The sequence below is a fragment of the Puma concolor genome, chromosome F2 (genome assembly GCF_028749965.1).
Source record: "Puma concolor isolate L17-30 chromosome F2, mPumCon1.1.hap2, whole genome shotgun sequence".
Taxonomy (NCBI): Eukaryota; Metazoa; Chordata; class Mammalia; order Carnivora; family Felidae; genus Puma; species Puma concolor.
The window spans coordinates 59,385,591-59,457,679 of record NC_141684.1 but is presented as its reverse complement, the minus strand read 5'-3'; the positions used below and the strand labels follow the sequence as shown (position 1 = coordinate 59,457,679).

The following is a 72,089-nucleotide window of genomic DNA, read 5'->3' as shown; positions in this document are numbered from 1 at the left end:
ATTATTTACCAAATTAAATAGCTTTAAAAAAACAGAAATCATTCTTAGTTAAATCCCTGTTTAAATTATAAACATGTCAATATTAAAATGAAAATAGAATGACACAAACATGAGTTGTCTTTCAAAAAAGATAGGAAAAGGGAAAAGCAGATAGAATAGTAAAACAGGGCAGAAACAGTGAAAGAAAGAGTAGACTGTATAACTTGGAATTAATTTGCTTTGTGTTTGCATTCTTTTAATTCTATTCCTATCCCTTGGTCTAACAAAGCAAGCCAAGGGCAGACTTTAAACAAATTCTGAGAAGCCAGAAGTGGAACAGAAAACCTGGTTTGATAAAGTGAAGGCAATTTGTTCAACATGTGGGAGAAGTGTTTCATCTTGTTAATAGATGGTCTGTGAGCTGAATCGTTACTAACAGATAAGCTATTAATTTAAAATAGAAATTGAATTTGTCTTATGGGATTTGCAGAAGTAATGGCTTTTCTTACATATTCCTTTCCAGATGTTCTTTTTATGACTACAGGCAATCTTAATTTTCAGATATTCCAAATGTATAATTAAAGCTACAGTTTCACCTCCAATTTAAAGTATTAAATCTTGCGTAAACTTGGCTAGACTGCTGCTTTGGCAAAGCGAGAAACGTGTCTTGAATTCTTCTGATTCCTCCTTCAGTCGTCCTGTCTGCCATGTGGATAACAGCCATTCTTCACATCTCAACACACACACACCTACCTCTTCCTGCTTGGCACCAGTGTGAACATAACTTTCAGAACATAACTTCCTTTATATAACATTGTTGAGGGCAGAGAGCCTTTGTACTTCATTTTCCCTTTTCCAACATCAAGAAATATGTCTTGCCTTGGATTTGAGCCTAAATGTTTCCTGTTGTTCATTTCTTCAGTCAATTGAATACACTTCTTTGCACCATCACACTCTCCTAAACCCAAGAATCCTGCTCAGGATTGAACCAGTCTCTCAAGGTTTCTTTTTTATAGTGTAGAAAAATACGGTATTTAAAAAATCTGACACTATTCTCTCTTAAAATATAACATTATCTGAGGTGCCTGGGTGGTTCAGTGTGTTGAGCATCCAACTTGGGCTCAGGTCGTGATCTCACAATCGAGCCCACATCGAGCTTTCTGCTGTCAGAGCAGAGTCTGCTTCGGATCCTCTGTTTTATATGTATATATAATATTTTACATATATATTACATTATCCTGGGATTGACTAAAACAAAACATTGCCTAACAGATTTTTAAATCAAGAAATTCTTTGGAGAACTGATACACTTCTGTCAAAGAGGAACAATCTCAAATTCTTGAAAACTGTGGAGTTTCATGATAGGAATACCCCTTACCCCCCGCCCCTGCCATTTGCCTGTTACTCCTATCTTTTAGATATCACGTAGATAGCACTGCTTATGAATAGTGATATTTTGTTAAGCTACATCAATCAGCTTTTTGTCAAGGCTCAAAAAGATGTTCTCATATGTTAAAAGTCATAAATGAGGGTATTGAGCCATGAGCAAGACTTAGAAACTTCAAAACAAAATGTTTGGTGCAGGTAGTCTCTATTAGTTAGCTACTCCTTATGTCCTGTTCCCTACGATTGATTAAGTTTGCATTTTCAAAAGATTCTTTACTGGTACCTTAAAAAGAAAAGGAGCAGTGGGGTCAGGGCAGGTGTAGTGGCAGGAAGAGGGAGGGTGTGGTGAGCACACTGGTCTTGAGGAAAAGATTTATCATCATTCATCTCTGCAGGTCATTTACACTTTATGGAACTCATTAATATATATTTCATAGGGCTGTTATAATGTGGATACATTAAATATAAAAGTAGTTGTCTTTTGCTGTGATAGTTTTGTGCAGCACACAACAAAACCCTAGGAGCTTTTAGAAATGTTTACTTCTAAATAAACCTGACAGGTTGACTCTGGTCTTGGCTGGCCTCAGTTGGACTAGGCTGACCTCCAAGGTTTAGGAACTAAAAAAGTAACAGCTACCTGGGCAGCTCTTCTCATGACAGAAGGCAGAAGATCCAAGAGGGTGGGTAGAAATTACCAAGCTCCAAAGGTCTTAGCTTCCACCCACATTCTATTGAGCAAAGCAATATGGACAAGACTAAAGTCAATAGCAGGAGAAAGATATCCAGGCTAATAATTCAATCTCACAGCAGCTAAAATATGCTAAAAACATTAGCATATTTTAGCTGCTGTGAGATTGAATTATTAATGCTTTAGGTGAATGTTAGATGAATTATAAACGCTTAAAAATGAAAGATGCTTCCTTAAAAATGTCATATTTTGCACCTAAATTCTAGCAAGTACTTATCAAATTCAATTTTGCTTATTTTTAGTTTATTATGTGTTTAGATTTATTTTTTTTAATATTTAAAAAAAATTAATGTTTACTTTCAAGAGAGAGACAGACTGTGAGCAGGAGAGGGGCAGAGAGAGACAGAGACAGAACCCGAAGCAGCCACCAGGAATTGAGCTGTCAGCACAAAGCCTGATACAGGGCTCAAACTCACAAGCCATGAGATCATGACCTGAGCTGAAGTTGGCACTTAACTGACTGAGCCACCCAGGTGCCCCTATGTGTTTAGATTTCTAAATATTTCTTTTAAATAAAAGAGTTTATATTTTAAAGATACTAATGTCTAGATCACCAGTGTAATGAACCTGTCCACTCAAAAAATAGGACCTTTTCAGTTCCAAAAAAAACCATGTTCCTACTATTGAAATTGGTTTTTCTTCAATGTTTTCAGATATATATAGAGATTTTAGATTATAAATAGAGTAATTCTATATGAGGACAATCAGAACAATTTCCTGAAAGCATTAGGATTTGAGATGAAACATTGAAAGAAAGGGGCAGAAATATCCATTGCAGCAATTAAGAACAATGTTATAACTTGGGGAAGAATTTGGGCAGGGTCACAAAGACAGGAATATTTAGGAGGCAGTGAGATACCATGAATGGGTCCCCAAGTTAAGGGCACAGCATGAAGCAAGACAAGAACAGAAGCAAAAGTCCCTGTGTGTAAATGCAGTTACATGATATTGAGGTTATGAATGTCAGATTTATTTGTGAAAGCTGTTTATTTCAGCATGTTTTTTACTTGCCCAAGTGCTGTTTATTATTCATCAGGTTATTTTTCACCAAACACTTTCGTTTGTTGTAATTTCAATTGTTTTAGACCAAAGCATTTATAAAATCTGTGTTAACTCTTAGGTTTATGCTCAGGAGAATAGCCAAAGATAACATATAACAAATGAAAAGTTGCACATTTTCTTTATTTCCAATATTTCCCACTATAACTTATCTATTTAAAATGAAATTGTCTTAATTTATCCCCATTATCTAGCAAAATAATGTGTTTAACCTTCAGATACTATATACATATATACATACATATACTTTATATATAATTTTTAATTGTTGAGATATGTATTTGCAGAAGACACCAGAGATTTTCATTGTTTCACTTTTGTTAAATGTGAGTCTTTAAGATTACCATTGAAAGTGGACTGCAGGGATTTAGTTAAGGATAGTGCAGAAAGTTTTCATTTTCCATATATTAGGACGAAAACCCTGTCTTTGACATTAGTTCTGCAGATGAAAAGGTGAATACTTTTCCTTTTATAATGCTCATCTTTCAACAGCCCCTTCTGGTAAACCTGAAAGACAACCTCGAACCCAGGTGCATTGTGAAGCACTTCTGCAGACCTGGAAGGAAAAGCGATTATTAAAACATGAAGCAGCAACCATTTGAATCAGTATTTTTGCATTCTTTGGGTAAAAAACTAGTAGTGCAATGGCTGGATTGTAGGGTAGTTCTACAATAGCCAAATTATGGAAACAACTCAAGTGTCCATCAACTGATGAATGGATAAAGTTAGCATATGTATATATATGAATCATACATATTTTTCATATATATATATATATATATATATATATATATATATATATGAATATTACTCAGCCCTTAAAAAACAAGTAAGTAAAACAAGTCAGTGAGAGAAAGACAAATGCCATACGATTTCATTCATATGCCGAATTTAAGAAACAAAACAAATGAGCAAAGGGGAAAAAAAGAGAGATAGATAAGCCAAGAAACAAACTCTCGTAGCTACAGAGAACAAACTGATGGTTACCAGAGGGGAGATGGATGGGGAGATGGGTAAAATAGGTGATCGGGATTAAGGAGGGCACTTGTTCTGACGGGTACTGGGTGTTGTATGGAAGGGTTGAATCGCTCTCTTGTACACCTGAAACTAATATTACACTGTATGTTAACCAACTGGAATTTAAATAAAAACTTAAAAAGATGAAGCTGCAGCCTGATTTCTTAGGCCACCCTGAATGTACTTCAGAGACAGTTCTTTAATTTTAAAAGTTTCTAGCCTTACTTACTATTCTGGGTAGTCTGAGGTAAAGAAATTAAAATATAGTGTTTCAGCCAGACTGGACAGTTTTATATCAATGAATAGCTCTTTTAGCTTCTCATCTCTGGCTTCTGCTGCAATTTACAATGCTGCAGATGCTAACATTACAAAGATGCCAGGTCTTCATATAAGCTGTAAAGGGACCCATGGAAATGTAAGCAAGACATCAACAGGTAAAACATACATAGTAGGACATCAGCCAAGTAGTGCATCATTCTGAAATAAAATTTTTGATAAATATTTTACCTTGTTCTCTTTCCTTTAGTAAACATCATTTTCCTATGAATGTTTAGAAATGATATACTGAAAAGAATGCATGGTTTCAAAGTGGATTGGCTTCTGATTCTTCGTTTTATAAAAAAAAAAGTTTGTCATGCTTGGTTTTCATTTTAAAATTAATCTGAATGGCCCATCTGCTTTGTAATTTATTTATGACATACACGTGTTTCAATATGTTTTCCCTCAAAAAAAAAAAAAAAAAAAAAGCTTTAAATGAAAATCGTCTCTAGCGTAATGTGCTTTGTTTTGTGGATTCTCACTCTCCTGCCCACAGGCTTGTACATCCAGGGACACATGTGTCCTTTTCTGTGAAATACTGAATATTCCAAAAATCCAAATTCACTGACATAAATTGTAAGTAATATAAAGGTCACATACACGTGGTCTCTTTTCTCTAGGAGCTCTTAGTATTGTTGGAGAGATAAGAAAAGTACACCAATAGATTTAATTTATACAACAGATATTGATAAGAGTTAGAGGAAAACGAAATAACAGAGATAATGGTTGGCTGGACCAGTTAAAATCTTTGTGAAGAAGAATGGTTAGATAGTGGGTACTTAGAAAAGAATAAGTGGAGGAGACTTCAAGCAGTGAAAACAGGACCAAGAAAGGCACAGAAGTGGGTATGGAAATTATTGAACTTTTGCGTTTTTTTTTTTTTAGATAATGTAGGACAGCACTGATGGTAGAAGATATCTTAAAAACGAATCACTGCACTTGGTGATTGTAGATCAGTCAAATTGCAAATGGATGACAATATAGGTTGTCCAAAAATCTAATAACAAGCTTAAAATAATTCCTTTCCTAGACATCAAGAAACAGGTTAAAGAGTTTTCAGGCTATGACATCGCTATGGGTCTCACTCAGCATTTATATTTTAAATAATATGATTGAAACATTATAATGACTCTAGATTTCAAGAACAATGATATCTTTCTATCTTTTCATTCTGAAATGTATACTTTTTCCAGAATAAATCTGTAATTTTATAGTGATAACTACAAGCAATGTAGACTTACAATATAAACTTTGCAATCTTAAAAATAATTATTCCCTTGAGACAGCATAACACAAAAATCCACTATAGACAGATCAAAGACCTGATTGTAAAGTGTGAAATAATAAAGGCAGAAGATAACACAGAACTTTCTTCAAGGCTTTGGGATAGACAAATATTTCTCCAACAGGTCACACACATCACTTACCAAAAGAAAAGACTGATAAAATGAATTTCATTAAAATTAACACCTATGTTCATCAAGAGACAAGATTACAAGAGTGAAAAGGCAATGGAAAGAGATAAATAAGAAATGTTTAATATATTTTATATCTAAAAAAGACATGTGCCCAACACTTAAAAAAGATTCCTGCAAATCAATAAGAAAAAGGTATATAATCCAGTTGATCTAATCGAATTGTACACAAGTATACATTAGGACACAGCACTTCTACTCCTAACCATATGGTCAATAAAAAAATATAAATATGTGCACAAAAAGACATGTACAGGAATGTGCTTAGCAGCATTAACTTTAACGCTACTAAACTGGAAACAACTCTTATATTCAACAACAGAGTGGGAAATAAATTGCAATATGTTCACCAGAGAAAAAGAACAAATTGCTGCTATATTCACAATGGATGACTCTTGCACGCATACTGAATCTGAAAGAAACAAGACACAAAAGAAGCCAAATGATGGAATAATCTACTATATGGTTCCATTTATGTAAAGATTAAAAACAGGCAAAGCTAATTTTAGATAAAATGTCAGAATATTAGTTATCTTTGGGGAGGATGTGACAGGAAAAAGGCACAAAGTAGGCTTCTAGGGATGGTTATGTTCTCTATCTGGATCTGAGTGGTTTTCACACAGGCGTATTAACTTTGTAAAGCTTATCAAGCTGCACACTTAAGATATTTGCATTTTAATGTATGTATATTACACTTCAACAATCAGGATTTAATAACAGATTACATACTTGCACTGAGAGTGGAAAGACTGTGTATGCCATTCACTAAAATTTTGTCATATATATGAAATACACACGCACATACACACACACACATGTTTTTAAAGCTTATTCAGGGACAAAGCGCTGCTTTGAATAAGAATGGGAACTGTTTCCTATGGTAAGCTGAATTAAATACTAGTCAGCAGTGAGAAGAAAATTGACTACACATTGCCAAAAATATTATAAATTGTTTGCATCATGTCTATAACCAGTTACTTGTCTTCTATTTAAAAGTTAAGCTTTTAAACTGCACAGTACTTTGATAAAATCCCATTGAGTTTATAAAAAAGCATGTATAAAGCCTCTAGTTCAGTTCTTATAATGATATTTAACTCTTGTTGAGTACTTTCTATTTATTTGTTGCTGTTTTAAGTGCTTGGATGCATTAACTCATCCTAATACACAAAGTGACAACACTTAAGATAGCTACTATAATTATTTCCTTTTAAAGAGGAAGGATCAAGGGCCCATATAGGTCAAGTAGCATAATCAAGGTCCCATGACAAGTTACACATCCTGCAACTAGGCATCCTGCAACTCCAGCATCTTAATTTAAAATCTCATTCTTTAAAACATTAAAACATTGCACTACCCTGGGGCACCTGGGTGGCTCAGTCTGTTAAGTGTCCAACCTCAGTTGGAGAGGTCATGATCTCGCGGTTCAAGGGTTCGAGACCTGCATCGGGCTCTGTGCTGACAGCTTAGAGCCTGAAGCCTGCTTCAGATTCTGTGCCTTCCTCTCTCTCTGCCCCCTCTTGTTCTCCCTCTCTCTCTCTCTGAAAAAACAAAACAAAACAACAACAAAAAACAAAACATTGCACTACCCTGATTCCACCTCTTAAAACAAGGCAGGAATTCTATTCTTATTTTTGCCTACTGGATGATGGGTTTATCAATGTTGTCCTAACAGAATAGCCAGTGCTTTAGCTTGAGATTCACATTTGAGGGTCATGAAACCATATGGTGGATGAAATGCCCACAGATGAATATGTACACAGATGAATGTATACAGACATACCTCATTTTACTGTGCTTCATTTTATTGCACTTTACAGATAGTACATTTTTTACGAATTTAAATTTTGTGGCAATCCTGTCAAGCAGTGCTATTGTGCCATTTTTCCAAAGCCTTTGCTCACTTCTTGTCTCTGTGTCACATTTTGGTAACTCTCAAGACATTTCAAGCTATTTCATTGTTACTGTATTTGTTATGATGATCTGATACCAGTGATCTTTGATGTTACTACTGTAATTTTTAGGGTGCTATGAACCATGCCCATATAAGACTGTGAAATTAATATATGTTGTGTGTTCTGACTGCTCCACTAACCAGCCATTGTTTGGTCTCTTACCCCCTTATTGGGCCTCCTTAGTTTGTGAGACACAACAATGTGAAAATTAGGCTAATTAATAACCTCATAATGGCCTCTAAGTGTTCAAGTGAAAGGAAGAATCACCATCTCTCACTTTAAATAAAAGACTAGAAATAATTAAGCTTATTAAGCTGTTTTTATGCCCAAAACAGAGATAGGCTGAAATCTAGGCCTCTTGTGTCAGTTAGCCAAGTTGTGAATACAAAAGAAATGTTCCTGAAGAAAATTAAACGTGCTGCTCCAGTGAACACATGAATGATTTGAAAGCAAACAGCTCTCTTGCTGATATGGAGAATGTATTAATGGTCTGTATAGGGGATCAAATAAGCCACAATTCTCTGATAAGCATAAGCCTCATTTTGAGCAAGGCCTCTACTCTCTTAAATTCTGAATGCTGAGAGAGGTAAGAAAGCTTCAGAAGAAAATTTTGAAGCTAGAAGAGATTGGTTTACGCGGTTTATAGAAGAAGCTGTCTCCATAACATCAAAGTGCAAGGTGAAGCAGCAAGTGTTGATGTGGAAGCTGCAGCAAGTTACCCAGGAGATCCAGCTAAGTTAATTAATGAGGGTGGTGACACTAAACATCAGATTTTCAACATAGATAAATCAGCCTTCTAGTAGAAAGATGCCTTCTAGGACTGTCATAGTAAGAGAGGAGACGTCAATGCCTGACTTCAATATGTCAAAGGACAGGGTAACCCTCTTGTCAGGGGTTAATGCGACTGATGACTTTAAGTCAGACCCTCTGCTCATTTATCATTCTGAAAATCCTAGGGCTCTTAAGAATTACGCTAAATATACTCTCTTGGATTGGAAGCCAATCCAGCAATTCCTGAATGGTAGCACATCTGTTTACAACATGGTTTACTGAACATCTTTAGCCCACTGTTATGACCTATTGCTCAGAAAAAAAGATTCCTTACAAAATATCACTGTTAATTGACAGGCATCTAGTCACCCAAGAACTCTGGTGGAGATGTACAATGAGATTAATGTTTTCATGTCTGCTAACACAACAGCCATTCCTCGGTCTATGGCTCAAGGAGTAATTTTGACTTTCAAATCTTATTATTTAAAAAATACATTTCATAAGGGTATAGCTGCCATAGATAATGATTCCTCTGATGGAATTGGGCAAAGTAAATTGAAAACCTTTGGAAAGTTTTCACCATTCTAGATGCCATTAGGAACATGTGTAATTCACGGGGAAAGGTCAAAATATCAACATCAATAGGAGTTTGGAAGAAGTGAATTCCAATCCTCATGGATGACTTTGAGGGGTTCAAGACTTCAGTGGAGGAAGTAACTGCAGATGTGGTGGAAATAGCAAGAGAACTAGAATTAGAAGTGGGGCCTGAAGATGTGGTTGAATTGCTGCCCTCTCATGTTAACACTTGAATGGATGAGGAGTTGCATGTTATGGATGAGAAAAGGAAGTGGTTTCTTGAGATGGAATCCACTCCTGGTGACGATGTATGCAAATTTTTTTAAGGACAATAAAGGATTTAGAATATTACACAACTTAGTTGATTAAGCAGCAGCAGAATTTGAAAGGATTGGCTCCAATTTTGCAAGAAGTTCTGTGGGTCAGATGCTATCAAATAGCGTCACATGCTACAGAGAAATCATTCATGAAAGAGTCAATGTGGCAAATTAAGAAACTGCCACAGCCACCCAACCTTTAGCAACCAGCACCCTGATGTGTCAGCAGCCATCAACACTGAGGCAAGACCCTCTACCAGCAAAAAAATAAAATAAAATAAAATAAATTATGCCTCACTAAAAGCTCAGATGATGGTTATCATTTTTTAGAAATACTTAATTAAGGCATATACATTGTTTCTCTAGACATAATGCCATTGCACACTTAATAGACTACACTATAGTATAAGACCCAACTTTCATATCCACTGGGAAATTTAAAAAAATCATTTGACTTGCTTTATTATGATATTTGCTTTATTGCAATGGTTTGGAAATTAAACCACAAAATCTCTGAGGTATGCCTGTTCCTACTTTTGGAAGTGCAGGGATAGAAAAACACATACAAATATATTTAAAGACAGCACCTAAGTATGCACATTAGTATAAAATGAGAGCAGCATGGAGAAAGTGACATTGCCAGAGGAAAGTATCTTCTTTGTAGAATATGTCTGTTTGAATACTTTGAGCTCCAAGTAATTGAATACCCAAGTCAACATGGCCTAAACATTACATTTATTATCTCTTGCAGGCAGAAACATGGAGGCTAGGTGTTCAACGACAGGTCAATGGCAGAGAGACTCAGACACATCTGTCTTTCCATTCTGCCATGTTGGTAATTCTCTGCTCTCAGGCTTGCCTGTCTTCTTTGTACAAGAACTGCTGCATCTTTAAATTTCACAAACTTATCAGCACGTGCAGGGGCATTTTCTCTTTCCGCATCTCTTTTTATCACAAAAGAAAACCTTGCCAGCCCTCTTCCTCATACTTAAGCAGATTTACTCCATCCTTTCAGTAACCACTGTTGCCTGTAAATCCATGCTAAATCAATCACTCCTAGCAGGGATACATTGTGTTGATTGGCTTTGACTAATCAACATTCACCTCCTAAGGATGCCAGTTTGACAGCATGTGAAAGGGTGACCACCCCCAGTATACCGGAGGCTTGGAAAAAAGGGGTGGAAGGCTGGTTGTCGGTTAGGCAATCAACAGTGTCTGCCACAAGACAGTAGAAATCGTAAAAACAAACATGACTTTCCAAGGAACATCCTTAGCCACAAACCAATGTGTCATTTTTACATGCACTCAGTGCTGAGATGTTCACTCTCCCTGCATGTAGATTTCTTAACAACAAATAAAAATGTGAAGTGATCATCTTTAAGTATTCAAGAATACTGTGTTTCATTTTGCTCTTCAAAATATTTGCAACACATACATTAAATCATATATGACCAGATGTATTATCAAAATGTTAATATTTAATACAATGAATGTTTGAATCATTCTTTTACATAAAAATATGACCGGCAGCACCAAGTTGGAAGCCAATTTAAATGCTGAGCCAAAGGATACAAACTTTTTTATCCTTGTCTGGTGAGTTTGGAATTAAAACCTTAAAACCAAATCTAATTTTCTTTAATGTAAGCCTTTAGGTATATGATTTGTATATTGTGTGGAAAGGTTTATAATGGAAACATTCAAATATAAATGCATTTAACTTCAAGTCCTTATCATCTTAACTCCCTTCTTCCCAATTTAAATTCACTTTAAAAATATTTTAAGTAATGGGGCTCCTGGGTAGCTCTTTTGGTTAAGAGTCTGACACTTGATATCTGACTCAGGTCATGATCTCATGATTCATGAGATCAAGCCCAGCATCGGGCTCTGTGCTGACAGTGTGGAGCCTGCTTCGGATTCTCTATCTCCCTCTTTCTCTACCCCTCTCCCACTGTCTCTTGTGTTTTCTCTCTCTCTCTCTCTCTCTCTCTCAAAATAAATAAATAAGCATTTAAAAAAATTTCAACTAATGCTATTACTGTTAAGACTTTTAAATTTTTATTTATTTTTATTTTTTTCAAGTTTATTTATTTATTTTTTGAGACAGAGAGAGCAAGAACAGGGGAGGAAGAGGGGAGAGGGTGAGAGAATATCCCAAACAGGCTCCATGCTGTCAGCACAAGAGTCCCATGCGGCTTGATCCCAAGAGTCCCATGCGGCTTGATCCTACAAACCGTGAGATTACCACCTGAGACAGAATCAAGAGTTGGACGTTTAACCTACCGACCCACCCAGGCGCCTCACTTTTAAGATTTTTTATTTGCTACTCCATATACTTTTCAATACCACATTAAAACTGTAGTTTCCAGGAGAGAAAGCCAGTTTTCTGAACCCTGCGCAGAAGAGTTATAAATAATTTTGAAAAGTATAAATCAAGCCTTTTGGGCTTAAACTGCTATGAAGTTGCAAAATTACACCTTCTATGAAAGTCATATGTGCACCAAAATCTTTCACCTTCTGTGCCCTCGATAAGTGATGCTTCCCTGTTCTTTACTGTGAGAAGAAGCAAGGTCTCATACTCAACTAGAGGCTTAAATCTCAGTTTTTAGGTTTGATAAAGTGTAATTATATGGTGGAAGGAGACAGGTAGCAGCTTGGGATGATTTGGTAGTTACTGTCAAATGTTTTACTTCTTTTGATCATATGCTATATACTGTAGCATTTAGAAGTAAAGAATTAAAATCATGGTTCACTATAGAAGGAAAGCAAAGGTAAATGAATTAAACAAATGCTTCTTAATAAAAAACCCTTCCTGTAGAAGGAGCACCACATTCAGTAGGATGAGTTTCCGTGAATTTAAAGTTAGTAATTTTAGTACTCCAGATAATAACACGGACAACAGGGAAACTGACACTCATTTCCCTATCAGTTCTAGAGCTGGGTTTTTAATTCCTGTTAGTATAGCATTGATAAATTAATTGCGGGTGCCCTTTATATGTCAACGCCAAAAATATCTACATTCCTAGAAAAGAAAAAAAAAAAAACACTGGTCACTTTTTCTTCTGGTCACTTTGGGAAATGAATGTCCCATATCTTATGGATGACGAAGTGGGACTCTCAACTGTCAGGCAAGTGACAGCTCACAACATCGTTCTATGAAACCCCTTCCCCATCTGGTCATCATAAGAGTTTAATGGAGCCAAAAAGAACAACATCTCAATTCTAGAACTGGGTCCTGGAAAACAGAAGTGATCTCCTGGAGAAAATAAAAGAAAAAGCCTTTCTTTCCCCATCCCCTTCTCCCCAGTACCTCTTCTGCATCTCTAGGGTCTAAGGTGTTAACCCATCCCTGCTCCCTCTGCATGCTCTCTGGAGCGCCCCCTTCTCCGTAAGGGTAGTTAAAGCCATTTTAGCATCTCTGAAAGGAACTAGGAAGAAGGCCTCCGAAAGCAGAGGAGCTGTGAGGGGCGGGAGGAGTGGGGGCCCTCCTTGCATACGTCCCCCCGTCAGGGTCCAGACCTGTACTCCGGACCTCTGAATCCCAAAGCACGCCCACAAGGCCAAGCGTCCAGGCTTCGCCGGGCCGGGGGGGAAACAGCGCGGCTGCTCCATGCTCCACAGCGGGCAGCGGGCCAGGCTGAGTAGAGGTGGGGGTGGGCGAGGAGGGGCGCTCACGTCACGTGCGCGCGCAGGGACCGCAATAAATGCCCGGGAGCTCGCGGGAGCGGCGGAAGCGCCCGGCGCCTGGCTCTGCGCACCGCGGCGGCAACGGGTGGGAGCGCTAGGTCGCCGCCAGCCTTCGCCTCCCAGCCCCGCTCCTGTCTCCGCCCCTTGCTCTAGCGGAGAACGCTCGGAGAAGCCCGGGCGCCCACCCCGGCTAGCTAACCGGGCGGCTCCCTTTCAGCCCCAATTTCGAGCTCTAACTTCGGAGCGCTTTGCCTGCTCCAGGTCCTGACGGAACCGCGGAGGCCCAGGCTCGAGTCCACCGCAGTCAGCGCCCTCGTCGTCCTCGGACGCGCCGCGCGGGTCCTTCCCGACCCGGCTGTGCGTGTGCAGTCGTGTGCGCAGGCTGGGGCGGCTGCGGGAGGCCGGCCGTCGTGTTGGGCTCCGCTCTCGTAGGAAACTTCACGCTGGAGAGGTAAAGGCATTTCTAAAACGCTTTGCCGAGTCGTCAGGCTCCACCCTTTCCTATCTACCTTTTTCTTCTAAACCTCCAGTTAAAAAAAAAAAAAAAAGCCAGCTTGTAGAGAATGGGCGGACACGGAATGTGGGTGGGCTACTTGGAAAGCTGCAGCGATGAGATTTGCGGGAGCTTGTTCTTGCAAGTGACTTTGTGGGCTTCACCTCCTCCTTCTGTCGCGCGCTTTCCGTTTGGGTTAAGTGAAGAATGTGCGCCTGCGGCGTGTGGGAGGAAAAGCTCAAGTTGCTGATGAACTGTTGGCTTTTTCGGGTGCAGGCCACAGGTTGGGCGCACACTTTCCAGGAAATAATGATTGAATTCTTCTTGCCCTGCGCCTGGTAAGAGGAGACTTCCTCCCAGACCATTATTTCCTGTTAGTTCCGTGGGCCCTCTAGATGTGCCCATGGATACATGTGTGGATGACATTTTGTACTTCTTTAAAACATTCACCACAATTTCAGAATGTGATGGACATTCCGAGTATCTGCGAACTAGAGATAGGACACTGGTCGAAAATAATACCTTACAACGGAGGTATTTACAGAAAACACTGTAAATAGATAATATGCTTTGCAGGCTGTATTTAACACATACATAGCCCTTTTAAGCTTTTCAATTCAGAAATTAATTTGAAGGGTTGACTCTTTTTTTGCCATTTGTTTTGTCCTTGTGCATGTTATTTTGGTAATTATAGTTGTCTATTTTGTGGAAACAACGCATTATGAAAAGTCCTCTGGAGGAAAAATGGATTGGAGATAAGTTATTTCAAAAAGTGCGTGGCCATTTGTTGGGATTATATAAACAAATCAAACTGGCCTTTGTTACTGTTACTTTACTTTTGTTATTAGAAAATTAATATCTGCCTAGATTTTCACCTTAATCACACTGCATGTCGTTATAGCCAAAAGGAGTGGAAGAGCCTGTCTTGGAGATTTTCCCGGGGAAATCCTGAGATCATTCATTATGAAGTGTACCGCGCAGGAGTGGCTCAGAGTAACCACAGTGCTATTCATGGCTAGAGCAATTCCAGCCATGGTAGTTCCTAATGCTACTTTATTGGAGAAACTTTTGGAAAAGTACATGGATGAGGATGGTGAGTGGTGGATGGCCAAGCAAAGAGGGAAAAGGGCCATCACAGACAATGACATGCAGAGTATCTTGGACCTTCATAATAAATTACGAAGTCAGGTGTATCCAACAGCATCTAATATGCAGTATATGGTAAGGAAATTTTTCAAATGGTATGTATAAAAAAATGTTCATTAATGCTTTCAGTCTTCCTGGTTAAATTACCTCATGCTATTATTTAATCTTTACCATTTGTCTTGTATGAAATTAAAATTTTTCTTTGGGAGTATATTCCTCTGCATATTCTTTTACTAGATTCCTTTTATTCTAAGAGTGCTTTGAATTTCGGAGTAGACTTAAATACCTTTAGATGCAATGTTTCTACTAAAAGCTTCACATTCTACTCTTACTAGGAAGATTCCTATACTGGCGATCCTGAATAGCTGATGCATTTGCTTTTAAGTGAGTTAGTAGAACAATTACTTCCTAATTCCTAACTGATGGAACTTTCTTATGAATGGTGGATCTGAAAAATCAAAGAAGAATAATCTGAAGCAGTTTTCTAGATTGTCGATAACTTTCCAAAGGGTCCATGCTTCTTACCAATATGTAAATAACATTGTGAAGGCTATATTTCTGTGGTTGCTTTATGTTATGTGTGCTTTGGCAATGACTTTTTTTCTTCTTCTGGATTTATTTATGCACTTTGCACTTTGACAAGTGAAAATAAGCCTGGACAAAGAATTAAAAAAAAATAAGTGACTTATCCTAAAAACCTCATATTAATTTTTAGAATTAAGTACCAAGTTTGGGAATCAAACTTTTAAAAAGCTATTAGTATATAACTCATTAGTGTAATACTCTATGCCTGAAATATTTAGAAAACTTTTCAAATATTTATTATACTAAAATTAGGAAGGTACTAGCAAAAATTGATAATAATCATTGGTGATGGCAATGCTTATGTAGGGTGCAGTTAATTTTAAAGCGTTCTAGTTTTTCTTCTTTTTGCATTCACAATAGTGTTGAGGGGTATTTCCTATTTAGGCAGCTTTCATGATAGATAGAAGTTCTAAGTTCACATTACCCATTACAAAATATAGCATTATATTATTTTAACTTTTGCCAGAAAAAAAAAAATTTACCCTGAAGAAAGTAGGTAGCACTCAAGAGCACTCATTAGAGGTTAAGAACCTGACAATCAGGTGGTCTGGGTTTAAAGTCTGGCACTTATAGTCACTAGCTGTGTGACTTGGGGCAACTTAATTTCTCTCTACTTCAGTTTTCTCATGTCCAGCATGCGTACTCACCTCAGAGGGTTGTAAGGATTGACAAGATAACCTATGTAAAGTTTAGCTCATTATCAGGCATATTGCAAGATCTCAGTAAGTGTAAGTATGACATATAGCTAATGTTATGTCTCCCCATACTGTTGCAGTAAAGTTCCTAAGAAAAGTCATTAGCTCTTTGCAAAAATTCTGTGTAGGATATGACATGGTAATGTCTCACATGTCTGCTTTTTGTGTATTTTAAACTGTTTGTCCAAAGTAAAAAATTCTAGGACTTCTTCATTTGTGAGCTTTCAAACAGAAAGAGCCAATTATAGAGCCTTTCCAAGGAGGCCGCCATATGCTTATTCCATATGCATAGGTATTCCATTGCTTTGTATTTAAAATAAGGAAGAACTTGGGAGTTCAAACCCCCAAAAAGAAACCTGAAAATATTTGTGTGTGTTTTACGTTATATGGAAATAATGAAAGAACAGTTCTGTAATTCGTTTTCGTGTCGGACTTCCAAAAAAAATTACCTATTGTATGATGTCTAGTCTGGGCTGTTTCTGTGAGTTTCTTTTTAGTTTCGCTGGTTTCATTCTATCCTTGAAATGCAGATGTAGAAACCAGCCAGGGTTTATGTTGTGTTGCCCTTAGATACTGTTAGCACTGGAACTGTGTCTTGGCCATTAACGGGCTGCAGAGGACTTCATTGTCCAACTGTAATACTGGAACACATTTTCTAGAATACACATTTAAGGGAAGTTTAAAAGAACAATACTACTTTATTTGAAATGTTGTTGACTTATGTAGTACATAGCAGTATAAGTACACATTTGATCAACTTTGTGAGAATATAATTTATTCAAATACTTATTTAAAGTGTATTTATTCTGAGAAAGCAAAATTAAAGTTTGGCTTAAAGATCTGCTTCCTGTAAAATCTGCAGTACCCTCTAGGTGCCACTGCTTTGTCTATTTGTATGCCATATGTCATATCACATTAAAAATGTGAATAGCCGGTTACCTTACTTATACTTGGTGCCTATTTTAGTCTACTCTTTGTCCTTGAACCTATGGCAGTCAAGCCACATCCACCTTTATTAACATCCCATCCCTACCCCGTTCTTATCCTCATTTAACTAATAGGTTTAAAAATAGACTCTGGAAAGCCACATCTGCCCTTGAAGAGCTTATAGACTGAGGAGAAAGAGTAGACACATTTGAAAATGTTAAATAAACAAGGACACAAAATTCAATGCTCTAGTGTGTGAATAATGTCAAGAGAGTACAGAATAATGGAATATTCCTAATGGTGGAAGTTAATCAGTGGGGAAGATGGGTTTTATGGTGTTCCTGGAAGGTGGTCAGGACCCTGGATTGTGGCAAAGAGGGGAGGGCATATCTCAACTAGAGGAAGAGAAACAGACAAATGCTAGATCCAGGGAAATTTCTGGAAGAAGAGCAGGTGGAAGAAAGCACAGAACTGTGGCAGAATCAGTAAGGACAGAGATGAATTATTGATTATAGAAACCAGTGATGCTTGGAAAGCCTCCATAATTGGCTATTTGAAAGCTCATATATAAGAAGTCATACAATTTTTTACTTTAGACACTTTACAGAGAGATATTACCCACATTTAATTTAGGGTAAATTCAAAAACTAGAGCTTTTAGGTAATCAAATTAAACTGTTGCTGAAGAGACAATGGATTTTAAAGGGAAAAATAGTAGCCGTGCACCTAGATAGCAGCAAGTTCACATTTGCCTCTGCTCCTCGCTGGTATGTGAGCTCTGACAGTCAGCAACCACTCTGGGCATTGCTTTTCTCAGTAGTGGAATTGATGTAAAGAGGAGCCTGGGTGGCTCAGTCAGTTGAGCATCTGACTTTGGCTCAGGTCATGATCTCATGGTTTGTGGGTTCAGGCCCCACCTTGAGTTCTGTGCTGACAGCTCAGAGCCTGGAGCCTGTTTCGGATTCTGTGTCTCGCTCTGCCCCTCCCCCCCTCTTTCTCTTAAAAATAAATAAACATAAAAAAATTTTTAAAAATTGATGTAAAGAATAAAAACACAAGCTGTAATGAGATAAGACATTTGATACTGTTGTGCATACTCTTTTCAAGCCTTTCCTTTCCATGGGTTTTAACCTCATCATTTGGTTCTTTTACGTTTCTGGTTATATTATCAACATGTTCTTGTTTCCTGCTGGTCTCATAAAACTTTATTTCTCAGGTTTTTCCTTTTGGCTGTCTCTCTTCCTGCTGGACATTATACTACTTTGGCTTAAAAACTTTTTTTTAAGTTTATTTATTTATTTTTTTTAGAGAGGGAGAGTGCACAGGTGAGCAGGGGAGGGGTAGAGAGAGAGGGAGAGAGAGAATCCCAAAAAGGCTCAGCACTGTCATTCTAGAGCCTGATGCAGGACTCACGAACTGTGAGACCATGACCTGAGCTGAAATCAAGACTCACTGACTTAACCACTTACCTGACTGAGCCACCCAGGCACCCCCTTACTCCTTTGACTTTAAATACCGTGCGTATATTGATGGTGTTTAGTCCATAGCATAGTGTATATCTCTATCTAACCATCATCTCTTTGAGCTTCATTTACATATTTCCTTCTGCTTTCTGAGTCGTCTCCGTGTGGTGTTACTCCACAGCTACTTCAAGCTTCAGATGCCTGTAAAGAAAATGAACTACCTTACCTTTTTCCCTCCACCTTTGCCTGTGATCTTGCTTCCTTTCCTGGATTCTTTCTTAGTGGAACTCATTAACACCTGCTTAGTCCTCTGTCAACAAAACAAAATACTCCACAAAATAGAAGATTAAGCCCATTCCCAACTCTTGCCATGCTCCCATTTTTTCTCCCCACTTTAACATAACGTATACATGCAAACATGAATACACAATTACTTGCCAAATTCTGTAGATTCTGTCTCAGAAATGTCTTTTGAATTCATCTCTTCCGTTTCATGCTAACCTTTGCTCATTATCTCACCTTTAGATTGGTACCACACCTTCTCACCCAACAGACTCTACCAGTCTGTTCCTACTTTATTTTGACTTTAGTCCACCTTCCTCACTGTCACTAAATCTTTTTATTCCAACAAATCTGTGGTGGTTACTTAGCTGCACAAAACTTCTGTTAACTTCTGTTAACTTCTGGACGCTGACAAGTTCAAGTTCACCTTGATAAATGTATAAAATGAGGCACATCCTGTCAATTCTGCCCCATGGCCCTCAACTCCCTTGTATATATCTGAATCTGTGTTCACATTGAACTGTTCACTGTTCTTAAAGGTGGTTGTGCTTCCTCATGTTTCTGTGCCTCTTTACTCATTGATTTCTTCTGAGCCCAGAATGTCTGTGCATCCTATCTCCTCATGACAATCTCTTACTCAAGACTAAGTTCAAATGTTGTCCTTCTGCAAAGCTTTCTCTTGTACACCTATTCCTCTGCCCTATTCCTTCTGTGCTCCTAAAATATTTTATTCAAACCTGTTTGTAGTATTAAAATTTTGTTGCAGTTAATATTCACATGTATGATTTCTAAGACTAAAATCCTTGAAGGTAAGCATCAGTCCTTATTTATGTTTATGGCCCTGTGCCTGATGCACAGAAGTACTCAGTAAATATTTGCTGATTGAATATTGTTGGTTGTTCAATAAATGTGTGTTGAATAACAGGATGGATAGAAGAATAGGTAAGATTATATATGAGATAAGTATGAAATATGAGGACAGGCAAGAAAGAGGAATTAAAATAATAAAAGTTCTGAGAGGAAGGATATCAACAACACTGGAGATAGTGACATAGAAAATGGAAATACTAGAGATGAAGGATTAAATGTTTCAAATAATTCAATATTTAAAATACTTACGGTTGGGGCGCCTGGGTGGCGCAGTCGGTTAAGCGTCCGACTTCAGCCAGGTCACGATCTCGCGGTCCGTGAGTTCGAGCCCCGCATCAGGCTCTGGGCTGATGGCTCAGAGCCTGGAGCCTGTTTCTGATTCTGTGTCTCTCTCTCTCTCTGCCCCTCCCCCGTTCATACTCTGTCTCTCTCTGTCCCCAAAATAAATAAACGTTGAAAAAAAAAATTAAAAAAAATAAAATAAAATACTTATGGTATACTAAAGACTATCCTGTAATACAGAGCTACTGAGATAGTAATAAATATATTCAAATATTCTGAAATTCAAGTAAATGGGTATTTACCTCTTGCTATAAATTTTTAACATGAGCCTCTGAAACATTATAGAGTGACTGAAATCCCAAATAGTTCACTGTGATGCGAAGTGTACCTAACTCTAGAATGTACTTTAGCAACCAAGAAATTTTACCTAAAAAAGGACACATGGGCCAATGATATAAGCTGTTCTCTCACTAAGATAAGTATTTCCACATCTTTTAGGGAACTGTTGAAAGACATTCTGCTGGGAGGGTTGATGGCTGTGCCTGTTTGCTGTCACCTCACATGTGGGCGAAACTGTGGGTACACCTTGGCATTGCACTTTTCCAAATGTAGAACAAAATGCATCTGGATACCTCTCCTTCTGGTAGGCAACCAGAGGTTCGCTGAGCCAAACAACCAGCAGTCCTTTTGGCCCGTGGTGCATGATGCAATGACTTGGTTCCAGCTTGCCACTTAGAGTCTTTCTAAGGCCATGTTTAACATGGGAAGTCAAGTTTTGTTGTTAATTGTTCTTGTTTTTTCCTATATTTCAGTATAGCACATGATCCCAGAAACTAGACATGAGTCAACCTAGTTTGCCATATTTTTAATATAGGACAGAATGTACACAGATCAGCTTTTTTTTTTTAAATAGTCTGGGTTCTGCCCTATTTCTGTCTGTAGCCTGAATCCATGCCTGAAATAGTGATCTTTGTCTTGTGAGTTGCTGTTTACTCTCATAAATCCATATTTTCTTACATTATTTTCCACCTGCTACATATACTCAGAATAAATGCAGATAGTGAAATGATGGCTTCATAAGTCATTTGGCCAAAAGCCCATGTTTACACATTTTTTATCTTGCTGAAAGTGGGAGGAATTCACATCAATTAAGATTTTGTTACAACTCTTGATTCCCCAAATGGTAATTTTTCTCTCTGTATATTGATACTTGCTTGGTAATTTTCAAAAAGTAAATGTTTTCATCTTTTTTTTTTTTTCAACGTTTATTTATTTTTGGGACAGAGAGAGACAGAGCATGAACGGGGGAGGGGCAAAGAGAGAGGGAGACACAGAATCGGAAACAGGCTCCAGGCTCTGAGCCATCAGCCCAGAGCCTGACGCGGGGCTCGAACTCACGGACCGCGAGATCGTGACCGGGCTAAAGTCGGACGCTTAACTGACTGAGCCACCCAGGCGCCCCAATGTTTTCATCTTTTATTGACATACAGTATAATCTACATTCACTTAAAAGTGCATGAAATATCTTTCTTAGTTCAAAGAATGTTATAATTATTTAAAGTTAAGATGTTTTATTCTGTATTTAAAATAGATTATTTAATTTTCCTAAAGTGTTTTTACTTTATCTTAATAATATTGTTTAGATAGAATAAAGTTATATTTTATTTTCAGTATCTTACTCTATGGAAGTTAAAAATTTCCAAAACCTTAATTTGAATAGATAGTTGTTGTTTTTTAAAGATATTAGCACTTGAAATTAATGTATTTTTCTTTTCAGAAGTTGCATTGTAAATGGCAATACCCATAGGAAGAAAGTGACATTACAGCCCAGTTTTATAGAATTTAGTAATTACCTTGGAGTTCTAGGAGATTAAAGATACCTCCTAAATGTAAGCAGCAAGTCAAGGGTCTTAGAAAGGAAAGAGAAGATAAGTAGTTTCAGTAGGAGAATGGAACACTCAAAGCCAGAAAAATGCCATATTTTGAAATTGTTGTTGTTATTTATTCCTTCAATCAGCAGGTATTGGAGGTTACAATTATGGCAGGCACCATCTAGGGCCCAGCGGTAACCACAACAAATATTCTTCCTTGCCTAGAATAGGTATGAAGACCCTGAATCTCCAAATTCAACAAAGGGCCCACGTGGTTGACACAGAGTGAAGGGCGGGAGGTGGGGATGTGGGGGTGAGGGGGGATGTAATGTAGGAAATGAGATCAGGACAGATAAAAATCATTTTAAAAACTCACTTTCAGTCTGAGTGGTAAGAAGCCATTTGACCTGTTTGAACAGAGGAATGGTATGATCTTCTACTTATCCAGAATCCTCTGGCTTTGTTGAGAACAGAAGTTTGATGGTGGGAGGTGGGGCAAAAGTGTGGGCAAGGAGATGAAGCTATTGGAATAATCCATCTAACACTAGGAATAGGTTGGTAGCCATGAAGGTGGTGAGAGGTGACAAGAGTGTGAACACACACTAAAATAAAACCCCTTTGTAATCATAACATCAGTCTTGAAATTTTCAAGGAAGCCTTGTTGCAAGACTAATGGAATTGCCTTGGTGAGCCAGGCAGCAGCAGGCTAGGAGTTTCAGCATCAGGTGCAATTTTGAAATCCACTCAATCCCTGGCTATGGTTTTTTGAAAACTGGTGGCAGTTTCCATTCTGGTTTGAAGATCAATGGGGAAGATTCTATATTGTTCAACTGATAGTGGTTTCCACAATGGTTTTAGAGATCTCAGAAATGACTCAGTTACTGGATACACATTTTGCCAACCATATTCCAATAGATCAGAGGAGGTGGAACCAATCTCTGCCTCCCTGCTTTACAGGGTAAGAATGCCTGCTGTTTTCCCATGTGTTTTGCTCTCCTGTCCCACTTGCCTAAAAGCCAGTCTACCTCTCACTCCCTCCATAAACGACAGAGGATGAGAATTTTAGCATGAGAAGCAGAACAGGACAGTGGTCCAGTTCATGTCCAGTAGTCGCCAGTTTCCCTATCATGGGGTATGCCATTAGGATTTTATTTCATTTTGGAGTTAACAGATTTTGGATGTGGTGTATAGCTGTACAGATTTTGCCTGATGAACTAGAAATATTGGAGTTACCGTATTTTTAAGATAAGGAAGAATGTACACAGATCAGGTCTTTTTGTAAAAAAATTTTTTTTGTAATGTTTATATTTGACAGAGAGAGACAGAGTGCTAGCAGGGGAGGGGCAGAGAGAGGGAGACACAGAATCGGAAGCAGGCTCCAGGCTCTGAGCTGTCAGCACAGAGCTCGATGTGGGGCTCAAATTCACGAATCGTGACATCGTGACCTGAGCCTAAGTAAGATGCTTAACCGACCCAGCCACCCTGGTGCCCCGACAGATCAGCTTTTGGTAGAGAAAGCTGGAGCTCAATTTTGGACATATTAAACTTAACATTTAGCTTAAATATCCAAGTGAATTTGTCAAGAATGCAATTAGACACATGTGGTGTGGGCTAATCTGGAACATGAAGTTAACACTTGTCAGCATTTAGATGGTATTTAAAGCCGTGAAAAGAAATGAGATCATCAAGGAAGTTAGTATAGGTAGAGATGTTTGAGATTTGAGCCCTTGAGACACTTTACAGTGTAGAGGTAGAAAGGTGAGGAGAAACAGCCAAGGGAATTGGAAATTAGGAAACAACAACAACAACAACAACAAAACAGGGAGCATGATGTCCTGGAAGCCAGAAATGCTGATCAGCTCTATTAGATACCGCTTATAAAGATAAGTAAAATGAGGACTCTTGAGTTTAACAACATGGACACCACACTGAAGGTGTGATAAAATAGTCTAGGTGAAGTCCCAGTGGTCCAGAATAGGATGAAAAAATGAACATGCTTGTTCATTCACTTATTTATCAAACATGTATGTTCCATGTTCTATGGGCCAAGTAGTATCTGCAGTCTTAACCATTTTCTAACCCAAATTTTCAACTTAGTTTTAGAAGATGTAATTCAATTAGGGAACATATCCCAAATTTATAATGATGGTCAATAGGAAAATGCAGTTTCTTTGAATAATTATTTTTTTGCAATTACTGTTACTGAATGCCTTCATTAAAAACAAAATAATTATCTAATAATTTATAAACACAAGCGAGTGACATTTAGTTCAAGAACATTCTTTGCTATTGTTCAGCTGTGTTCTCTCACACACAGTACTTTTAAGAACTTATACAACCAAATAATTATACATGATTTAAAATTTAAATTCTCATATTTTAATGATTTTTACTAACTCAATTAAAGCCAAATATTTACTAAACTGACATACATATGTCTTACATATTACTGTGTGTAATATATACATATATACAATGTCTAGTTCATTGGAAGAAAATGTACAAATTCAAGTGGTAATGAATTGTCTGGTGAAGGTATTATAATAAGTATGTTTAAGTAACCCTTTCCTTACCCTCTCTCTCTGTCCCTCCCCCATTCATGCGCTCTCGCTCTCTCTCTCTCTCTCTCTCTCTCAAAAACATAAAAAAATTTAAGGAACCCTTTCCTTATTTTCCTATATATGTGTTGCCTTCAAAATTTTAAGAAGTTACAGAAAAGCTGTTATAAGTGATTAAACCAATTTGTTATTGATAAATTTGTGTTTGAGAAAGCATTTAATTCAACAAATACTGATTGAACATTTTTATGCCTGGCACTGTTCTTGATGCTGGAGAATATATCAGTGTATAAAATGTTCAACAAATTAATGAAAATAAGGAGAATGAGACAGTAGGGAATGATAGAAGTGGAGCTGATCCCACTTATCGGGTGGTTGGGGCAGATTTCTCTGAGTTGGTGGCTTTAGAGCTGAGAGCTAAGTTACAAGAAGTAGTCAGCTAAACAAAAATACAGAGATCTGGGCAAAAGGAATGCCAGACACAAAGTCTCTAAGTCAGAAATGAAGTGGGGGTCACAAAGAAGGCTAGTGTGACTGAATTTTATTTAGTGATGAGGAAAGTGTTAGAAAATGAAGTAGACTTATAAGCATGGGCCAGAAGTCCTTTTGGGTTATAGTTGAGGAGAAACTTGGATTTTATTCTGAGTAAAATCCACTGGAAAATTTCTTGCAAGGGATTGACCTGGTCAGTTTCCAGTTTCAAAAATTATTCTGACTTCATTATGGAGAGTGGTCCGCAGGAGAGCTAAGGTTGAAAGCAGAGAGACAGAAAGCCATTGCTATATTCTGAATGTGAGATGATGGTGACTGGGACCAGGGGGATAAGTGGTAAAGATGGAGAGTGGTGGGTTGTTTCAGGATATGATTTGACGCCATTGCTGAAGGTTTGGTTGATAGCTTTAATGTGAGGGTGAAGGATACAGAGGAATCTGAGTTGTTATTAGATTTTTCCTAAGCAGGTTGGTAGATAGACAGTTTTGAAATCAGTCATCAGGAAATTAAGGATAGCAAGTATTTTTCATGGAAAAGCAATTAGGTATGATTTGGGGAATAGGAATAAAGGTGCTTTAGTCCAGCACTGCTCAGACTTTAATGTGCATATGAATCCCCTGGACATCTTGTTAAAATACAGATTTTGAGTCAGTAAGTCTGTGCGGGCCTCAGGATTATGCAAGCTCCCAGGTGATGTGGCAGCACTGTCTGGGAATAGACTTTAGGCTCCCTGGAGGACTTGAAACTTTGAATAGACTTTAGGCTCTCTGGAGGACATGAAATATTGACTCTGCAATTCTCATTCTTTATTTTTCCCCTCCTCAACTATCACATTCACCTTCTCCATTTTTAGAAGGTAGCAGCTGTAACTACTAATGTCAGACAACAGAAATTCCTTTTCACTCTTTTAAGAAGTGTTAAGAAACCAAAAAGGTGAAGACATTTGAATGATAAAATCCCCAATGCCTAATGTTTAAGTCAGTCTAATTGGAGGAGAAATGGAAAATGAAATCTTAAAATCAGTCAATGGCACGGTTCTGCAGGATAGTGAAAAGTGAGATGCAGTCAATGACAGAATAAACAATAAAGGCCATAGAAGTGAAGATGGAGGAAGCAGAATTTCAAATTGGGCATGTATGGAGGGGCAACTAGATAAGACCCAGGAACGAACATGAGAGTTTTGTTCAGAGACTTCCCCACATGTGTGTGTTATCTCAGACAATAGAAAATAATCCTGCAAATGGGGCAAGCCAATCAAGGTGTTGGGAGAAAAACATAAAACTGTTGTCTTATATTTCCTCCAGACATGGCAAATCCATACCTGAAATACCAAATGGCTGTATATAGTGAGACCGGATGTTGTCCAGAAAAGGGATACCAAAGTTCTAGAGGTGTTGGGGGAGCCGTAGCTCTGGATTGAGATGGAATAAGAGCATCAAAAGTCCTGCCTACAAAGAAAGGGCAAGAGGTCTGTTCACCAAGAGTTCTGTGAACACAGAAAACTAAACAAATAAAAAGCATCAGTATTCCACAGGAGCACCTGTGCCACGATTCCATATACCTTGGGTTTTTTGATGTTTTTTTCCAGATCTTGCCAAGCCTGCTTACCTTTGCACATGTTAGAATGCTTTCCTTGTTTTCTCTGTAATGAATTTCTTCTCTCAAGAATCTGTTTTTGTCTAAACCCTCCATACAGAGTTAGGCGCACTCCCACTCACTTCCCTGGCTTCCATAGCATTTCATATTTGCCTGTGCCCCTGGTGTTTGCATCCTGTCTCTTTCTTTGACCTTCCATTCCTTTATGGGAAGGGGCTGTGCTTTAGTAATTTTTGCATTCCCCAGCTAAGTGGCTGACAAATGCTTTAATTTGAATTTGAAATTTGCAATTCTACTTCCTCCATCTTTACTCCTATGGCCTTTATTGTTTATTCTGTCATTGCACCTCACTTTTCACTATCCTGCAGAACTGTGGCATTGACTGATTTTAAGATTTCATTTTCCATTTCTCCTCCAATTAGACTGACTTAAACATTAGGCATTGGGGATGACAGATGGTAGTTGGAAGGGGAAAAAATGGAATGAATAAATGAAAAATGAAAAGATGACTAGATTTTCACCAATAATTTTAAAATGGGTACATGCAAAATAATTTGAGTATTTCTGTTCTGATGACAAAATGCTCTTAAAAATTGAAAAAGCATTCTTTTCAGTGAAGTATAGTGTTACATTTTACTTAATTTTATATATTGGTTAGGTAATTTTTTTGCATTTTGCTTAGGTAAAATCATTCTTTAATAATTATGACAGGTGGCTAATTTAGCATTGGATTTCAGTGTTAAAATGGCCTATGTCTCCTGAAGTGAGGATGTCTAGATCCCTCAGTAAGTAGGGAGACATAGGGATCAGAATACTATGGCTTTTGCTGGAGAACTGCTTCTAAAATGTCAATCACAATGTGGTAAAAAGTACAAATTAATATATTTTAAAGTGCATATAAGTCTTAAAGAATTTCAGAAAAAGCAATAATCAGGAAAGGCTTCTTAGAAGAGGTATGTTTTGAAATAGTATGGAAGAAGTTTTAGTTATTGTATGGTGGGGGGTCTGGAAGAGCATTTGGGTGATGAGAACCTTCTGAGTAAAGGGGTTGATATGAAAATATGTGTACAGTTGATTTGAAGGCAAGGACATGGAAGCCACAATCTGAGAACTGATCTAAGCCTCTATTATGGAGATATTTGGGACATTTTTTCTATATATGATGAAAAGAACCTTTTCAAATGCATATCATGACAGACTGGAGCAGACTAACCTTATTCATCTTTGTATCCAAATCTAAAAGGAAAAAAATAAAAAGAAATACATCCTTTGACATAATTTGACAGTATTTGTTTGATTTTTATAAGTGAAACTTATTACAATGGATTTCGAAGCTTAGTGTTTATGAACACTTTTTAAATTATTCCTGTGTATTTATCTGTGTGTATCCTATATATGTATATATGTGTGTGTGTGTGTGTGTGTGTGTGTGTGTGTGTATATATATATATATATATATATATATATATATATATATATAAAATCTTACCTAAACTTTGGAGGTACTTGGGAGCTTCAGTGGAAATATCATCTTAGAAATGTATTCAGGGTGCCTGGGTGGTTCTGTCAGTTGAGCGTCTGGCTTCGGCTTAGGTCATGATCTCACAGCTTGCAAGTTCAAGCCCTGAGCGAGCCCCATGTCCAGATCTGTGCTGACAGCTCAGAGCCTGGATCCTGCTTCAGATTCTGTGTCTCCCTCTCTCTCTGCCCCCTCCCCTCTCCCACTCTGTCTCTGTCTCTCTCTCAAAAAGAAATAAACATTAACAAAATTAAAAAAAAGAAATTTAATAGAAACAAAGGTCTTAAGTTCAAAAGTTTATTGCTAATAGACTCAAAACAAAACTAGGAATAACTTACTTATATGTATAATTAATAGTCTGTTAAATTTGAATTATAAGACTATTTACTTTTTCATTGGGACTTTAGGTGGCAGTAATTATCTTGTTTTTCAGTTACTCAGAATCTTGGATTTGAATTTCTTCCTTAGTCACATAAATATCAGCAATGTCCGCTTGAAAGGCTATGTGAATCACACCAAATTAAGCAGGGAACAGGGAGAAAGAGAACATTTATTAAGATCTAATATGGTAGGCAGTTAGCTGATATAAATTCTGTGAGATATTTTTATTCTCAAATATTATTTAGCAGGAAACAATGCCACAAAAACAAGAGTTCACCAGAAAAAGTCATGGGGCTATATTTAGAGTTGTGGACAGGGCTAAGCTGAGCCATAAGGGACCGGGAAGGGGCACCCAGGATTGAATGGCGATGTCACACCCAGGTGAGGACTGGTGTCTGGAAGTAGAGCTGTGTGACAGGACACTGTTGCCATCAGAATGAGGCAGAGGGTTCAAAGGAGATGAGTAGGGTTGGTGAAGGAGTAATGCATACTTAAATACACCTCCCACCCTCTGACTTCCTGTTCATGTCTTCCATTAGCCAAATCCAATTGGAATCCAGGGGCAAGAGAACCTAACCTAAAGTAAGTTAATGTGTAGAACTGAGTCTTTTGAGACATAGAGAATGGTACTTAGGGACTGAGAATGGCTTTGTGGAAACAAATGAAGAATATTTAACATAATATTCTTTCTCAGATTTTCAAATAAGGACCTTTATAAACCATATTTCTTAGAATCATCATCTTAGTCATTGTTAATTATTGAAGAAGACAGACCTAAAGGCATATTCCTAAAGGGCACCTGAAAACCTGATAGCTGTGGTTATTAACTTCCCTTGAGTTTCCTAGCAGCCAAGGAAAATGGGAAACCATATTTACATAGCTCCTATTGACTTCTTGGAAGCATAACAGTTTATCATTCTTGAGATGAGAATTAGTGAAAAGTTAACACAGAATTCTCACTATAGGAACAATGAGCAACTTACTATAGCAGTTTCATTAAAACTATGTAAACATATTCTTTTAAATGTTTCCTATATTAGCATTTGGTTAAAATTGAAGGTACACTGTTAAATTACAGGCTTAGGTTTCTATGTGTCCATCAGCTTTTTATTTTCCTGGTTTGCCTAGGTATTTTATTTGTTAATCCATCTCTTTATTTCTGAAAACTAGAAAAGCATCCCTAAATATAATACATAAAAGCAATTAATATCTTATTTACTTTCAAAACCCAAGTTATATTCAAATAGTGAAATAGAAAATATAAACTATGGGAATGCAACCTGGTGCAGCCACTCTGGAAAACAGTATGGAGGTTCCTCAAAAAACTAAAAATGGAACTACCCTATGACCCAGCATACACTACTAGGCATTTATCCACGGGGATACAGGTGTGCTGTTTTGAAGGGACACATGCACCCCCATGTTTATAGCAGCACTACCAACAATAGCCAAAGTATGGAAAGAGGCCAAATGTCCATCGATGGATGAATAAAGAAAATGTGGTATGTGTATATACATGCGCGCACACACACACACACACACACACAATGGAGTATTACTTGGCAATCAAAAAGAATGAAATCTTGCCATTTGCCACTACTTGGATGGAACTGGAGGGTATTATGCTAAGTGAAATTAGAGAAAAACAAAAATCATATTGCTTCACTCATATGAGGACTTTAAGAGATAAAACAGATGAACATAAGAGAAGGGAAACAAAAATAATATAAACACAGGGAGGGGGACAAAACAGAAGAGGCTCAAAAATATGGAGAACAAACTGAGGGTTTTGGGAGGGGGGATGGGCTAAATGGGTAAGGGGCACTGAGGAATCTACTCTGAAATCATTGTTGCACTATATGCTAACTAATTTGGATGTAAATTTTAAAAAATAAAAAATAAAACAGGTTACAATAATTAAAAAAATGTTAGATTTAATTTCCTAAATCAGGTACCAAATTTAGAGGCCACTAGGGTAGGAGTCAGATCCAGCAATTGTCTTGTTTATTCTTGTTCATCCTCATAAACATAGACTGTTGTGAAGGAAGTTTGAAAAGAGTTAAGTAATAAAAAGTTACTGCCTGATTTAAAAAAAAAAAAGAAAATATAAACTAATGCGTAAGTAGATACTATAGGGTGATTTATTATGAGAGTTTATATTTCCTATCATATATTTTTCTAGGCTTGACTCATTGATCAACCTTGCATTTCTCTAAACTTAATGAGCTATAAATAAACTAAAACACAGGTGTTAATTCTTATAAATTTATCCATTGCCATAAATCAAGGCTTATGTAAGTGACGGATGGTACTTTTTCAGTTACTAAAAGATTTCTTTAAATAATGAAGTCTCCTCAAACATCTAGAACATGGTCTTGAAGATTATTAACTACTCCTCTCTTAAATGACTAAATATAAGGAAGGCACCACAGCCTTGGATTAATCACAAAGTCAGTACAAAGGTATGATATTTACAAAGCATAGGTACATTATGAATACCCTTCCGTCTGAGTTTATATCACACATGTATGTTTAAGGCAGAGAACTTAGGTCCTGGATCTTCATCTCAGTTAGTGTCCCGTTCCCATGCCAGCTATGAGACAAGAGATAATTGATGGGTCCATACCGGCAATGCATAATATGCCATATTTTATATTAGGTGCCATGGAAAACACACAAGCGTGAAGCAAAGTTTTTATTTCAAATTCTAGTTTGGGAATTAAGACTCAAAACAATGGAGACAGATCAAGGGGAATATATAGTAATTGGTAAATTACATGCTTAAGAAGGTTCAGAGAAGTGTGTGATAAATGGAGTATCATAGTTGGAATGACTTCCAAACGGGGAGAGACTATGAACAGGACTTTGGTGAAAGGATTAAGTTTGAGTAACTAAGTAGGAGAGCAGAGAAAGAGCAGTTCCTTTTGAGGAAAATATCTAATGGATTCAGTTGGCCAAGAAACTAGACAGGTGCTAGAAGCTTGCAACTCTGAGTGTGGTTATTCATTGTGTGGTCCTAGCTCCAGGTCTTAGAAAATAGCTTAGAGTTGTCTCCTAACCTACAAAATTGGAATCTGCATTTTATTTATTTATTTATTTATTTATTTATTTATTTATTTATTTATTTATTTATTTTAACGTTTATTTTTGAGAGAGACAGACGGAGCGCAAGCGGGAGAGGGACAGAGGGGGAGACACAGAATCTGAAGCAGGCTCCAGGCTCTGAGCTGTCAGCAAAGAGCCCAACACAGGGCTCAAACCCACAAGCTGAGAGATCATGACCTGAGCCCAAGTAGGCCTCTTAACCTACTGAGCCACCCAGGTGCCCCTGGAATCTGCATTTTAAAAAGTTCTTCTGGTGATTTACAAGCTCTTTAAAGTTTCAGAGAGTCACTGTTGAGGGTCCCTCTTGAATAGAAGGTAGGATATAAGTGATGTAGTTAAGTTATGGCTGGACTGGGAGGGCCTTGGCAGTGAGATGAGATGAGATGAATCAGTAGATGTTTTGTAGAAATACAAGGATTGTGTCAAGTTAATGGCTCTGCTGTCTCAGCAGGACAATCTCCCCTGCATCATGCATTCAGTCTCTCTGTATAATAGCGAAATTATGTGTTTAATTGAAATCTTCATGTGTGTTTTTCCATATGTTAAATTTCCATTTAAAAAATATTTCAGTTTTAATGAAGTGAAGAGGCAGATCCCTAAATTACGGGTTGCTACTTTTTAAAGGTTTTAAGGCTTTGTTTTAAAGTGGATTTTAGGGGCGCCTGGGTGGCGCAGTCGGTTAAGCGTCCGACTTCAGCCAGGTCACGATCTCGCGGTCTGTGAGTTCGAGCCCCGCGTCGGGCTCTGGGCTGATGGCTCAGAGCCTGGAGCCTGTTTCCGATTCTGTGTCTCCCTCTCTCTCTGCCCCTCGCCCGTTCATGCTCTGTCTCTCTCTGTCCCAAAAATAAATAAACGTTGAAAAAAAAAATTAAAAAAAAAATAAAGTGGATTTTAAGTGAAATACTGCCACATCTGCCTCTTATCCCTGTAACTTCCCGGAGCCCCTCAGAAGTGCATCGCCCGGAGGTAATGCTACTTTCTCGGTACCTGGCCTCTGTGCGTGGTAACACAGGTGTTCCTTTTGAAATCTGAGCCTCGTACATTTTCCCTGTCACTACAAAGTCTTTTCGTAACAGATGGAGTACAGTAGTTAAACACCTGAGGTAATTTCCGAGTTGTAAGGAATGTGTTACTGTGGTTTTCTATAGTGCTTTTTATACCAGACGACTTTATCACAAAAAACATCATATACTCTTTCAGCATAGATTGATTTGCTTATTTATTTCCTTGATGTCAGTTTCTTTACTGTAAGTCTGATAATACCACCAAGAGGGATCAAAATAAGGTGACTTGAGAAATTTTATAATAAGGCATTTTATTTGGAATTTAAATCTGAAATCTCGTGAACTGTCAAATGTGTGACTTGCATAGAATGACAGATTCTTTCTTGGAGGTCACGTTATTGCTGTTGAGAGAATCGTGTTGACAACTTAGCCTGTCAGATTTTTGGATTGCACTTTCTGATTCATATAGGAGAACACAAAAGTGATTTGGGGAGGGATTTAGTTTTGATGTATGATGGATAATTTATAAACCTGTTTTTCCAGAAGTGATGCCACAATAAGAATTATCTTTTAAATAAGGTGGTATTTGGGAAGACATAACTCTATATGTCTTTGATTTTCTTCAACCACTTCTACATTCATGAGCTGACTGAAAAATTCTTGTTCTATTTAGCTGTGCAGAAAAATTACACGTATATCACATGTATTTATGTCTTGGAAATCCATAAAACTATATCAGTTTTACAAAATGATATGAGCTGGCCAAAAATTCTTGTTCCTTTGGCTGTGCAGAAAAATTACATGTAGACGTCTGTGTCTTATTTCAGAGATTTTACCTTTATGTTTTCAGGATTAGGCTGAAAGGGTCCTGGTTTTAAGTTCTCAGCTGAGAATATATTCTTGTCATATTCATTTGTTTCGGTCATTTACCTGTTTTGGACAATATTAAAACTTTCTCTAACAGAGATGAATCAGAAACAATTGAGTTCTTCCCTAGAATTACAACTGGAAGATCTGAAACTTTTCTGGTTTTGTAATCTTGTAAGTCACAATACAGCTTTAATTTTATTTTTTTTAATTTAAGTGCAGCTGGTATACAGTGTTATATTAGTTTCAGGTGCACAACATAGTGATTTGACAATTCTATATATTATAGTTTGACAATTCTGTATATTTTGCAGTGCTTGCCATGATAAGTACACAGTTACCATCTGTCACTACACAAAGTTATTATGCTATTATTAGCTATATTCTCTATGCTTTACTTTTCATCTCAAAACTTTTTTTTTTATTTATAACTAGAAGTCTATATCTCCTAATCCCTTTCAAGCATTTCACTCATCCCCCTACCCCCACCCCTCTGTCAACCACCAGTTGGTTTTCTGTATTTATGAGCGTTTTAATGTTTTTTAACGTTTATTTATTTTTGAGAGAGAGAGAAAGTGTGTGTGAGCGAGCGGGGTAGGGGCAGAGACAGAGGGAGACAGAATCTGAAGTAGGCTCCAGGCTTGCCTGACACAGGGCTCAAACTCACAAACCATGATATCATGACCTGAGCTGAAGTCAGATGCTGAACCGACTGAGCCCCCTAGGCGCCGCCTTATGAGTCTGTTTCTGTCTTTGTTTAGATCCCACATATAAGTGAAATCAAATGGTATTTCCTTTCTTTGAGTTATTTCACTTAGCATAATATCCTCTAGGTCCATTCATGCATGTTGTTGCAAATGGCAAGATCTCTTTGTTATGGTTAAGTAATATTCCATTGTATTCTAATAACGTATCTTCTTTATCAATTCATTTTTTGGTAGATATTTGGATTGTTTCCATCCTGGCTATTATAGATAATGCCACAAGGAATGAAGGGGTAGATATATCTTTTCAAATTAGTATTTTTGTTTTCTTTGTTTAAATAGTACTGGAATTACTGGATTATATAGTATTTCTATTTTTATTTTTTGAGGAAACTCGTTATTGTTTTCCACAGTGGCTGCACCAATTTGTATTCCCATTAACAGTGCAAGAGGGTTCCTTTTTTCCACAGCCTAATACTTGTTATTTCTTGTTTGTTTTTTTTTTATATTTTTTATTTTAACCATTCTGATTGGTGAGGTAGTATCTCATTGTTTTGACTTGTATTCCCTGATAGTTAGTGATGTTGAGCCTTTTTCATGTTCCTGTTGCTCATCTGTATGTCTTCTTTGGGGAAAAAATGTCCATTCTAGTCCTCTGCTCATCACAAAACAGCTTTTAATCACAAAACAGCTTTTGCTTCTTAGTTAGAAATGCCCTTAATTGTCATCAGAAGTTTTACAGACTTTTACAGTTTGTACGTTTTTACGAGGTTTTATAAACAATACAGAGCATTCTATAAGGGACAATAAGTGCAGAATAATAGAATTTTAAAGCTGAAAGCAATTGAAGAGACTTATATCAGCTTCCTATTTTTATAGATAAGGAAACAGAAGGCAAACTTGACATAATCAAGAGATAAGTTTGAAAGTACATAATTTAAATAGGAAAGAAAACTCTTCCAGGGTGTATCATGTGTTTTAATTACCCATTGAAATACTTTGAACAAGCGCAAGCTTATTTTTACTCTATACAAAGAAACGAAAGAAAAATTTATCACTAATGACCTTACTTGCATGTATCCAGAAGACTAGCACTAGGGAAAGAGTGTTTTTAATACAATTGAAAGCTAGTGTGCTGTCATTACTTCTGACAAATATTGACTGCTCAGAAATGAGGTAGGCCTGGAGATATAAGGGTGGTATTCTGAGTTAAATATGCAGATGTATATGTCTCAAAACAAGAATGTTTGTGAAATTCTTTTTTGTCAAAATTTATTTCAAATGCTAAGATAGTTTTTAAAAATAATTTTATCCTGCTATTTATAGTTTTCAGTGGTGGGAAGTAAACCAGAACTTCTAGCCTAGACTGGACTTCCAACATAATTGCCTTTTCAACACCACTGTGTGTTCATAACGTTATTACTTTGTCAAAAAGCAATGCATATTTTAAAAGTCCGTATTAAATTGCCAATTGTATCATGGACTGATGTTTGCATTTGATTAGGCTACCTAATAGTGTGATAGTCAAAGACCAATTTTGTCTTTTGCATTTATCTTGGAAATCCATTAAAAAATCAATTTGTCAAAAAGGTATAATGAGTTGGAACATTATTTCTGTATTAGATACTCTTTTGATTTGTTGTATAATTAATTACAACATTAATTATATTTTCCAGTTGTTTTGGAACAAGTTTACTTTCACTATTTAAAGACATTTTTCTCAACAGGTCTTGGAAAAGACCTATCGTAGCTTCATCCACTTAGGTGGAGTTTTGTGAAATGGTAGAAAATCTTGCAATCCTATTTCTCCCTGCTTCCCATGACATATAACAATTCTGAAATTATATGAGAGTTTCTATCCAACAGATTATTTCTGTGTGCATTTAAATGTGTCAGACTGTTTAAAATTGGTCAATTTCCTATTGAAATGTCTTTATTTACTCATTTACATATTTTCTTTAGTGGTGAATCCAACTCTGTAAAATAAAGTACTTAACTTCAGTGTCACCTAGTGTATTCTCTTTGGTAGACTAATTATCATGATACCTTTATTAATAAGTGTATACCAGTAATTATGTGGGCTGATTGATGCCCATTGTGTCCACCCCTCTCACTGATCTTTGGGTAATTTATGTAGAGTCCTACTTAAATTTTCATCAGACAGATAATCTCACAAAATTTTACTCCATGTTCTTTAATACAGTCTAAAGTGAAAATGATTAATAGATCCTTTAACATTACTCTGTGGGAAATTGTTTGATTTTTATTTGAAAAATAGCCTACCTTTTATTTGAGCTTTTTTAATAACCGTTTTGAAGGTTCAATTATAAGAAAATGCTTATCTTCAGGAAAAGTCTTAATGACTAACTTTGGCCTTTAATTCGTTTGATGTATTATAATCATAATTTTGAAGCTATAAAGATTAAACAATTTCCAGGACATGAATTTTCAAATTATGTTTATCTGGAAAGAGCTGAAAATTTACTGTGGTCAAGAAGATATATTTGAAAATACTTAATCGTTTTCAAGAGACAAAACTATTCTGAGTTTCAAACAGAAAGGAAAAGTAATATCACTAATATTATCACTGGTAACCTAGTATTAACTCTGTTAAAACTACATTCCTGTGTGATTTCTAGCTATCATTATCTATTATTGTAGGAGAGCAGGTATTTTGCTAAGAATATGAATTGTATATGTTCACTCATGTTTCACTGAAGATAATATAATAGTGGAATTTTATGTACATGTCTAGATAACTATATACTACATTTCCAATTTCTACCAGTATGATATTTCAGTACTAAAATTGCTTTGTATTTCTAGGTTTACTTTTGGAAGTCCTTTGTTAACATTTAGGATTTCTCATATAAGCACACACATACACAAGAGGAAATGATAAAATCTCCATGTTAAACCAGCTTTAAAAATATCACTGGAGACAAAGAATTCACTAGTATTCTAAATGTTTCTTTTAGTACTAAAACTTCATTGAACACTTCACTGTGCTCTAAGAAGAAGCAGCTTTCAGATGTAATTGGAAAATAGACTGGTTTTCATTTCTACACACCTCAAGTACCCATTTTTTAAAGAAATGGTAATTTTAAGTGTGGTTTGGGTTTAAATTAGTGCTGGGTTAATAGTTCAGAGGGGGGAAAAAACATCTGTCAGGACATCTTGATTTTATTTACAAACCTGAATTTAAATAGAAGTGTGTAAAGACTAACTTACATTTAAACGGGATGGGTATGAATTATTGGTGGTCGTAAAACATGTAATATAATGTTGTGGCATAAAAATAAACATTGTATGCTGTTTTCACAATAATATTTCTTCCAGGACAGCTATATTTTCATTAGATTTTTTTAAAGCGTCTTCTTGATATTCATTATTGAACTTTACCTAGTAAACACCTATGCTTGACTAGATTCTTTAAAATAATTATTTTAAAAATTGTCACTAGTTAATTTGTTAAATATTAATAGGAAATTTTAGTTGTATGTTCCTCTGCCTCTGTTTTTATATTAAAATAATGTGTCCCTATCCTAGAATTATTACAGTTCATTTGATATGCTCCCCCCCTTATTTTTAGTGGATTATATAGAAAACCTACCATACCTTTAAAAAATAGCTTATCCATAGTGTATACTCAATAATTGAATTTTAGTCCTTGAAGGAACCTGAGTTATCTTCTATTTCACATTTTGCTAATAAGAAAGCCTAGCCTAAAGCATTTGAATGATATGTTTTAGATTTTATTTCAATTTCTATACAACAGAGTAAACAAACTTTTGCAATATAACATATTTGTAAATCTGGAGCTAGTTGTTTATCCTCTATAAAAAAGCATCCATCTTCAATTTCATCAGAAAAACTGACGTCTGAGATTGTAGAATCAGATATAAAACAAGAGTAGCTTGACCTTGAAGAAGGGTCCTATGGTCTCTCTTAAGGGCTCAGCTGAGTAGTTCCTATTTGTGATCTCTTACGTGTTTGTTTGCAGTGACCTAAACTTGCAAACTGACTCATGCCTGGGCGAGGAAAACTCAATGGAAACTCGTCCTGCATCCTCAGTCTGTGTGTGATCTCTCCACATTATCTTGCCAGCTAGGTCTTCAGGGTAGCCAGACTCTAATTGTTGCCTCAAGTCTGTCAAGATGTGTGTCTTAAAAGAGAACTGGATAGAGGCTGCATTTCTTAACCCAGTCTGAGAAGTCTCAGTCTTGTTCTGTGTGTTAGAAGAGAGCCACTCACTATCCAGCTCAAACTGAAGGGAAGAGGAGGAAATTCAATACCACCTTTGTGGGACTTGTGGGGAAGAGTATTTTAAAATCATCACAGTGGCCTCAAGGCGTGTGTGTGTGTGTGTGTGTGTGTGTGTGTGTGTGTGTGTGTGTGTCTTTTTCCCTTGGTGTGTGTTCCTTTGGCCTACAGTCATGACTGTTTCTTCTATCCTTTAAAAATCAAGACAATCAAACAAATCCTCCCTGAGAACTGGCATGTTACTTTTCTTTAACTTCTGCCTATCTCTCTTCTTCTTTCTAAAGTATTAACAGAGTAACCCACACTTGGTTTCCCCACTTTCTCCTTCCAGTCGCATATGTGCCTGTGTGTTCTGATTTTCTCCCCTGCATTGTTCTGCGGTTGCTTTTGATTGTGAATTAGTACTTAGCATCTCTTGTCTTTCTGGAATTTTCTGTGGCATTTGATTTTGTTGCCCACTCTCTAATCCTCCAATCCTTGTCCCATTGTTTGTATAACTTAACCTTATTTCAGTGTTCCCTTAACCTTTCGATCCCATTTTCCCTGGTTTATGTTACTAATTCGTTTTTTTCCCTCCCTTTCAATTTTTTTTTGTTTATTTTATTTATTTTTTATTTATATATGAAATTTATTGTCAAATTGGTTTCCATACAACACCCAGTGCTCATCCCAAAAGGTGCCCTCCTCAATACCCATCACCCACCCTCTCCTCCCTCCCACCCCCCATCAACCCTCAGTTTGCTCTCAGTTCTCAACAGTCTCTTATGCTTTGGCTCTCTCCCACTCTAACCTCTTTTTTTTTTTTTTTTTCCTTCCCCTCCCCCATGAGTTCCTGTTAAGTTTCTCAGGATCCACATAAGAGTGAAGCCATATGGTATCTGTCTTTCTCTGTATGGCTTATTTCACTTAGCATCACACTCTCCAGTTCCATCCACGTTGCTACAAAAGGCCATATTTCATTTTTTCTCATTGCCACGTAGTATTCCATAGTGTATATAAACCACAATTTCTTTATCCATTCATCAGTTGATGGACACCTCCCTTTCAATTTTGATAGCCCCAGAATTTTCTTTTCATTCCTCTTCTCATTCTGTATCATCTTCCCGAAGAAAGTCATCTTTGGGTGATAATTCAGAATTCATGTCTTCATCACAAATTTCTTTTCCCAGAACCTCATTCATGTATTTCTACTCTACTTGGCATACATACTGCATGAATCACAGATATCACCCTAGAAATTTGCATTGAAATACGTTAGACATATTTCCATGACAATGATCTATTCCTTCTCTATTTTCTTTCTCCTTATTTGTTAACCGTCATTGTCTTCATCTTTTTTTCCTCCCTCACCACCTACCTTTAGTCATCTGTCAACCTCTAGGAATTTAAATTCTGCAACATGATTTCAGTCTGTCTGCTCTTCTCCAGTCTCATTGCTATCACCTTAGGTTGTGTCCTCATGTTCCAGTTCCAGAACTATTTTTCAGTCTTCTTAACATGCCCAGAGTTCTGTTACTTTACCAAGGTTGAACCCAGCTCTGTTTCTACCCTCACATTTACCAAACACTGCCGGTTTTTCAAATTAGCTAATTGAATATTAAACCTAGGACATAGAAAATAGTTTCAGTAGTAGTTTTGTAATTTTAAATACTTCTTTGTAAATTATTTTACTTTATTTATTTTTTAATGTTTATTTTTGAGAGAGAGAGAGAGAAACATAGTGTGAGCGGGGGAGGGATAGAGAGAGAGGGAGACACAGAATCTGAAGCAGGCTCCAGGCTGTCAGCACAGAGCCTGATGCGGGGCTCGAACTCACAAACTGTGACGTCATGACCTGAGCCGAAGTCAGCCGCTTAACCGACTGAGCCACCCAGGCGCCCCATGTAAATTATTTTAAAAGTACAGTTTAATCACTCTCATTGAATGTTGTATATAAAAATGCATATATATTTTTATAGGAATCAGATTCATTAATCATTCATGTACTCAATAAGCGTTTATTAATCACCTTGTCTATATGACAGACACAAAACACAAAAAAATAGGCTAAAGATAACTGGCATGAGTTAAATGATTGCCTCTGAGCAACTCATAGTCTTGTTAAAGAGACAGACACATAGACAGATACTAACACTGCATTGTAATAGCTGCTAAACAAAGAAGTATTACAAAGTTCTAAGAGCCCTAAGGAGAGAATAGCTTACATCTGAGAAAATTGAAAAGGTATCTAGACTGTATTATCTAAAGCTGGATTATGAAGAAAGAATAAGAGTCTATCTGACAAATAATTGGGAGAAGAATGTTTTAAACAGAAAACAATGCCAGCAAGAGCGAAGAACAGCATGTTTTATAAGGAACTGTGTGACCAAGGATCTTGAACTTCATGTATATGGGAGTTTGTTCTATGTGTTTAGACAGAAGAGTCAGTCAAGCATATTTGTGCTCACTTAGGTAATTCTAAAAATTTGTGGGGCAGATTGTAGGGATAAGAGATGGAGGCAGGGAGACTAGTTAGGAAGCTTGTGTAAAAGTCTAGGTGGAAGATGGTGAGAACTCAGATTGAGATGTTGACCTTGCAAAGTAGTAAAAAGGGGAAAAACAGAACTGAATAGAACCACATTATAGCCTGAAGAAAAACCTGAATTCTACCTATACATCATATGTGTGTTTCTGTATTTTGTTTCTGTTTTGAACTATAGACATGGGATGTTGAGCTGGAAAGATCTGCAGAATCCTGGGCGGAAAGTTGTTTGTGGGAACACGGACCTGCAAGCCTACTTCCATCAATTGGGCAGAATTTGGGAGCCCACTGGGGAAGGTATGTAAACTGTAACTTTTTTGTTTTTGAAAACATAAGTGATTGAAATACTTATTAATTCATTAATGAGAAATTTTCTGAGGCTTAAAGCCTAAAAAGAAAGCAAATAATCACACCAACAAAATAAAAGTAATAGCAGAATAACCAGCAATATGTTAGACTTAGTTTTTGTTTTAAACCATTGATGTAGTGGTAACGTAATGGGCATAGTACTTAAGATTAATAACTTACACAAGAATCTCTCTCTACCAGACTTTATCAATACATTTTGCAATATTTGATTTTACTTTTTCTCCAATTTTACTCACTCTTTGTGGTTATTTTCTCTCAAATAGATATAGACCCCCAACATTTCATGTACAAGCATGGTATGATGAAGTGAGAGACTTTAGCTACCCGTATGAACACGAATGCAACCCGTATTGTCCATTCAGATGTTCTGGACCTGTGTGTACTCATTATACACAGGTATGTTTTGGGTATATTACGCCTCATTTTTCTAAGTTGAGTTTGTGTAACTGCAGCAGAATTTACACAACTGAATTTACATACTGAACGTGGATGTCTTTCTTAGTGAATTTGGTATGGTTATTGAAAAAAGATATTGATGTCTGTAGAATAGGTTTATCAATTTCTATAAAAGATAAAAGTAATTATTAGAAAAAGTCCAAAAGTCAGTTTAAAAAAAAGACATTACCTTGGGACACCTGGGTGGTTCAGTCTGTTGAGCGACCAATTTCGACTCAGCTCATGATCTTATGGTTTGTGAGTTCGAGCCCCACATAGGTCTTGCTGCTGGCAACGCAGAGCTTGCTTCTGATGCTGTGTCCCCCATCTCTCTCTGCCCCTCACCCCCCCACAAAAATAAACAAACATTCTAAAGAAAGATGTTATTTCAATGATTTTACATGTAAAACATGTTTAGTCTGGCCTCAGGAAATGCAAACGAGGAGGAATTTACCATCTTCAGTATTTTTTATTTTCCAAAGAATAAAACTATAGGTTATTTACCATGACATTCAATATTGACCTGTGTGCAGCATTTACCTGTTTTTTTTATTCATTGTTCACATTTCGTATTGGATAAGTTCTAAACCTCTAAATTGAACAACGAAAGGTGGATTCAACTAGATAAACCACAGACCTGAGTTACTAGCATTTTTATGGCTGACTGTTAGTGAATATAAAGCAAATTGTTCTGTCTACCTTTGCATGTGACAAGATTAAGATCAGTGAAGAATTCCATAATAACCAGTGGTGCCATGAAAAATACACATTATATTAGAAATTGAACCCATAAATTTTTGTTCCAATACAGCTTAAGATGTGAAATTCTGTTCCTTTGTTAGGTAAGCTTTTTCATGGAAACATTAACATAGCATTTAGGTTTGTGAGGATGCAACTTTTGAACTATTTAGTAAATGTGTATTTTGAAGATGCTTACTGTTTATAGTTAGAGTTATTTACTCATAGCACTCTTCTTCAGATTGAATTAAACCCTGCCCAAAGCCTCAGGAAAAATATCCTTTTGACATTGCCTTATTTCATCTTAAATGATATTCATTTCTCAAGTTCAGTTTTATACATTTCTCTCTGATATATATTGTTGTCTTCATCTCAGCCTACTTTTTCCAAGCTTTTTGGGTTTTTTTTGTTGTTGTTTTGTTTTTTTTTAATTTAAATTCAAGTTAACATACAGTGTAGTCTTGGCTTCAGGAGTAGAACCCAGTGATTCATCTCTTACATATAACACCTGGTGCTCATCACAAAAAGTGCTCTGTTTAATGCCCATCACCCATTTAACCCATCCCTGCCACCAATGCCCCTCCAAGCAACCCTCAGTTTGTTCTCTGTATTTGAGTCTCTTATGGTTTGCCTCCCTTTCTGTTTTTATCTTAGTTTTCCTTCCCCTTCCCCTTTCCCTTCCCCTGTGGTCATGTGTTGAGTTTCTCAAATTCCACAGATGAGTGAACTCATATATCTTTCTCTGACTCACTTACTTTGCTTACCATAGTATCCTCTAGTTCCATCCACATTGTTGCAAATGGCAAGATTTCATTCTTTTTCATCGCTGAGTAGTATTCCATTGTGTATATATTTTCTTTTCTCTAATGTAGGTGGTGTGGGCAACAAGTAACAGAATAGGCTGTGCCATTAATTTGTGTCATAACATGAACATTTGGGGGCAAATATGGCCTAAAGCTGTCTACTTGGTGTGCAACTATTCCCCAAAGTAAGTAGACAAAACATTACTTTTATATGTAAATTTGTATATATGTATTATCATATATATATAGTTGAGTATATTGCTTTAACTCAGTTTACTTAATATGGCAACAATTATGGTTGCCTGATGCATAACCTCAGCCCTTAAAAGGAATATGAAAATTGAAAATATGATCTTTGTCAACACAGGGATTATATTTTTATGACTTCAGTTTTACATATTATTATATTCCACAGGTATTTTTAATAATTTGGATTTATTAGAGAAAAGCGTCTATAGATTAACTGAGAAATGTATTTTCACCTGTGTAAAGACCATTGAATGATTATGTTGAAAATATTACAGCTGTACTTAGGGTCAAATCTAAGTCTCAAGTCTGTTTATTAAAACGAATGGAATATAGATGAATATCCCATAATAGAGTTCGGTGTTCTGTAAAAGTTTAATTTTGTAATTTTTAACAATGTACATAACAATTACTGAGAATATTTTCAAAATAATAAGGCAGAAGTTTACATAGAAACCTAGTAACCAAAGGGACTCCGATGAAAAATATAAATGATTTAAATATGCATATCAAAGTCGTTATTTAGAAGATAGTAATATTTTATAGTGTCTCATAAATTATGTTATTAGACTACCTCTTACTAGAGTGGATCTTCTCTTTAAGGGGAAACTGGTGGGGTCACGCCCCCTATAAACATGGACGGCCCTGTTCTGCCTGCCCACCTAGTTTTGGAGGAGGCTGCAGAGAAAATCTATGCTACAAAGGTATGTGCTATTGTGTCACAGTATTCAGTTTGATTTATATTTTAATCCAACATCTGCATTAATTTGTACTTGAAAGGCAAAAAGCATATTTAATTATTACTGACAAAGTTTCCAGAACTCTATTTAAAATATCTGAAGCCATTAAAAATATTTTAAAAATATATGAATGTCTATTATAGCAAATTTGTATTTAAAAGAAAGTTTCATCATTATTCCACATAACCACTTCTAATTCTACTTTGAGATTATCCTAGAGTGACAAGTATATTTGCATTTTTAAAAGCGATCTTGATATATCATTGACTAGAGTTGTTTTCACAAGTGTCTTCATTTTTGAAGGATTTAGCAATCTAATGCAATTTATTTTTAACACTTTAAAAGTTTTTGCCCATATACCTATCCATGAATGTTACTGAATGATGGTCAATGAATTACACTAACTCTCTGCTTCTTGCTACAGAGTATATAATCTCTCATGGCCAACATGACAAATAAAAAAGATAAAATAGTATTGTAAAACTATTGTAAAAGTAGTGCTCTGAAATGCATTTAATGTCCTAAAATGTGCATATAAATACAGTGTCCTGTTTACAGCACATGAAGAGCAAACTTAGATGATAAAGCTTTGTAAAACTTCCACTCTTGTTGGGCATCTCAGTGAACATTTCTACTCCCTTGTACTTTTTTCTTCCTGATGACCAAATGAAGATTAATGTAGACTAAGTGTTTTAGAAAACATGAATAAATGCAGCTCTTTTTCAGTATTCATAAAGAGATGTGCCTTTTTTTCCCCTTGATGACTGAGTGCTCATTAGTATAATGAGCAGACAAGAAGTAACAGTATAGTATTTCACTGTTATATGAGCCATTTTGCATTCCTGGAAGCATTTTTCATTGTGTGTGAGTCTGTTTTCCATTTTTGGCCATCCCTAAACCTCCGACTTACTTGCCCCTTCACCAGTGGCCACTATTTTACCTAAAACTGACTTTCCTCTGAAGTCATACTTCCCTTTCCTAGGTTCGGAGTCCTTGGACATACAAGAAAATAACACACCTTTCCAAATTGTGCCACTGTTAAGCCCTTGATATAAATAACCTGGAAAAAAATTAAACTCATAAATTTCTGCATTTTGAATTTCCTTCTAAAAGAGAAAAACCTTTCCGTGGAAACTGATATTGTAGTAAATTAAAAGGGCATGTCAGTCCTTCTTTAAGCTAAATTTCCTATTGGGAGAATTTTAAATGTGACGCTTTTGGAAATTTTAAATGTGATTCTCCTAAAAATATGATTTCATGTCATACAAAAGCCCTGACTTCATCAGATCACTGCGTAGACTTCATGGTGGCATTATGAAAGGCAATCACTGATACCACTCTTAAGTATAAATCAAAGTTTAGAAATGACTCCATTTAATATTAGCTGATTATTTTCATTTATTAAGCATAAATGAATCAAGAGCTCAAAGGCTTATCCATGTATTTTATTTACTCCAGCGCAGTACATAAGATCACCACCTCAAGCCAAAATCTGTGCCAAGAAACTATAGATTTTTCTAGTTTTAAATGTTACACAGGCATATAAAGGTATACCATTATGTGATGATTTTGCACATTTAAGGTGGAATCATATTTCACATCCATTCTCTCTAACAGAAGGATCAGACAGGTATTACCCTCCTCAAGAAGAAGAAACAAATGAAATTGAACGGCAGCAGTCACAAGTCCGGGACACCCACGTTCAGACAAGAGCAGATGATAGTAACAGAAATGAAGTCATAAGCACACAGCAAATGTGTAAGAGCTCTGCATTATTTACAAAAATGTTAAAGTTTATGTTGATGACAGATGCAACTATATTTTGTTAATTTGGACATTTTTAGAGTGGCAAAAGCTTGATGAATTGTAGTGACTTATACATTATCTAAATTATTTTGGTATATATATATATATATATATATATATATATTTTTTTTTTTTTTTTTTTTTTTTTTTTTTTTTTTTACTTTTCAGCCCAAATTGTTTCTTGTGAAGTAAGATTAAGAGATCAGTGCAAGGGAACAACCTGCAATAGGTAATGTTTATCCTTATTTTCAAAATTACCTGACAAAATACAAGTAATATTTTTATTTCACACTAACATTCAGAGAAACTAAATTTTGTTCCTGATTTCTTTCATCTAGATATGAATGCCCTGCTGGCTGTTTGGATAGTAAAGCCAAAGTTATTGGCAGTGTACATTATGAAATGGTAAGTATAATAAATATAATGATTTTGGAACAGGATCTTTCTATATAAAGTTTGATTTTTTTAATGCAAACATAATGATTTATATGAAGTATAGATATTTTGCTCAGATATGTTTGTTTAATTTAAAGTCATTTAAGTAATAGCTAGTCATGTCCTATGTAGCAATCTTAGTGTTTTAATATTCTTTCTCCCTTCCTTTTTCTCTAAGCAATCCAGCATTTGTAGAGCCGCAATTCATTATGGCATAATAGACAATGATGGTGGTTGGGTGGATATCACTAGACAAGGAAGAAAACATTATTTCATCAAATCCAATAGAAATGGTGTTCAGACAATTGGGTAAGTACCCAAATGACCTTTTGGATGAGATGATTTTAAATCTTAATAATGAGTTGACAAATTCTTTTAGAACAAAGCATAGAAGAATTTATAGAGAAGTTTGGTAATTGTCATTTCAGCTCACTTCAGCTGTGTAATTTCAAAGACAAAAAGGAGCCAAAGTATCTAAATTCAACGTTGAACATTTTCTGCTTATAAAGAACATGCTAAATAAAGCTCCACATTTTCTGGAGTTTCATTGAGGATGTATAGATTTACAGTTATCCCTAATGTAAAGCAATAGATTTTTCAGCTATAAAATAAAATAGCTCAGAGAAGGCTAATTGTTTTGTGTACTTTCCTGCCCTGTTTATGGAAAATGGATTATTTCATGCAACAGTAACTTTGCTAATAAGATAAACTATATTAGTAGGTAAAAGAGCATTTTGAAAAGTTCTCTAAAATGTAAATGTATACTATGTACCTTTTGTCCATCTAAATGTAATTGAACTCAACATAAAAGCATTAACTTTTGAAATGTTTCTCTAATAATATTAAATATATGAAACATATTATTTTAGAGCACTGCATATTTTGATATAAACTATACAAGTTAGAAAAATGTGGCCTTTTGAAATAACTTTGTAGTGTGTTTCTTCTGTGTAAAAAATAAACTTTGAACCTCATATGGAATTCCTTTTCTTAGGATGTATGACATAGTTTCTTTCCTTTGTTAACTGTACAATTGCGTGACTCCACAGTGGAGGATTCATAATGATAAGAAAGAATTTATTAAAAACTCTTGAAAATTTGATGGAATGTTATTCTATGTAAATAATTTTGTTCAAAGGCTTTATGGATGGTTTTCAGTGTCTAGCAATCTCTCTTAAGCAAAAGCTGTATAGAAGCATTTATTGATTGGCTTATTAATTCAGTAAAATGTATTAATTACCTTCAATGAATAACAAAAGTTATGAGCTTCAGTAAGCCAAACATTGGGTGTTGGATTCAAGAAAATTGATCCTATTTACTTTTTTTTGTTTGAACTTAATTTTTGTTTATTACAGAAACTTGAAACATGAAGGGTGTGTCCTATTAAAATACTATCACAAATAAGCTTTATCTTTTGTAGTAGATATTTTTCTGAAACTCTGGGTATAATTAAGCCAATTAAAAATTTTGATATATAATGGAATACCTATTCTTCTATCCTGCTTTTTAATGATGCATTCAATAAGGAGGAATTCATTCATCGTTGACATTTTACTAGGTACTGGGGGAACAAAAAAATGAATAACACACATTCCTTTTAGGTACTTATGATCTAAAAGTCTTTTTATAATGCTACTTTGTATTTACCATTGTGAGAGTTTAAATAGTTCTGTTCTATGGTGACAGGGAATTAGTATAGTTAGAGTTTTAATTTTAATAGGAAACAAATATGTAGATATAAATCTATGTGGCTTTATGCTATTATCTATATGTTTTTGAGATTAGTCATGAGAAGAGATCCTCCTCTAATATCAAGAATGATTAATTTGGTTCGTATTGATTTGGTTCATACTTGAAGTTAATATGGACTTAACATAAAATAGATAATGTATTCTTATACTACAGCTTATTTAGATATTTAATAAGAATGTTTAAGAAGAAACAAAGTATTCACAGACCGAAAAAATACCAGAAATTATGTTGATGATGATGCATCTAAAAAATGATTGACATTTTTATGTTCTTATTTTCAGCAAATATCAGTCTGCTAATTCCTTCACAGTCTCTAAAGTGACAGGTTAGCACTTTTTTAAACCTTATTTTCTTACCACCCTGTTGCATGTTATTATTGCCAAAGAGTTGCTTATTGTCTTGTGTTTTAATTCTTCAGTTCAGGCTGTCACTTGTGAAACAACTGTGGAACAGCTCTGTCCCTTTCATAAGCCTGCTTCACATTGCCCAAGGTAATGTTTTCTAAATTGTCTCATTATTCTTGACCAGTGAACATACGTGGATTGGGCTTTTACTCTGTGATAACTGTTTTTGCCTGGACTTCTGCTGTCTCCAGGATTTGAGGGGTGTATGGTCTTGTGAATGGATAGAATTATCCATTTATAATTGTGGTCTTCAACTGCGAAGCAAAAGGGAGCATGGTTCTTCACGAACTCCTGCTCTCCAGACACTCCTAGTGTGCTTTCTCCAAACGCCAGAGTGCTTTTGTCTGTTCCGTAATACCAGGGCTGTGCGTGTATTCTGTATGTTCACATATCTTAGTCTGCCCAGGCTGCTGTAACAAGATACCATAGACTGGGGGGGAGGGGGAGGGGGAAGGTGTAAAAAATAGAAATTTATTTTCATGTAATTCTGGAAGCTGGAGACGAGATCAAGGTGTTGGCAGTTTTGGTTTCTTCTGAAGCCTCTCTCCTTGTTGCCAGATGGTACCTTCTCTTTGTGTCCTCACAAGGCAGGGGAGGTAGGTTGAGAGAGACAGAAAGAGAGAGAGAGAGGAGAGACTCTCCTTTCTTGGGATCAAGGCCCAACCCTGATGATCTCATTTAACCTTAATTAACTCCATAAAGGCCCATCTCCAAATACCATCACAATGGGAGTTGGGCTTCAACATATGAATCTGGGGGACACAAACATTCAGTCTGCAACAAGTCATTACCACTGAAACTATAATGACACACATATTTTTAAGTATTTCCATCCACTTCCTAAATTAGATAAATCTAATTGAGATTGGTATGTCAAAAAGCCCATCTTCTGCCTTTCTTTTATTTTTGTTTTGTATGCTGTCTTTTTAAAAATTATAATGGAGTTTATCTACTACACACTAATGAAAGAGTGCTTCTGGGGCGCCTGGGTGGCTCAGTCGGTTAAGCGTCTGACTTCGGCTCGGGTCATGATCTCACGGTTTGTGAGTTCGAGTCCCACATTGGGCTCTGTGCTCAAGCCTGGAGCCTGCTTTGAATTCTGTGTTTCTGTCTCTCTCTCTGCCCCTCCCCCGCTTGCACTCTGCCTCTCTCGTTCTCTCTCAAAAATAAACATTAAAAAAAAAAGAGTGCTTCATTTATCTTGACCACGCTAAGGTGAAAATTGTTAGAAGTATTATGGCTATAAGTCATAACCGTACATAGGAAAAATGAAGAAGGTCTTTTCATATCCACTCTTATTTCTATCCACATTTCTTCCATTAATACAAGAAAATCACATATTAATTCCAAGAAGCAATACTGAGATTTGAGATAGAATTATAATTGATAAACTGTAGTTACTAAAGAACTGAAGGAGCTCACTTTTTATGGAAAAGTTTATTTTGGAAAAGCTTCATCGCTTAGCCTTTTATTTAAAAAAAAATTTTTAATGTTTGTTTATTTTTGAGAGCATGAGTGGGGGAGGGGCAGAAAGAGAAGGAGACACAGAATCTGAAGGAGACTCCAGTCTCTGAGTTGTCAGCACAGAGCCTGATGTGGGGCTCGAACTGACGAGCTGCGAGATCATGACCTGAGCTGAAGTCGGACGCGTAACCGACTGAACCACCTAGGCACCCCTTCACTTAGCCTTTTAAAACTAAGGTAATGTTTTACTTAAAGAATAATATTGGTTGTTCACAAGGCAATAAAAGACTGTGATGATGTAAGAAGTGGGTACTTCTTGGGGCACCTATGTGGTTCAGTTGGTTAAGCGTCCAACTTAGGCTGAGGTCATGATCTCATGGTTTGTGAGTTCAAGTGCCATGTCAAGCTCTGTGCTGACAGCTCAGAGCCTGGAGCCTCCTTCAGATACTGTGTCTCCCTCACTCTCTGCCCCTTCTCCACTCATTCTGTCTCCATCTCTCGTAAATAATTTAGAATTATCCATTAATATTTATGAAATACCAACTATGTACAGTATAATGCTAGGCCCTCTCAGCCATGTGACTAGGCTATGAGGACCAAATAGTAAGGATAATCCCGATAGAGTATTCCAGCATAAAGCCTTCCTCTAGTAGATGCTAAGTAAATGGCAATTTTAACGTCTGTGGCATAAATTTATAGTAATATTGTTCCAAAATGAACAGAAAATCACTCAAGTAGACTGTTAATGCATTTTTCCTGTTTCTTTGGTTATTCCAGAAAGGGAAATATTGCCCCAAAAGAAAAATTCTTCTAGTTAAATTTTATCTTTTACTGCTACCAACGTAACAAATTGGTAGAAGTAATGATTTATACATAATTTTGACCTTACGTAGTCTGGAAATTCACCCTTCTGTTTCCTTTTAGAGACTACTGAAACAAAGGGTTGTCTTTTCTCATATAAAAATTTTAATAGTTTCATAAATTATGTTATAACACATTATTTATATGACAGTTTATAACTTTTAGGGAACCATGTGGTTGGTACATCTGTTTCAGAATTTCATATAACTTAAATAAGTTGAGACATAAATCTTTTGGGGAGAAAATGCCCAGGGCAAATAAACGAAAAGAAATTAACTCAAGATGAGCATGAAGAAACAATATTTACCTGTATAGTTGTGTCCTTGAGAGGTTCCATAGCTGATAGAATAGACCCAAATAAGCAATCTCTATGATTCAGTACCATAACCTTATAAGTATCTTGTGTTTGTGTGTGTTATTAGAAATCTTTTTTTCTGGCCCGGGGATGACACATGGAGGGGGAGGGCAGAAATTATATCATGCTTAACATGTATCTATAAATAATTAGAGCTTTGAAGCCTATTGAATGTCCAAAATGTAAAAGCAGGTATCACTAAAATGTTGATACATTTTTATTCAATGCCTATAAGTAAATTGTATATAAAAGAATGTTTACCAGGTCACTGTCTACATTCTTAGTAACACATAACAAGGTGTTATAACCAGAGATTAGAACACAATCAAGTAAAAACCTCCTTCAGTCTATCTTTGATCTGAACTTGCCTAAGTAGAAACTATCTCAGTTTGGAGCTACTCACCTTGGCCTTCCACAAACCAAGTGCCAAATGTGGTCAAGGTAGAGCCAGCACAGTATGATCCTAAGGGCTGAGCACCTATTACTACCATAGGATGGGCAGTGAATGCCCAACTGTTCTCAAACACACATAGAAAATTTCACATTCAATGGGGACAACTTTCCTCCTATAGAAACCCCCAACAGCATCTTTTATAAAAATCAACTCTTTAAAGTTATAAAACTCATTTATTTATATTTAAATGCTTCTGGTTTAGATGCTATAAGAAGCATATATCCTCTAAAATAAACAGTATTATACAGATTTTAGAAATAAGAAATGCAGCTATTTCTTAAAAGCTATCTTAGGAAGGAGTTGCTTCAGTTGGTAAAGGTAGTTGCAATTGAAGTATTTTTAGAATACTTTGGGGAAGGGGCCCCTGACTGACTCAGTGGGTTGAGCCTCTGACTTCAGGTCAGGTCATGAACTCACGGTTTGTGGGTTTGAGCCCCCTGTCAGACTCTGCTGACAACTCAGAGCCTGGAGCCTGCTTTGGATTCTGTGTCTCTCTTTCTCTGCCCCTCCACTGCTCACAATCTGTCTCACTCTCTCAAAAATCAATAAACATTAAAAAAAGAATTTAGAATACTTTTGGTAAAATCATTGATTCCTTCATCAGACAGTGATTTTCATGTAATCATTTTGTTGAGACTCTGATTTATTTACTAAAATGAATTCCCTTTTTTCCAGAGGTAGTTTTTAATGTCCTTTTATGTGTGTGTGTGTGAATCAAACCTTTTTGTGTGTGTGTGTGCGTGTGCGTGTGTGTGTGTGTGTGTGTGTGAATCAAAGAGCCCGTTGATTTAAAAAAAAAAAAAGTGCCACTTGATAGTTTCTTAAACTCTCAGAGTGGAGTTTTTAATCATGTGATTGATTGAACAGTGATAATTGGATCCTATGTGGAAATAAAAAGCTTTTGGAAATGTTATTTATTTTTTATTTAAAAATTTTTTTAATGTTTATTTATTTTTAAGTGAGAGAGAGATAGAGCATGAGTAGAGGAGGGGCAGAGAGAGAGGGAGACACAGAATCTGAAGCAGGCTCCAGGCTCCAAGCTGACAGCAGTAAGTGTGACACAGAGCTCGAACTCATGAGCCTTGAGATCATGACCTGAGCAGCCAAAGTCGGACATTTCATCGACTGAGCCACCCACGTGTCCCTTGGAAATGTTATTTAAATGAGCTAAGCCAATCAGATATCAGTAAGGCAATAGGATATCTGGAGAAAGAATATTCCATGCTCAGAGAAAGATAAGTGCAAAGGCCCTGAGGAAGAGCCTATTTTTGTATGTTTGAGAAGTGACAGGCCAATATGACTGGATCTGGGGGAAGAAGTGGAAGAGGAGGAGGATATGGAGTCAGAAAGATAATGGGGGGACAGGATATGCAGGACTTATTGGCCATTGTAAGGATTTTTTTCATTTATTCTGAATGAGATGAAAAGCCACTAGAGTATTTGGAGCAGAAGAATGATATGATTGGTCTTGTGTGCTTTAATTCAAGTGGGAAAAAAACCAACACTGGAAGGGGCAGGGTTGGAAGCAGGGAGATCATAGGAAAGCCTATAGCAGTAAGCTAGACACCAGATGATAAAGTCTGGAGCTATAGTAACTGAGGTGTTTAGGGATGCTCTGATTTTATTTCATGGATGACCAATAGAAATTGCTGGCGGACTGAATGTAAGGTGTGAGATAAAGAGAGGGATTGAAGCTAGAATAAAGTTTTTGGCCTGAGGATCTGAAATAATGGAGTTGCCATTTATTGTATGAAGCCTACATAAGGAACAGATATGGGGACTGGAGGAAAAGATTAGGAATTTGGTTGTAAACACCCTTAGTTTGAAATTGTTATTAGATTTTAGTGGAGATATTGAGTAAACAATAGGACACAAATTTGGAACTAGGAGGTCTCATCTGGGGATACATATTTGGAAATCAGTAACTTATAATCATAATTAAAACCATGGAAATGAAGGATGTACCAAAGATGTGAACATAGAAGAAAGAAGCTAGATGTGTGAGTCAGACAATGAGTCAGTTTTTCAAGTTAGCTGTTTATTAAATTCTACAGAAACATTGGGTACAGTTCCCAGATACTGAGAGATACAACCTGATGTGTCTTTCTGCTTAACCCCTAAATTAGAAAGCTTCCTGGTTAAGTTAGAAAATAAAAGAAACACATTTGTGCCAAAAGCTGGAAGTGGGTAAATTAAGCAGAAGCAATTGCATCTACTGCCTGGCTTCTACAATTGACCTATTTTAGAAAAAAAAAAAATGAATAGGGTGAGAATGCTGTTAACATTTGTGTATGCATGTCTGTGGTCTTATGAGTAAGAATGGCTAAAGAAACCCGCTACTTAATATTTGTATATATATATATATTTTTTTCAGAGTCTACTGTCCTCGTAACTGTATGCAGGCAAATCCACATTATGCTCGTGTAATTGGAACTCGAGTTTATTCTGATGTAAGTATCTTAATTTATGCAGCTCTCAGTATTCATGTATATATGTGTTTACACAATATTTAAATGTATGTATATACATTTATATATAGAAAAAGGAAACAGATTCTGTGTTGGTATACATATTCTCAGAGAAGCTAATCAATAATAACACTGCAAAACAACTATTCTTATGCAAATATGAGTGCATAATAATTTATTTTTACCAAAATTTTTTTATGTCCTGCCCATATATGTTACATCAGACACTTTTGAAATAGACCAGAGGCATCCTTCTGAAGGAAAATTCATTTTGTTTTTTTATTATTTTTTATTTTTTGAAGTTTATTTATTCTGAAAGAGAGAGAGAGCAGAGGAGGGACAGAGAGAGGGAGAGAGAAACCCAAGTAGACTCCACAGTGTTAGCACATGGGGCTCTATCTCAGGAACCACATCATGACCTGAGCCAAGATCAAGAGTCAGACACTTAGCCGACTGAGCCACCCAAGTGCCCCTCATTTTGTTTTTTTAAATCTTCCTTTTGGTTCTTCAGTATTTGTAGTGTAAACTCGATAATTAAGAGATTGTCAAATGTATGAACAATATCTTACACTGCCAAGGGAACATGTTTTTCTTTTGTTTTAAAAAATTTTACTTTTTTTTTTACCAGTTTTTTAAATTTAAATTTTAGTTAACATACAGTGTAATATTAGTTTCAGTAGAATTCAGTGATTCATCACTTACATACAACACCCAGTGCTCATCACAAAAAGTGCCCTCCTTAGTATCCATCACCCATCTTGCCCATCCCCCACCCACCTCCCTCCATCAACGCACAATTTGTTTTCTGTCATTGAGTCTCTGGTGGTTTGTTTCCCTCTCTCCTCTTTTTTACCCCTTCCCATATATTCATGTGTTTCGTTTCTTAAATTCCATATATGAGTGAAATCATATGGTATTTGTCTTTCTCTGATTGACTTACTTCGCTTAGCATAATACACTCTAGCTCCGTCCATATTGTTGCAAATGGCAAGATTTAAAGAGCACCATAAAATCAAGAACAGATAATATGTTAAAATACATATGAAAAGAAAGCACTTGAGGGGATGTTATAATGGACAACATTACTGGGTTGGACAAGGACTCTTAGCTGGGAGGCCTTTGGTATGGACAAGTGCTTTTTGAGCCAGGTTTCAAGTGTGGGTTGGGGAATTGGATTAGGGACACATTCTAGGTGGGATGAACAACGTTTACAAAAACGGGGAGATGACAGCAAGCGAGATGTATGCATAACACATAGGTTTGCTTATCTTTGAACAGGTGAGCATTGAATCTAAAAGGGTTGCAGCCAATTTTGTGTGAGGGGTGGGGTATCCAGCTCTTGAAACATGTAAATGGAGAGTCTGAATGCATGTTGATGAGTTTAGATTTTATGTGGCAGACATTTAGAAACCGTTACAAATTTCTAAGCCAGAGAGTTGCAAAAACAAATTCAGGAAATATACTCTTGAAGCACATATTCAATAGAATACCATGGAAATAGGTTTGTAAAAAGAGACCTGAAATAGTATTTACCACCTTATTTCTGTTGGTGAGTTCATTGAAGTCCAGGGTTTGTTTTCATTCAGCTTTACCTTTGCAATTGTTCTCCACATCTGAGTCCCTCCCAGGCTTCAGCTTTGCCCTGTACTTATTTGCAGCTTAAAAGGTCATGCTGGTATAATAATTTATTAGTCCTCATGCTTTACTTATCTTCCTGTCTGTTAAAATCATGGTCATTCTTCACGTCCTAATTTATTGCCACTTTCTCTGTGGAGTGTTTTGCTGGATCTCCTACTACATGTATTACATAGCCCTTCTTTCAACCCCTAGAACTTTATTTTTTTTTACTTTTAGCACTTACCTGATTCTGTTAGTGTTATGACTGTTTCTCTATCTCTTTTATTATTTTGAAGTTCCATGAGGGCAACAGCCAGGCAATTGGAGTGTCATTTTTTATTAACAGTTTGATGTATGCCAACCTGTGAACAAGACAGAATTATATCCTGCCTTAACAAAACTTAGAGCACACAGTGACATCAGAAATTTAGCAAATACCTTGCACATAAATATTTGTTGAAGAAATAAATCCATAAATGTACATGAATAGGCCTATCTAGAATCTTCAAAGATTTCAGAAGTTATTCTTTTTAGATTGTCCCTTTAAGCACCAAACTTTAAATTTTAATCATGCCCGGTGAAAATCTTTCATAATATCCTATACCCTCTTATACCTATAGGCCGTCTATTTTTCTAGTTTAGGTTTTGTTAGACTTTGTGTCTTGAGATCATTTTATCTTCCTACCTTATTGGACTGCATAGGCAATTATGTATAGGAAATGATTGTATAAATCATTTTAAGAGTTAATTGGAAGTGCAAGGACTACTATTTATGCGGTCAGTGCAGATTCAGAGATTCAAGCATTAACTACCAAACTCCCCCTCCCCCCCACACATACAAAATATATTATTTCTTTAAATACAAGATATGGAAAAATATCTTCTCTCTGCCTCAACCCTCCACCTTTCTCTCTCTGTTTCTTTCCGTTACTACTTGTACATTTTATTGCTTTGAATTTTTCTCATTTGTTACAAGTAAACTTAATTTCTGCATTCATTAAAAGTGTTCCACTGTTTTCACAGATAAATTCTTTTTTTTGTGATATGTTAATTCTTACAAAGTATGGGTATAAAAAGAAAATCTCTTCTGACCTTTGAACTCAAATAGGAATGCCTGCTGACTGCGTAGTTATGGGCAAAACAATAGTTTCAAAACATATTAAGTGCTTGGATTTAGTGAATGTTATATGTAAGCACTTTTATGCCTTGGGGAAAATGCTGATAATACTCTTTTAACAGAGCAAGATAAATACTGAAATGTGTACGGAATTATTTTTAATTTCATCTGTTATGAACCATATTGGATACAAATATTAAATCAGTGAGGAACTTTAAACTGTAAATAAAATGCCTCTTCGGAGTAACGATACGAGGTTTTAGATATATGGTATTTTTTGATATAGCAAAAGCATGAAAAGGATTAAACAGCTTGGCATTCATGCTCTCTGATCTAATAAGTTCTGACTGATGCCACAAAGTTCAGAGCACAGCAATAAAGCAAGGTCATGTAAGATGCACATGCTTATGTGAACTTAAAAAAGCACATTAAGTCACTCACATGTGCATAGAGAGAAAAATAGAACACACTAGTATGATCAGAAAAGACCCCTGGGATATGAGGGGGGATTGTTTCATACAGAAACAGTTCAAGTGTTTCATTTTGTGGGATTTCCTCAGGCTGTATTCAGCTATTGACAAATTTTGGTAGAACATTAGGATTAAAGCAAATGTTAAAATCTGGAGAAGTCTTGAATGGGGCAAAATAAAAAAAAAAAAAAAGTCAACTTTTAGAAGTCCGTAGGTAATGGTTTTAAAAACATGGACCTGAAACAATAATTTTCTCTTCTGTAGAACTCCAGTTCAATTAAGAAGGTATAACTGGTACAATGTAAACATAGTGCCTCATGTCAGACCATTCAAACCAAGGTGATAGACATTGCAGATATAGGTTGGAAGCTGTGATTGTTCTTTATATTTTGCTTCATGGTTAAATTTTCTCTGTGTAGGCTATATTATTTAATAGAAGAAAACTCCCCATTTAATACACACCTATAATTTGGAAAAGGAACCGTAAAGGTATACAGAACTATTATCTGTTAATAAGACAAAAATGAACATAAACCAAGTACAGATAATGTAACCTGTTAACATTTGGTCAGAGTGACTAGCAAAAGCTAAAATTTAAGCGTTAAAAGGAGCAGGGATGCCTGGGTAGGTCCGTTGGTCAAGCTTCCAACTTTGGCTCAGGTCATGGTCTCACAGTTCATGAGTTTGAGCCCATGTTGGGCTCTGTGCTGACAGCTCAGAGCCTGGAGCATGCTTTATATTCTGTGTCTCCCTCTTTCTCTACCCCTCCCTGCTCATGATCGCGCGCTCTCTCTCTCTCTCAAAAATAAACATTTAAAAAAGAGATAAAAACAGCAAATTTGTATCTGATTACTTAATTCCACTATAGAAAAAGCCTGATGTTTGGAAAGGCAAGTGTTTGTTAGATGAAACGGTGATGGGAGTTTACCATTGTGGCCACCCTTGAGATCTGCTTTCAGACTTGCTCAGAATTGGCTTTAACTCTGTGACCTTTGCAACATTCCTTTATGCACAGAACATCAACCTGTAACTGCTGACTATCTGTATAGAGACAGGTGCCAGTGACTTTGGTCCAACAGAAGAGTAGACTGGACAAGTTCAGCAGGAATTTCCTAATAACGGTGGGTTTTTCCTTGTTGCCTCAGCTGTCCAGTATCTGCAGAGCAGCAGTACATGCTGGGGTGGTTCGAAATCATGGTGGTTATGTTGACGTCATGCCTGTGGACAAAAGAAAGACTTACACTGCATCTTTTCAGAATGGAATCTTCTCAGAAAGGTAAATTTAAAAATCTGTTTACATATATATTTTGTATTTTATATACTCAGAGTCTCTCTCCCTCTCTCCTCCCGTGTCTGTCTCTCTTTCTCTTTCTCTACATATACATACATACACCTTTATGCTTGCTTTATAACCAACTCACTTTAGTATGGGTTTGGAGTTATGTGGCTGTGCCAGTGTGTTTCCTTTGCACACTGAAATAGTTGGTCTTCCAGGGATGGGAGAATCTGAAGTACCAGAGGTGCCTGTCTCCTCCAGGCTTATAAAAATCAACATGAAAATCGGATTATGAGTCAGAACCACTCTTTTGTTAATTGTTAATAAGGAAATTTCTTTCATCCTCCTTTGGATTTTCTAGATTAGTTTTTATATGTAATTCTTTCTAGGTGAGCAGGGCACTGAATATTTTTCTAATCCAGTTATATGACAAAGTATTTGATAAAAGAGTGAGTCTGATTTTCTCCAGAACCAAATTCTCTTTTTGATTGGAAGTTGGATATCTATTATGACATAAATCCATGCTTTCTGGTCATTTCATACTATTTGGTCCATTAGTATTATATAATTTTGTGGTTTGGGAAAATTCGTATGACTTACTTTATCAAGTAAGTATCAAGTAACTTATTTATCAAGTAAGTTAAGAGCACAGAACCTATAGTGATTTTTCAAGTCATTTGTACCTGTACAAATAATATTACCTCTTATGTATATTGTATGGATACAGAAAAATTTCTAACTTTTAGACATTTACTGGATTCTTCAGAATTGCTAGTGGAGGTTCCACATCTACGGTCAACTTTCTCTAAAGGACACCAAAGGATGTGCCATGCAGGGTATCTAGATTGACTTCCACATAACCTTCTGAGTGCCATCTTTATAAAAAGACAGCTTTGCATTTACCATCTATTTTCAGCAGACCATATCAAAAAGCCATTGTTAAGAAGGTGATTTCTCTATAACCTGACTCATGTGGTTCATAGGAATAGTTTAGAGCACTAACTTATTATTTCCTAAGTCTGACAAAATTTAAATCATGTTGCTATCATACTGATAAATATTTTTAACATCTATGGTTTCAAGAAAAAAATTTAAGTTTATTTAGAGAGAGAGCACAAGCGAGTGGGGGAAGGGAGAGAGAGAATCCCAAGCAGGCTCTGCACTGACAGTGGAGAGCCTGATATGGGGCTTGAATTCACAAACTGTGAGATAGTGACCTGAGCTGAAGTCAAGAGTCGGATGCTCAACCGACTGAGCCACCCAGGTGCCTGGTTTCAAGAAAAATTTTAGTGAGGAAATTTAATGGTCAAATCTGAAAGATCCTAGGAATGTCTTCAGTAAAATGGAAACACACACATACACAATACTTAATATATACACATTATATATATAATATATATTGTATGATATATATAAAATAGATATGTATAAACTACATTTTTGAGTTGTAGAGTGTGATAGGCAATTTAATAAGCTAAAACTAAGTGGTGTTTCATTTACCTGTCATATTTCTTATATTTATTCTAAAACTATAAGATGATATCCTGAGAAAACTGAGAATAATAATTATTTTTGAGCACCTACTATGAATTTCCCAGACACTGCTGAGCACTTTTAGTAGCTCAGCTCCACCAATGGCCCGGTAAAGTCAATTCTGTAAACCTGATTTAATAAATGGGTTAACTTAGGCTCATAAAGGTTAAATGATGTGCCCAAGCTCTTCTAACTAGTCAGTCTCAGAGCTTGGGTTCAGCAGTAGGTCTGTAGACTAAGAAATATGCATTTTTCCAGTGTATCACTGTGTACAAAGAATAAGTACACCAAACACATCTACTTTCTAGAGTACTCTGTCAGTGTCCTATAGATAAGTATGGCTTTTGATTGGCTATCTGCTTGTATGGAAAACCTAGTGTGTCTGTGTGAGTACATGTTTATGTGCACTCTTGTGATACCCTCATACTTTTTCACTCTAAAAACTCTCCTCTTTCTTTTCTTGTACGTAAATATATATGTAAAAGGAATTGCACTTGGTCTCCCTCTTAGCATTTATTGTGTTTATCTCTAAAAGCCCCTTTTTATTATTAAGAAAAACTTCATTCAAAAATGTAAAGACTTCAGAAGTTTACATTTAATTAGACTAAACAACAGTTAATGGTATTATCGATGTTTTACCTTTTAAGCATTTAAATGAAACATATTTTAACTGATATTGCCAAATAAAATATAAATAATTTAAGAAAGAATTAAATGTATGACTCTGTATCACTTTTCTTTTGTGTTTTAAAATACGTTGTGTTTAAAATGAGATTGAGTGCTTGTATGCGTGATTCCGTTTCAGTGAAGAAATTCTTAGGACCTTTCAGATTTGACCACTAAATTCCTCACTAAAACTTTTCTTGAAACTATAGATATTAAAAATATTAATAAGTATGGTGGCAACATTATTTAAATTTCATCAGGCTTAAAAAATACTAAGTTAGTATTCTAGAGTATTGCTTAATTATCACTGTCTTCTCAACTTGCAGTTAACTTTTAACCATATTGGTCAGTTGTAAACCTGGATCTCAGTACTCCTCCAGTAAAATGGAAAAACAGCTGCCTAACTCTGTTTTATTAGAATCAAAGGTGGTAATATGGGAAAACATGATCTGGAACCTACTAGGTTCTATATAAAATACTGTTATTACTGTGCACCTTAAATTTTAGTAAACTTTCAGCTCAGCATACAACCGAGATTTAAAGAATTATGTCATTCTCACTCAGGCTTTCCAATAGCTATAAATTATAGTAGCCTAAGAAAGTTGGCCATCTGGATTCATAGAGCTGCTTTCTTGACTGTCATAAGTAAGCATGATTTATTTGGAGGATTATATGTAGAGATGACATCAATATACTTTTTGTATTTTTTGCAGTTTACAGAATCCTCCAGGAGGAAAGGCATTCAGAGTATTTGCTGTCATGTGAAATGGAACACTTGGAAGAGGATCGTAAAGACTTCCAAATGCCATATTTCTGAAGTTTGTATAAAATTGTAACATTACTGTACAGAAGATATCAACTATTTTCAGCCCCCAAAAAAGTGCCAAATGCATATAAATCTTGATAGACAAAATCTGTAAAAATAAAACATGGGACATTATTAGCTTCAGGAAAGGTAATGAATATGTAATGGTTTTAGAAATCCTGTGTTAAATATTGCTATATTTTCTTAGCAGTTATTTCTATAGTTAATTACATAGTCATGATTGTTCTACATTTCACATGTTCTTTTATATGGTGCTTTGAATATGCCACTAATAAAATGAATCTAAACATTGAATGTGAATGGCCCTCAGAAAATCATCTGGTGCATTTAAATATAATCAACTCTCAAAAAATGAAAGGAACCATATTATCACATTTTTCCCAGTTCAGTACTATGCCATTACCTACTCCAAATAATCTGAAATTGTTTTCCACTTAATACCTGTATAGTTTTTCTCTTCTGTTAAGTTTAGGCATATAGAATATTATGTCCTGATATTGCACTTCTTATTTTGTATAAAGTAATTCCTTACTATCCAAATGAATCTATTAAAATGTTTGATTCCTTGGGAATGGCTTTACTAGTAAGTGGAATGAACTATTTATTCCATAGTAGAGTAGTGGTATGAAAACATTCCTAGTGATAATATAGTAAATATAGGGTTAAGCACAGGCAGCCAGAACTTTCTATGTGTTGTTCAAACTGAGGTCACACATTTTTCTTTTGTATCCTGGCAAATACTCCTGCAGGCCAGGAAGTATAATAGCACAAATTTTAACAAAGATAAACTAATGTATTGCATCACCATTGCCACTGATTTTATTAATGGTAAATGGCCTTGTGTATAAATGTTTCCATATTATGGTACCTATGATGGTGATATATTTGTTTCTATGAAAAATGTATTGTGCTTTGAAACTAAAAATCTGTAAAATGTTAATTTTGGTAATTTTTTCTGCTGGTGAATTTACTCTTTCCTTGTAAACATATTAAAATTAATCATGTTTCAAAATATTTTTAGTTTAATTTCTTCCTTATTTTGATTTAGAAATCATTTTAAATTAACAAAATTATTGCAAGTCTTTTAAACTTGGGTTACTGACATTAATATAAATAACATCCTTAATACCAGAAGTCTGTGAAGTCAACCTGATTATTTAAGTATTTGTATATGTAAAAGAAGACCAGATAATCATATATTTATAAGCATTGTATCAAGGGAAAATTTGAATAAAACGAGGAAAGAATCTGAAGGATAGAAAATAATTACTAAAAATTGACCAGACAGTAAATACTTCATACATTTTCAGAAAATAAGTGACTATGTGTTCAGGAGCAGAGAAAAGGGAGATAAATCTCATGCAGAATCTGGGAAAGCAAGACAGCTGGATAATAGAAAAACAAGAATAGAGAGGCTCACATTGACCGCTGCTGGAGAACAAATGGTAAAGAAAATAATGTCATGATCACTTATCAAGCACTGGCCAGAAATTCAGTAGTTCAAAATATAAGTAGTCAAAACTTAAGCATTTGTAGATTAAAAATATCAAAATTTAAAGCAGATTTGTGGGCACATTTTTTTTTCCAAAGACACATTACATCTTCTTAAATAGCATGATTGAAATGTAAACTTTGCCCAGATTCATCTTTTGCTCCCCATTGCACACTCCCCCTCAAATAGGGAAGTGTCATCTGTTCTTGTCAGTACACGGTTTCTCGTATTTGTCCCTAGTCTAGATATTCATCATCAATTTCCTATACTATTTCAGTGTCTCCAACTGGAGCCTCATGTTGTTTCTCTCCATTCCTTTTCAATCCGTCCTCAAATTTTTCACGGGAATTACTCTCTTCTGTAAGTTTCCATTATCTAAGAAAACCAAATCATTTTATAAAAACATTTAAGAACCTCCATAGCTTGGGACACCTGGGTGGCTCAGTCAGTTAAGTGTCTGACTTCCGCTCAGGTCATGATCTCAGTTCATGGGTGCGAGCCCCACATCAGGCTCTGTGGTGACAGCTCCGAGCCTGGAGCCTGCTTCAGATTCTGTGTCTCCCTCTCTCTCTGCCCCTCCCTCACTCATGCTCTGTCTCTGTCTCTCTCAAAAATAAATAAACATTGAAAAAAAAAAAAAGAAAAAGAGAACATCTGTAGTCTTGCTCCATATTGCTTACCTATGCTTTTCTATACAAGGTATGGCCTTGAGTAAGTTATTTAACTTTCTACACTTTACCTCACCTAAAAACTGGGACAAATAATACCCAATAGGGATTACTCTAAGAATTAAATGAAGTATTTTGTATAATGTAGTCAATGTCAAACATGTGCTATGTGGTCAGTATATGTTAGTCTTGTTATTATAATCATTCTGTTATTTACCTTGGGAAACTATGCATCTATCATGCTACACTACCTATCCATCAGCACTTGAAGTGAAATCCTGTAGGAATTCTCCTGCAATTCTCCTGGTAAGAAGTAAATAATGCCCTTTTAATTTGACCATACTAATTTTTCAATTTTGCCTTTTATTATATTTAAGGATAATCTCCTTGAGAATTTTAACATTCTTATCTTTTTACCCCAGGGACACAGTGATTTTTTACATTCTATAAATGGTTGGTCAATATTGATAAATGGATATTCCAAAAATTCCTAGTTTTATTCTTGACACAAATGAATATTGCTGCATATTATCACATCATATTAGAGCTAATGAAAATAGTTTATTGATAAACATTCTAAATGTGGATTTAAGACAGGTCAATGCTTATAAAATACTATTGATATTATTTCAACTTTTAAAGTTTACCAGACCATGTGTTTCCTTAATGTTCTGAATCTAATAAAACTGATCTGTGTATTTCAAGCAAAGCAGAATTCTCCAAAAAGATTTTCTCTTCTAACCTGTTAATTGACTCATTATACTGTATGTTTTTCTATTCAATATTATATTTTGAAATATTGACCTCTCTAGCATTTCTAAAATGTTTCAAAAAGAACTGTAAACTCTCAAAGAACACAGTAAGCTAAACAGAGCTATCATTTCTGCAAATATACCAAACGTCAGATTTAGGGTTTAAACTAATTTACTGCACAAAGATGACATCGTTTAAGTTGAGTTAAAACACTTATCTGAAGTGATATTTCAACCGTGGCACCATAATTTTCAGGAGTTGAAGAAATAGTTTAGCCAAATAATATGATCCTCTTTCACTAATCTTTTAAAATTAAAGGCTAAGTTATATCAATTTGAAGTTTTTAAAGGCACTAGGGGATGCCCACTCTCCCGTGGATTCAGAATCTGGAAAAGTGATTACATCATACTCCGTTTAATCCTGCTGATTTGGGACATATCCAGCCATTGTAATTCACTGGTGCCTCCCATCATCTCTGACCCTGGTCAAGCCCACATGCCTTCTGAGATCCCGGGAGGTTTGGTTCTGAGGTATCGCGAGATCGGACTTTCGCAGCATTATCAATTGTGCTGTGGAGCGGGAGGGACTCTGGTAGCTGGGGGTTTTCTGGAGAGGTCCACGCCTTCGGCTTGTCCTAGCGCTACGCACCCCAGATCCTGGGAAATCCCAGCAATCCTGGATGCTAAGCAGGAACTTCGCATAAACAGCTCGCTCGCTATCCCTTCGCCTTTCCCCGCGTGTCCTGGGACTGTAGGCCCGAGTTAACAGGGGCCGCCCCAGCCCCCCATCTGCCTGGGGCTGGGGGCTCCTCTTGCTGCGTTCCCCCTGCCTAGTGTGGAAGGTCGCGTGAGCCAGAGGTGTGTGGCGGACGCACAGGGCGTCTTGGGGAGTCAGGTCTCCCACGTGCCTCTTATCCGCACTTAGCTGCACTGCTCTGGATGGCAAGACTGAGGAGCTCCTGCGGTATCTGGCCACAGGGGAATAGGCCTCTCGGCTTGGGGGCCTTCTGGACCTCGGCAGCTCAGTGTGTACCCCAGAAGTCCAAGTCTGTGGCCTGCTCTAGCCTCCACTGCCCAGACCCAGTTGGAGGCAGCCTGGACCTTGCAGTAATAGAAGTAAGCCAGACCCTGTAGTTGCACTTAGCTGAGAGGTGAGTGTTCATTTATAGCTGGTAAGTACAAGTGATCTTTATTTTAACTCAAAGAATTCCACCAGAAGTGTTTATCATACATTAGGGGAAGAAAAGAATTGGAGACTGTTGTTGCTGCCTAATAATAAGATTTTTGCTCCTACTTGGCTTATTGCTTTGGTACTGCTGAGATGTTCAATGGAAGGAAATAATTATGGTAATATTATCCAGAACAGATGTGCTGGAAAATGTCCCATAACTTTGATACGGTTTTAATCGACAAAACAAAACAAACAATCTTGGGCTCCTTTGAGAACTGTAGTTGGACAACTTCTGCCTGTCTTGTGTGTGAGTTTATGTGTGTGTATAAATTTACATTTGTCACAGATTGATGCTGTGTTAGAGAAATGTCTTAGAGTTCATCTAACTACCATTTATTCTCTCAGTTTGCTGATGGAAAAAGAAAATGAATATGTACTGTTTTGGCCAAAGTCACATAGAGCTGTGACTAATTTCAAATAAATTCTTTATATTTCCAATCATATTTTCTATATTTCCCTGAGATACAGTCAGGAATAAGAGCACAAACCAAATGTTAGAGTCCTGATACCTAAATACTTTGATTAGGTCCTCACAAACTTAGAAAGTATCAAAAGTTATCATAATGTAATCAAATACTGTACATGTAAGGGTGATTGCCATACTAGTAAGAAATAAACCTAATTAGGTAGTTAAATGTGTCAGTTTAGGAGCATATTGGTTTGTTGCATCTGAACTTATTTTTAAAAAGTAAGATAGGGGCACCTTGGTGGCTCAGTCTGTTAAGCGTCTGAGTTCGGCTCAGGTCATGATCTCTCGGTTGGTGAGTTCACGCCCCACGTCAGGCTCTGTGCTGACAGCTGGATCCTGGAGCCTGCTTTAGATTCTGTGTCTCCCTCTCTCTCTGCCCCTCTCATGCTCTGCCTCTAAATGGTAAATAAACATTAAACATTTAAAAAAAATTTTTTTTTAAATAAGATACGTCTTTTACCACATAAGCTCTCTCAAAGATCGTACAAAGCAATCAGACAACTAGTATTTCTGTGTGAAATAGAAGCCTATCAAATGCTTTTTATAAATAGTACTAATAGCCATTTTCACATAGTGCTTGTTTGTGCCAGGCACTGTCCTTAGCAGCTTACACCTAAACTCACACAATCGACACTACAATGCAGTGAGGAGAGTACTGTTATTATCATGTTCATTTTATAGATGATAAGAGGGGTTCAGTAACTTCCTCAAAAATCATCCAAGAAATAATTATTGGAGCCAGGATTCGAACTGTTAAAATAATGGCTCTGGATTCTGTGCTCTAATTAGTTATTTCCCCTTCGGTAGCCAGCATCTTTTTCAGTAGGTGTAAAAGTAGGTTTACAGTCTAATCTCTGTATGTAAACATCTTTTTCAGAATAGGTACAAAGTGTGAAGATATTTTTGTCATAAAAAGATGCCCTGAAGAAGTCATTTATTACAGAGGAGGCATCCAGCAACCAGACATGCTCCCCTTGGGTTCCTAAGGGACATCACTTACACACTTAAGTCCCTTGTGCGATTCCCTGGCCCCTTGATTATATTCCTGTGTCTTTCCACCCCCCACCCCTTTGCTTCCCATCAGTCTCATGTTGTGAGGGCTATCCCTCCACAAGCAAACCTATCAAAGCATTGCCCAATAAAGTTTGTGTGTGCTCCTTGTACCTCTGGTTATATATTTTTTCCTTGGTCAGCTCTGAAATATATTTACCCCCTATGGTTAGTATATATTTTCCATTTGCACATCTGTTTTTTATTCCTTGTTCCTCCTTTTTTTGTCTACTTTTGAGTGTATGAGGTTTTATTTATTTCATTAATCTTAAACATACAACTGTCAGTTATTTTACCAGAAAAAAAAAATACATATATTATGGGAATAGCAAAGAATTGCAAGCTGGGATGAGTAAGCTACAGCAAAACTATAGGCAAGTTGTGAGAACAGAGGGGAGGAGCACTTTCATAGAGGAAAGGGGGAGAATTGGGAGGACTGTTATAAATAAAAAGTCCATTGGAGGAAACTGGGAGTTCAGACTATATGGCTTTTCATTGGCTGAGTTGTTATTGTCCTTCATTGGCTGGGTTATGGTAGGGAGAAGAGAAGAAATCTTTCCCTACTGCTGGTGTGGTGCCGTAGTACCTAACATCTTAGTAAGGACTTGCAAGGTATATCTTTTCCTGTTGGGTTTGCAATTGATGAATAGCAGTGCAGGAGAGCTCCCTGCTGGCCTCTTGACTGCCTTCTAAAGGTTTTTGTTTTTTTTTTTTAAGTTGGTTTTCACAGTTCCATTTTCTCCTTCTCCATTCAGAGTTTACCTTTGTTATTTTTCTTACAGTGGTAATTTCTAGAGAATGTACTATGCATTCTTTATGTATTACTGTCTACATTAAATTAGCACATTTGTCACTTCTCAATGCAAGCAGTTTCAAACAGTTAACTCTGTTTGCCCCACTCCTGCCTTTTGTGCTTTTATTGTCCTCAATTTCACTTCTACATTTGTGATCTGCCTTACAAGATACTATTGTTGTTCACTGGAGTAGTCAGTATTCATTTGCATTTACCTTTTCCAGTGTTTGTCTTTATTTCTGACGTTCTGTGTTTCCATAGGGTCATATTTATTCAGTATGAGGAACTATCTTATAATATCCTGTAGTGAAGCCTACTGATTGTGCATTTGCTCAGTTTTTATTTATCTCCCGCATCTTTACTTCACTTTCATTTTTGAAGGATATTTTTGCTAGAGGGAATTCTAGGTGAATTGTCTTTTTCTTTTAGATCGCTTTAAAGATATTCCATTGTCTTCTGCCTTCCATACTAATGATGATCCTTAAGGTGTAAATTTTAGTCTTTTTTTTTTTTTTCTTTCTGGTGCTCCTTTGAAAGCAAAGTGTGATTTTCTTTGGCTGCTCTTAAAATTTTCTCTTTCTCTTTATTTTTTGGCAACCTAACTAATAACCAACAAGTAAGTAAAATATCTAAGTCACCTCTTTATTTCTTATTTCTCTTTGATTCTTGGTGATTTGTTTATTTTCTTTTTGCATGCCTCATATGTTTGGACTGGATCAAAATTGTAGAAAGTCAAAATGATGTTATCTTCCTCCAGGTGGGCTAAATTTTCTTTTGGAAAACAGCCAGAGCACTAGTGGATCACCTTGGTCCCATTAAGACTTGGTTTCAGTCTTTGTTAGGCTATTTTATTTTTGTCTTTAATCCCAAGGCGTAGCCCTTAATATTAGAGCATAGCCCTTCTAGGGTCTCAGATTTAAGCCTTGGGAATTTACCAAAGCCATCCCACCTTGGCAGTATTTGAACTCTAGCTATTCTCCCAACACCCTGTGGCTGCTGCAATCTTGGCTTGAGCATTTTAACCTCCCACATTCTGTCTCTACGAAGACTTAAAAAATTTTTTTTGGAGTCTTAATCTCTGAGTGCAGTTTAGAAGTCAGCCCGTGATTTAGGGGAGATTTGTATACTAATTTTTGAACTCTGTCTCTGGGGTTTCCTTTTCCCCTGCTGTTTGTCCTTTAAATGGCAGTCAGCATGGCAGTCCCCAAATCTGCCCTCAGTCTCCTCCGTGCAGCAAGACTTGCATTTCCTGCCTAGTTCTGTTTCCTTTGTCTGATATTTGGAAAATGACTTCAGTGAAAAAGGCCAGACGGAATATGAATCTCACATTATACATTCCCTTCTCTCAAGGAGGTTAGGCCTTCAAGCCTTTTCTATATTGGATGCCTTCCAAAACCTTCAAATCCATGTTTTATAAAATTTTCCAGCTTTTATAGTTGTTTTTTGCTGGATGATCAGGCCAAAACAAGCCATTCTACTGTGGCTGGAACCAGAAGGTCACATGTGTTTATTTTTATGAATTGTATTTTATTCAGAAAAGGCAATGTAATCCATGACAACAATGAAAAAGAATATGGAAATTTAAAAGATATATGATGAAAAGTATATTTTTGTGACCCCCAGTTTCCCTTTATAAATTCAACTAAGCTTCATATGTATTTACAATCACAGATATGCATGCGTTTGAATGTATGTATGAATTTGTGCATATATGCATGTGAACTCTTAACCATTTTGCTACTCTAACTAAGAAACTAACACTTCCTAGGGCTCCTGGGTGGCTCAGTTGGTTGAGTGTCTGAATTTGGCTCAGATCATAATCTCACAGTTCATGAGTTCGAGCCCCATGTCAGGCTCTGTGCTGACAGCTCAGTGCCTGGAGCTGCTGCCCGCCTCTCTCTCTCTGCCCTTCCCTGCTTGTGCTGTGTTTCTCTCTCAAGAATAAATAAACATTAGGAAAAAAAAAAAAAAAGAGGAAATTAACACTTCCTTAGTATTTTAAGCTGCTTTTGCCAGTCAATTTTCTTTACATTTTAAAAACTTTGTATGTTGTTAAATTTATCAAATCTTTTTCTTAATGATTTCTGAATTTTGTGTTATCTGCTTTAAAAGGGTCATTCTTACTCCAAGCATATGTTAAAAAAATCTTCATTGTTTTCTCCAAGCACTTTAAGGTTTTCATTTATTATATTTAAATGCTGCATCAATCTCAAATTTATTTTGGTATACGGACTGAGGGAAGGAGAAATCCAACTATATTTTTCCAAATGGCTATCCATTTTTCCTAGCACTGTTTTTTAAATGATTTATCTTTCCTACATAAATTTGAAAATGTTGCTATATTTGAACCAAATTTCTATAAATATTTGATATAATTATTGGCTTTATCTTCTGATCTATTACTATCTTCTGATTATCTATCAGCCACTGCTAACATGCTTTATTAATTTGCTTTGTAATATGTTTTAATGTTTGATATGGCTTACTACTCATGTTTTAATATTTTCCCAACTAGTCTCACATCTTTTTCACTCACATTTTCAGTGTAAAAAGTCATTTTTTGTCATTAAATAGTCCAGTTTGAGAAACACAGGTAAAATATTGAACACCCTGTGCTTTTGCTTTTGGTCATAATTGTGGTTCCTGCTATTGTATTCTCTATCCTTTCTTTTATTTATTTATTTTTTTTTATTTAAATTCAAGTTAGTTAATGTACAGTGTAGTCTTGGCTTCAGGAGTGGAATCCAGTGATTCATCTCTTACATATGACACCCAGTGCTCATTGTAGCTCTAGAGCCGGTGACTTGAGGTCATATGTGATATGCACTCTGTGATGTTCTAACATGTCCCTATTCGCCCTGTGCACATCCTCAGGCAAAACCTCTTGAGAGTTCCTTTTCTTTTTCTATCTCCTGGTACAAAACTAACTCTAGTCCATCTATATAGGACTTTGATGACATAAATGTTTAAAACATACCACAGGGGCGCCTGGATAACTCAGTTGGTTAAGTGTCGAGTCTTGATTTAGGCTCAGGTCATGATCTCATGGTTGCTGAGTTCAAGCCTCACGTTGGGCTACACGCTGACAGTGTGGAGGCTGCTTGGCATTCTCTCTCTCTGCCCTCTGCCGCTCAAGCCCTTTCTCCCTCTCTTTCTTAAAATAAATAAACAAACTTAAAAAAGAAGTACTGGATATAAACATGCAACAAGTTGTACTCGGTACCAAAAAGAATAACATAACAAAATCTGTGTTTCAGCTTTGAACTTTGCATTGAACTCACATAATTCTCACTTACTTCCTATGCTACAAATATTGATTACATTGTTGTGAATAATAATTCTTCATACAATGCTGAATGTACACAGATTCTAAAATTTTAAATTATGATTTAAAACTTTAAAGTATGATTCCAGTCCATATTTTATGGAAGCAAAATATATTACAAAACTCATTTAATATTAACACAGGCTTCTATTACATCTTTTAATAGATGAAAATTATATTATATTAATTTTTGTTATGCTGATGGAAATGTCACCTAATAGTTCCTGATATTCCATTAATGTCTTACAATTTACAAAATTTTGTCACATGTAGTATTTAATTTGAGTTTGACAAAAACTCCTGGAAGTAGATGCTTGTATTCCCATTTTACAGCTGAGTAAAGCAAAATGCAGGAATGTTAAATGATTTCAGACTCAAACTCTTATTCACTGCACTCCAAAAGGAATTGAAAATAAATAAGACACTTTTGTTTTAAATGTGATAGCTATTAATTTTGTATTAAAAAGCTTATTAAGAACCTGTGGTCGGGGCACCTGGGTGGCTTGGTCGGTTAAGTGTCCTACTTCGGCTCAGGTCATGATCTCACGGTCCGTGAGTTCGAGCCCTGC

At 36.3% G+C, this 72,089-nt stretch overlaps 1 protein-coding gene across 1 annotated transcript; it reads left to right on the top strand.

The window, feature by feature from the left end:
• Window positions 1-13,308: 13,308 nt before the first annotated feature.
• CRISPLD1 (cysteine rich secretory protein LCCL domain containing 1) lies at window positions 13,309-62,754 on the top strand. The gene is made up of 15 exons (XM_025922677.2): window positions 13,309-13,733; window positions 14,677-14,996; window positions 41,084-41,202; window positions 41,538-41,670; window positions 43,320-43,435; window positions 44,100-44,200; window positions 45,854-45,994; window positions 46,211-46,271; window positions 46,381-46,447; window positions 46,656-46,786; window positions 48,511-48,554; window positions 48,648-48,720; window positions 54,142-54,217; window positions 58,585-58,715; window positions 61,628-62,754. The coding sequence occupies exons 2-15, from the start codon at window positions 14,739-14,741 to the stop codon at window positions 61,677-61,679; spliced, it is 1,503 nt and encodes a 500-aa protein (XP_025778462.1). The 5' UTR covers window positions 13,309-13,733; window positions 14,677-14,738; the 3' UTR covers window positions 61,680-62,754.
• Window positions 62,755-72,089: the final 9,335 nt, after the last annotated feature.

What these genes read in the sequence shown, in the direction of transcription:
- CRISPLD1 (XM_025922677.2), top strand. Translation starts at nt 14,739, where the DNA reads ATGAAGTGTACCGCGCAGGAGTGGCTCAGAGTAACCACAGTGCTATTC. An exon ending in TTGGGAGCCCACTGGGGAAG is followed by an intron (nt 41,203 to 41,537) that starts GTATGTAAACTG and finishes TCTCTCAAATAG; the next exon opens with ATATAGACCCCCAACATTTC. An exon ending in AATGGTGTTCAGACAATTGG is followed by an intron (nt 46,787 to 48,510) that starts GTAAGTACCCAA and finishes TCTTATTTTCAG; the next exon opens with CAAATATCAGTCTGCTAATT.